Source organism: Hirundo rustica, unplaced genomic scaffold (assembly GCF_015227805.2).
Source record: "Hirundo rustica isolate bHirRus1 unplaced genomic scaffold, bHirRus1.pri.v3 scaffold_110_arrow_ctg1, whole genome shotgun sequence".
NCBI lineage: Eukaryota > Metazoa > Chordata > Aves > Passeriformes > Hirundinidae > Hirundo > Hirundo rustica.
The window spans coordinates 1-54647 of record NW_026690211.1 but is presented as its reverse complement, the minus strand read 5'-3'; the positions used below and the strand labels follow the sequence as shown (position 1 = coordinate 54647).

The 54647-nt window shown below is 49.9% G+C and overlaps 1 protein-coding gene across 1 annotated transcript; it reads right to left on the bottom strand.

The window, feature by feature from the left end:
- Window positions 1–24951: 24951 nt before the first annotated feature.
- On the bottom strand, window positions 24952–25846 carry LOC120747616 (olfactory receptor 14L1-like). The gene is made up of 2 exons (XM_040053634.2): window positions 25591–25846; window positions 24952–25230 (listed from the first exon to the last, which is right to left on the bottom strand). Exons 1-2 carry the CDS (start codon window positions 25720–25722, stop codon window positions 24952–24954), a joined length of 411 nt encoding a protein of 136 aa, XP_039909568.2. The 5' UTR covers window positions 25723–25846.
- Window positions 25847–54647: the final 28801 nt, after the last annotated feature.

Sequence of the window (54647 nt, the reverse complement as noted above, 5' to 3'; positions counted from 1 at the left end):
CTCCAATCTGCCCTCAAACCCTGGGGTTCTGTGGCTTTCTTCCTATAGAAAAGAACCATCCTTCTTGTCCAGATGTTTGTGGCCTAAAGCTCTTTGCTCAGTGGAGGGAGACTGAGGACAGCAGGGGAGAACCCTGGGTGGGATTCAAGGGTGGTTTCAAAGATAGTGGATCCTTTTGAAATAGTTGAGAAAAACAAGAAAAGAAAAAATTAATGCAAAGGGCAACTGGGGATGCCCAGGCTGGGAACAGCAGAAAGGAATTTTTGTACCAGGGCTGGGCTGTGGTGCAACACATCCCCAAGAAGGAGCCTGGAGCAGCCCAAGGCTTTGTGTGTCCAGGCAGAGGCAGGCAGGACGCAGAGCTGTCAGCAAAGGAAGGGGCCAGTGAGGTGGGGCAGCCGGGGGATGATGACAGCCTGCAGGGACAGAGGCACAGGGCATGGACACCGTAGGACAGCCTGGGCTGGAGAGGGCACAGGGATGGGCAGCAGCTGAAAGGCCCTGACACAGCCAACTCCTGCAGCACTTGGGCCATGGCTGCTGGCCCTGGGCCTGAGCCATGAGCAGGAGACAAGTGACCCTGGCAGGCCTGGGGCCTCATTGCCTCCTTGTCCCTGCTCAGCAGCCTGGCAGGGGCCGCCCCATGGTGCTGCCCTTGGCATTGCACATCCCCACATCCCAGTGTCCCGGGAAGAGCCCTGAGCACTGAGGGAGGGACAGGATCTGCCTTGGCAGGGGCTGGGGCTCAGGCCTTGGCCCTTTGCATTCCTGAAACACATCCAGGTTTGCTCAGCATCAGAGACACCTTTGCCTTGTTTGTCCCCACCTGTCATCACTGCCTGCAGTGTTCTGCTCTAACTGGAACCTGGGGACACTTTCTCAGTCATGTCCCTCAGTGTGACTCATTAAAACTTCAAGAAACTTTGGAGTTTCAAACTCTGAGTTCTTGAAAAGTTTTTTGAACACTCTCAAGGACTGACACAACTGTAAACAACACCAAAGCCCTGAGAGGATCATTAAAATCCTTGTGCTGTGTCTGTGCTGCTGAGCTGGGCCGGGCTCCTGGCACAGAGGCAGTTCCTTACAATGATGAAGAGCTTCAAAAAGACATTTTTTCTGAGGAGCAGCTTCTCTTCCAGCCCAGCAGGGCTGAGGGCACTGCCTGCAGGTACCTGATGGGAGATACCAGACATAGGCTTAAATCAACTGGAAGGACAATTCTGAGATTATTCAGAGAAATCTTCACAACTTTTGAAAAGACTGCGCTACTTCATGGAGAAATCATCACCACTCCTGACACAGTAAGTCTCTGGCTGCAAGGATCTCCTCAAGCTGACCCAGGACAGGACTGACATGACTGTAAGGATGGCTCTGCTGCCCTTTCTGCTTTGGGGGAGGATGTGCTCCAGAGCGGGGCTGCCCTGGGCACCGTCAGAGGGACAGGGCAGGACAGCTCCTGCTGCCAGGGACGGCTGCAAGGGCTGAAGCTGGGGCTGCAGCCAGGGGTGCCCAGGGCTGTCCTGCAGAGCAGCTGCTGCAGCTCTGAGGGCTCTTGGCCAGGCCAGGGGATCTGCCACCTGCCAGGGGCAGCTCTCAGCCTGCCTGGGAGCTCCCCATGGATGGTGGGGAGAAGTTGGAGGTGGAAGGAGCAACCCCCACCAGGGCAGATTCCTCCTCCTGTGGAGATGGTGCTGCATGGCCAGGACTGCTCTCAGCTTTCTCCTAAAGGAAAGGGAAAGGGGCTGTCAGGTTTGTCTGTGTCACTGAGACTCCTGCACTGTCACCCTGGGGATCAGCAGATCTGCCTCAGAGCTCCCTCAGAAAGTGCCTCCTCACCCTCCTCTACCTACAGACAGCAGCAGCAGCACCTTGGCTTGCAGCATCTCTGTTTGCCTGAGCTGTCCTTAAGGCCTTGCTGCCAGGGAGCTGCCCCTGGGCAGTGTCCTGTGCTGGGAGGGGTGTGCAGGGCAGAGCTGAGCCCCCAGGGGCTGGGCTGGGCTCTGGGAGCACTGGGAAGGACAGAGGATATATATATTCTCTGTATCCAGAGAATCAGGATATCCTGATTCTCTGGATACAGAGAAACAGCTCCCAGGGGGCACAACTCCAGACAGCAGAGAGCCAGACCAGACCTTGCAATCTGTCCCTATCCAGCTGAACAGAAAAAGTGAGAAGAGTTCAGAGAAATTAAGTTTGAAATTGTAGCCTTCAAAAACATCCACTTTATTTTCCAAGCATTTTTTATTTCTGTCCATTGTGAACTAGAAGGCAGTGTAATAAGCAAAAGGAGATTGTGTGGGGACCAGCAGGTCTGACTGCACGGGGGGACAGGGAACTCTGTTTTCCCTCTGGGCTCCCCAGAGTTAAGGCTGAGAGAAATGCTGAAGATGAGGCAGTAACTCAGTAGCACAAACTCAAACTCAAACTCAAACTCAAACTCAAAAAAAAAAAAAAAATTAAGCACATTTTCCCCCACAAAAAGGTTATTTTAAGGGGATTCCTAATGAAAGGGCATAGGATTGACTTAAAGAAATCTGTCCCAGATTGTCAATAACTTTTTTCAACAGTCCATGATGCCCAGAGTGAAGAAATGTCCAACAGCAGCTCCATCAGCCACTTCCTCCTGCTGCCATTGGCAGACACACGGCAGCTGCAGCTCCTGCACTTCTGCCTCTTCCTGGGCATCTCCCTGGCTGCCCTCCTGGCCAACGGCCTCATCATCAGCGCCGTAGCCTGCGGCCACCTCCTGCACACGCCCATGTTCTTCTTCCTGCTCAACCTGGCCCTCACCGACCTGGGCTCCATCTGCACCACTGTCCCCAAAGCCATGCACAATTCCCTCTGGGACACCAGGAACATCTCCTACTCAGGTTGTGCTGCACAGCTATTTATGCTTGTCTTCTTCCTTGCGTCAGAACTTGCCCTGCTCACCATCATGTGCTACGACCGCTACGTGTCCATCTGCAAACCCCTGCACTATGGGACCCTCCTGGGCAGCAGAGCTTGTGCCCACATGGCAGCAGCTGCCTGGGCCGGTGGTTTTCTCTGCGCTCTGCTGCACACAGCCAATACATTTTCCCTGCCCCTGTGCCAGGGCAATGCCCTGGACCAGTTCTTCTGTGATGTTCCCCAGATCCTCAAGCTCTCCTGCTCACACTCCAAACTCAGGGAACTTGGGATTACTGTGGTTGCTGCTTGTTTAGGTTGTGGTTGTTTTGTGTTCATTGTTTTCTCGTATGTGCAGATCTTCAGGGCTGTGCTGAGGATCCCCTCTGAGCAGGGACGGCACAAAGCCTTTTCCACCTGCCTCCCTCACCTGGCTGTGGTCTCCCTGTTCCTCAGCACTGCCATTTTTGCCTACCTGAAGCCCCCCTCTATCTCCTCCCCATCCCTGGATCTGGCACTGTCAGTTCTGTACTCGGTGGTGCCTCCAGCCGTGAACCCCCTCATCTATAGCCTGAGGAACCAGGAGCTCAAGGCTGCAGTGTGGACACTGATCACTAGGTAATTTCAGAAACATTAAATTGGTTGTCAATTTCAGGAAATATCTTGTAATAAACATCACCTTTATGGCATTTGTTGGTTTGGTTGTTGGGTTTTTTTCTTAGTTTTCATTTTCAATTATTTTCACAATGCAAGGTCATTGTTCGTGTCCTTTCTTGTTTTGTTTCTCTCCAACTTTGCTGTGGCCCCTAAGTGTGTCAATGAGAAGCTGTGCTCTTGGTGGCTTTTAAACAAACAAAACGATCTCCTAACAAAGTTTATACTGGAGACCCCATTTTATTCTCTTCTCTGGAGCTGCAGCAGCAATGTCTGTGTGCAGAGCTGGGGCAGATCAGTGCTGGCACAGCAGCTGTGCCCAGGAGCAGCAGCACTTGGTGTTGCCAGTGCTGCTCCTGTGGCCCTGCCCCGCTGCCCTCCTGGCCCTGGTGTTGCTGTAGGGCCTGAGTGCTCTCAGGGCCGGGCACAGTGCTGGGGGTGGCAGTGCCGGGGCTGCAGCAGGGACAGGCCATGGGCACTGCTGGGGCAGCGCTGACGCCTCAGGCCAGGGCCTGGGGGCTCCAGGCTCCTTGCCCAGGCTCTCTCCAGAACATGCCCAGGCCAATGCTCAGCAGAGAAAAGCCCCGTGAGCAGCCCCAGGGTGGCCGTGGGCAGGGTGGGGGCAAACAGCATCACACCATGGGAACGTCCCCTGGGAAGCAGGATCATCCTCCAAGTGCTGCAGGAATTGTCTGCAGGCTCCTGCAGTGCCTCGGGCTGTTCCCTTGCCAGAGGCACCACAGGCCAGGGGGGCACATCTGGGCTGCTGTGTCTGGCTGTGGGGCTCCCTGTTCTGGGCAATGAGGAGGGGCTGCAGAGGCTCTGCAGGACTGACAGGATGGGATTTGGGGCTGTGAGGAGAAGCTGACGGACCTGGGCTGCTGGACACTCTGAAGAGGAGGCCCAGAGGTCATCCTGCAACTGCTCCAAGGGTGGTTTCAGAGAATCAGAGAAACAGTAAGTTTGGAAAAGGCCTTGGAGATCATCAAGTCCAACCTGTGCTCTGACACCACTTTGTCTCCCCGGTGCCTCCTCTTCTCCAGGAGAAACAACCCCAGCTCCCTCAGCCTCTCCTCACAGGACTTGTGTTCCAGGCCCCTCACCAGCCTTGTTGCCCTTCTCTGGACACGCTCCAGCCCCTCCATGTCCTTCCTAGACTGAGGGGCCCAGAACTGGACACAGCACTCCAGGTGCTGCCCAACCAGTGCTGAGCACAGGGGAAGAATCACTGCCCTGCTCCTGCTGGCCACACCATTCCTGTTCCAGGCCAGGTGCCATTGGCCTTCTTGGCCACCTGGGCACACTGCTGGCTCATGTCCAGTCTGCTGTCCATCAGTGCCCCAGGTCCCTTTCTCCATAGGCACTGTCTAGTCACTTTGACCCAAGCCTGTAGCATCCACCATCTCCCTCATCCCCCTAGGATGGATCCCATCTGGTCCCAGAGACACCAGTGAGCATCTGAGTGGCTCAGCAGGTCACCAGCTGCTTCCTCCTGGATGACAGGGGGCTGTTCTGCTTCCTCTGCCCATCTATCAACTCAGGAGAACACTTGTCCTGAGGACAACTTGTCTGATTGTTGAAAAATGGGGCAAAGAAAGCATTAAGTACCTCAGCCTTTTCCTCATCTTTGGTAACCAAATCCCCCCCAATAAGGAATGGAGGTTTTCCTTACCCCTCTTTTTGCAATTATAATATTAATTTAAAAAAATTTGTTATCCTTCATAGAAATGACCAGGTTTAGCTCTATTTGAACTTCCTCCTCTCTAATTTTCTTTCTGCATGACCTAACAACATCCTTAAACTTTTCCCGAGTTGCATTTCCCTTTTACCAAAGATGATGCACCCTCTTTTTTTCCCCTAAGTTTCTGCAAAAGCTCCATGCCCAGCCAGGCCAGTCGTTTTCCTCTCTGGATCATCATTCAGCATGCAGGTACTGCCTGCTCTTCTTCCTAAAGATTTCTTTCTTGAAGTGTGTCCATTCTGCCTGGACACCCTTGTTTTTTAGGGCTGATTCTCTTAAAAAAATCAGTACATGTTTCAGTACTCCCCAAATCTGTATTCTGAATATGCCAAAGTCTGTTCTCTCTAAGTCCAGTGTGGAAGTTTTGTTGTTGCCCCTCCTTCTTTCACAGAATATATGAAAACTCAGTAATTTCATGGTCACTGTACCCCAAACAGCCTCTGACCACCACTGATCTCCCACCAGCCCTTCTCTGTTTGTGAACAGCAGGAGACAGAGTTTCCTTGGCAGTGGCAAGAGAAGGAAACCTCCCCAAAGTGCAGCTTGGAAGGTTCAGCCTGGAGGTGAGGAAAAAGAAAAGTCCCTGCCAGGGTAGAATTTTGGTGCTCGAGGTGTCCCAGCGGGAGCCTGGGCCATGCCCTGGCTCTGTGTGCCAGGAGCCGGCAGCGCTGGGTGCAGGGAGCCCAGGGAGGGCACAGAAATGCTGGGCTGAGAAATGCTGGGGGGGACAGCGAGATGGGCGTGTGCAGCCTGTTATAAATGAACAGGGCAGGAGATCGTTTTTACTCCTTTTAATGCCTTTATTACTCAGCTCTTTTGAATGGGATGGCTCAGGGGAACGCCTACGCGCTGCTCCCAATGGACACCGCTGAGGCGGAGGTCTTCAATGAATCTGCTGCTCACGCTGCAGAGTCGGGAGCCTTGCCTCGCAGGAGTCCCCTAAGTCTTGCTTTTAGTTTGTTTTGGCCTGGTGGTGTCTCCCAGTAGGTGCTTCTTAGGTCAGGGCAAGAACTTAGAGATTCGTCAGAAGGGGTTTATAAATGTTTGAAGGTCTTCCTCACCCACTAATGCCTCTCATTTTGTTGGCATTTGTGTCAGCTCGTTGTTATTAGGGGTTGTTGGTATTTACCACACTTCCAGTTGAGAGGTGCACCTTGGGAGTCCCCCTTATTTCCATACTGGGTGGTGCTACATGGAGAGTAGTCGGGATCTGGGTGGTGCCTTCCAGGTTGATGAGCAGATGATGAGGAGCTGATGGGAGGCAGGCGGTGTCAGTGCTTTACTGGACGTAGTGACACGTGAGACACATGTGGCGTTAATAGCTCGGCGGGCCAACCGGGGAGCAGCGGATGCTTCACTTGGAACAAGGTAAGGAGGAACTGGGAAAGAACTATGGAGTTTTGGAGCCTAACTTGGAATAAGGTAAGGGGAATGCACAACACTAGGTACAGAACTGGAGTCTGGGGTACAAGGAACAGATAACAAAGAGAGATAACATTGGTACACAGAAGTGGTAACAAAGAACATTAATACACACAACTGTTTAACTCATTATAAACTCCTATTACTCTGCACCCTTTTGATTTTATTCCTCACAATCCGCCCTCTTTTTCTTTGATCGGGTCTTTAACCCGCATCAATCTCTTTTTCTTATTGACAGGACATTTCTTCTAATTCTTGATATTGATGATACAATCTTTCTGCTGAACCCAATTCTTTTTTGTCAATTGTTAATTTGAATATACTTGTGGGTTTCCCATGGTTATTTTCTGACATTTGGATGCTGGCTTGTACAGTGGAGGTAACAATCCTAATCAGGCAAGGGAGAATGCAAGGAAGGAGGAGGAGGCTGGCTATTGCACTTAAGGCTATAAAGGCAATTTTCTTCCACCAGACTCCTTTTAGGGACCAGAAATTGTCTCACCTATCTGTGTTTATGAGGGGAGTCCATTCTTGAGTGCCCACATATGCTATTTTTCTTATCTCTTTTGAGATATTTCGGATTACTTCACTTCTATCGTCAATCTCTAAGCAGCACTCAGATGAGTTAAACTTGCCACATATACTGCCTTCATTAGCTAGTAGATAATCTACTGCTAACCTGATTTGGTATACTACAGCTCTAGTCTGGGCTAATTGATGACTTATATGATCTAGAGCCAGGGCTGTTCTATTTGAGATGACTTCCAGGACTGCTGGTAATCTGATAATTCGATTCAACATGTAAATAGGAGTTCTATACCCCCATGATCCATCTTGAGCCCAGGTGGCCGGCCCATAGGTTTTGATTATTTCCTCCGGAGTCCAAACTGTTCCCTTCCATGTTTGAGTGCTATCTATGTTTATGGTGGTTCTCTTTTGTCTGTTTTTCTTATTTAAGTGGTCATACAAAGGCACTCCTAATTCATTTCCTGACTCTTTGGGTAATAAAAAGAAGGCTGGTTTAATAATGCCTATTGTGCAACTGCCTGCCCAGTCCCCGGGAAGATGCATATAGGCTCTATCCCCACATATCCAAAATAGGTGTTCTGGGGCCCTCCAAGAGGTGTTCCGGGGGTCAAAGGGATGTTTCCAATATTTGGATATTTCCCTAAGTCCTGAAAATGGATTAATTCCCTCTCCAGTACACTGGTGTAATTGGTACCCTTCGTTGTAAATGCATCCAGTCTCTTTCTTCCCAATCGCCCAATATGTCTCAGGCCCTCTGGGGATCCACTTTTGAGTGCGCTCTTGTATGGTTAGGGACCTTTTACAAGCCATCTTACCTACGAAGGTTTTATACCGTTTCCCTACACGTCGTATGCATTCCTCCCCAATAACTTTAGATTTTAAGTCCCATTGTTCTCTTTCTCTTTTCCCAATATGAGGGGGTTTTTCTTTTATTTTCTTCCACCTCAGGATATCCAAGGGGGCTAGACTGATTCCCTCCCAAGGCCATACATCCGACATTTGAGTACTACCGCAGATCCAACAATTAGTTATGTTAAGCTCATGGCTTATTCTTTTGACTAAATCAAAGAATAAATTTTTATTGAGGGGTTCTTCTATTTCCATCTTCTTGATAGTCAGCAGTTTCTCTTTTATAAGATCTTTTACTCCTTTACACCATTTACCTTTTCCATACAAAACCACTCTCTGATAGGGCATTCCCCAGTCAGGTGCTGCTTGAAAGTAGCAGCATTCTTTGCTACCCAATACTGTTTGCCCTCTTCTTCACAGGTAGAGAGCCGAGCAATATCAAAACAGGTGGGGTTCACGTTAGTATGAACTCTGATTAAGGATTCCAGGTTTTCTCCATCGTAGATTGGGGAATAACACTTTGAGCAAACTCCGTTGGTATACCCACTCACTATCAGGACTAACACTAGTCCTCCCAGGAGTCCAGTGTGAACTGTTTCCACCTTGTTCCAGTCTCACCTGGTCTTGCCTCCTGGGTCCTAGAGCTCCTCAGGGCTAATCCTCAGATACCCCTTATGTAACTCCCCCCCATTTTTAGTTGTTAATTTAGTTCCCCTAGAGAGTGCCCTATGAGGGAGCTTTAAGGTGCAGAGTAGAGATTATACAACAATGTTAATTACAATGACTTATAATATTAAGGTAATTCTGTAACACTTTTACAACCTCGTTATCAACTATTCTCTGGTGTTCAAGGTGAGTAACTGCTGTGTAGTCCTTTATTTAGTCTGTGTCTTCTTAAGGGTGAGCCTCAATGTAGCGGGTTGTTGGGTTACAGTCCACTCCGTGTGGCTGGGTGACGTGGTTGGTTTCGATGGTTCAGTGGGGGGTGGCACGGGTCCCTTTACCCTTGTGATATGTGTCCAACCCTTCTCTTGAGTCCTGACCGCTCTATGGGTAGTGAGGAGTACCTGAAATGGACCTTCAAATTTAGGCATTAATGAGGCACTGGTCCAGGATTTTATTAATACCCAATCCCCAGGGTCAATTTGATGAACTTTTGAGTCGAGAGGTGAGGTTTGGGGGACATATCCTTTTTTCCGGAGATTTTCTAGGGTCTTTCCAATGGTTTGCAGATATTGTTGTACTATGGTTTCTCCGTCTTGATAACTCCCCGTACTGTAAGGTGTTAATAAGAAGGGAAGTCCAAACATCATCTCATAGGGGGAGACTCCTATATCTGACCTGGGTGGTGCCCTAATCCTTAGAAGAGCGAGAGGCAGGCACTTGAGCCAATTCATTTGGGTTTCTTCTATTAACTTGGTTAGTATGTTTTTAAGGGTTTTGTTCATTCGCTCTACTCTCCCTGAGCTTTGAGGGTGCCATGGTCCATGGAGTCTCCATTTCACTCCTAGTGCCTCAACAGTATTTTGTAATACCCAAGCAGTGAAGTGGGGTCCTCTGTCTGAATCAATGTTGTTTATAAGGCCATATCAGGGGATTATGTGTTCGAGTAAGGTTCCTACTACAACTTCTGCTGTCTCTTTTTTGGTTAGAAAGGCTTCTACCCAGTGGGTCAGGTGGTCTACTATTACGAGGAGACGTTTATAACCTTGAACTGGGGGCATTTCAGTAAAGTCTATTTGTATATTCTGAAAAGGCCTCAAAGCTATTTCTCTTCCCCCTAGTGGGATCTTTCTCAGGGCTCGTTGGTTAACTTTTTGGCAGATGATACACCCCTGGGTTACGGCTTTTGCTAACTCATGCACCCCTATACATAGATGCTCCCTTAGGAAGTAGCCACATAGTCCTTGAGTACCCCAATGGGTTAACTCATGGATTTCGCTTAGCATCTTTCTTGCTAGGGGTTTATTTAAAAACTTTCTCCCATCAGGAGTTACCCATTCTCCATATCTGCCTGGTTGCACTTCTAATTCTTCGATCATTTTTAATTCTTTCTTACTGTATATTGGCTCTTTTCTCTCTTCTCCTTCCCTTGAGACCTTGTTTAGGGCTAAGACCTTGATAGGTTCTCCCGGCCCCTGAGCCGCCTTTTTCGCTTCTTGGTCTGCTATACGATTTCCCTCCCCTTCTATGGTACCTCCTTTTTGATGACCTCTTATATGTACTATGGCGAGTTCCAGGGGCTTTAGTAAAGATGTTGGTATGGCTTTTATTAGTTCTTTGTGTGCCAAGTCTTTTCCTTTTGAATTTAAATAGCCACACTCCTCCCAGATTTTCCCTAAGGTGTGGGCTACTCCATAGGCATACTTTGAATCAGTATATATGGTTCCTCAGTCCCCTTCTAATAAGTCCAGTCCTCTCTTTAACGCATAGATTTCACAAAGTTGAGCTGACCAACTGCCGGGTAATTTTCCTGTCTCTAAGGTTTTCATATCATCTCTGGTTGACCCCTCGATTACTGCATATCCTGATGCTCTCTTCCCCTCTATTACTCTTGAAGATCCGTCTATGAATAACTTTCTTCCGTGGGGTAAAGGTATGGTTTCTAAATCTTCCCTTACTCTGGTTTGGAAGTTCAGGAGCTCTAGACAATCATGCTCTAGGTCTTGAGGAGGTTCTCCAGAAAGGAATTGCGCTGGGTTTAGAGTTTTTGAAGTGGTTAAAATTAGGTTTTCTGAATTTATCAAAGTAATTTCATATTTAAGTATTCGGGAGTCTGTTATCCATTCTGGGGCTTTTTGGCTTAAAATTGTTTTTAGGTCGTATGGTGTGTGGACTCGTATCTTCCCCTGTAGGGTCAATTTCTGAGTTTCCTCCACCAGTACCACAGTTGCAGCAACAGCTTGTAAGCAAGTTGGCCATCCTCGGGCAACCGAGTCTAGCAGCTTCGATAGAAAGGCTATAGGCTTTTTACATCCGCCCCATTCTTGAGTTATAACTCCATAAGCCACTCCCTCTTCCGTATTTACATATAAATAAAATTCTTGTTTCAGGTTAGGTAGACTTAAGACAGGTGCTGTAGATAACTTGTGTTTTAAATCTCTTAATCGATTATCATCATCTTCTGTCCATTCTACTGGCGGGATTAATTAGTTTGTTGTAAAGAAACTTTACACTTTGAGTGTATCTGTCTAGCCACAGTCTACAATACCCAAAGAGGCCCAGGAGTTTCCGTATATCCCTTTTTGTTTTGGGCGCAGGTATGGCTTGAATTCCCGCAATCCTTTCAGGACTCAATTTCTTATATCCCTTCCCAATCAGATGTCCCAGGTATGTCACCTCCTGCTCAGCAAACTGGAGTTTCCTTTTTGATACTCTTAGTCCTTTTTCTTCCAGGAAGTTTAAGACTTGTATACTCGCTGTCTTCACCTCATCCTGATCTTCTCCAGATACTAACAAGTCATCTACATATTGTAAGATCCACACTGGTCCCTTAGGGTTAAATTGTTCCAGTAACCTTTCCAGGGCTTGCCCAAACAAATTTGGAGACTCGGTGAACCCTTGTGGTAGACGAGTCCACCTCAGCTGCTGCTTTCTATTTTTCCCTGGATATTCCCACTCGAATGCAAACCAATCTCTGCATTCTTCAGCTGAGGGGCAGGCCCAAAAAGCGTCCTTCAAGTCAACGATGGTAAACCATGCGTGTTCCTGAGGAATTTGGCTGAGTAAGGTGTAAGGATTTTGGACTACAGGATATTTGGTGATGGTCTTTTTGTTGACTTCTCTTAGATCTTGTACTAACCTATACTTCCCTTCGGCCTTTTTTACCGCCAGTATGGGGGTATTATGAGGGGACATACACGGTTCTAGGATGCCCTCTTCTAGCAGTTGCTCTATGACTGGAGCGAGTCCTTTTCTCCCCTCTGGGGATATAGGGTATTGCTTTATTCGGACTGGGGAAGTCCCTGTTTGCATTTCGATTTTAATAGGTGGAATATCTAAGAAACCACTCTTCCCTTTTTCATACTTTCGGGTCGATTTCCTCTAAGTCTTTTGCTGTTAATTTCATGATTTTTACTCACATTTTTCCTTTTTGTGGAATAACTCCTACCCCCAACTGGACTTGTAAATCTCTCCCCAGCAGGTTAGTCTCTAAATCAGGTAGGTAAATAAAATCTGCAGTCACTTGCCAAGAATTCCCTTTTACTTTAACATTACTTATAATGGGGGCTTTGAACAGTTTTCCCTCTGCTCCCATCACCTCACAGGTTCTTGTGCTAACAGTCATTCCTGTGGGGAGCTTTTTAAGACTGGAGCGATCTGCTCCGGTGTCTACTAGAAATTCAGTCTTCTTGGTGGGGGCCCACTTCGAAGTTTACCATGGGCTCTTCCTGGTGGTACACGGGGTCCCCTAATGTATAGAGCCCATGACACCCCTGTTCTTCATCCTCTTCTCCCTTTAGCAGCCTCTCCACTTTGTCCTGCTCCATTGTAATTGCTTCATCAAAGGTCACTTTCCGGCAATCTCTCCGCAAGTGTCCCTTTTCTCCGCAATAAAACCATTTCCTCTCTTCCCCTGTTCTTTTTAGGGTTCTCCAGGGTGGGGTTGTTTCTCACCTTTCTCCCCTTAACTTTGTGCCCTTTCTATCTGGTGGATCCTGATTTTTAATTGCCCCTATACTCTCTCGCAACAGCCTCCATTATTTTTGCTTTGGCCCTAGTCTTTTCCTCCTCTCTCCTCAAGTAGACTCTCAAGGCTTCTCGTAACAACTCATTTATTCCTTTCTCCTGCCAATCTTCTATTTTTTCCAGCTTTCTCCTAATATCAGGCCATGATTTGGTGACAAATTGGGTTTTTAGTAATATCTGGCCCTCGGGACTGTCAGGGTCTATGTTAGAGTATAATTGAAAATTCCTTTTTAATCTATTTAACCAGGTGGCTGGGGTCTCTTCCTTTCCCTGCATGCTATTGAATGCCAATTTGGTATTATTACTTCGGGGCACTGACTCTTTAATTCCTCTCACTATCAAGTTTCGATAATCTTCCATGTTCCTCCTCTCTTCTTCTCTGTTAGGATTCTACCTAGGGTCTACTACTGGCAGCTTGAAGTCTCCTGGAGGGCCAATCCTGTTCTCCCTTTCCCATATCCGCATCCCTGTGGTACGGATCATCCTCCCTTCCTCCGGGCTAAACAATATCTTTAAGATGGAATTTAGCTCTTCCCACTTGTATATATTAGGGCCCAGAAATTGATCTACCTGATTCGAAACTCCAATTGGATCTTCTACGAGATTCCCTAATTCTTTTTTAAAGTTTCAAACTTCAGATGCTGTAAGGAGGGCATTAACAAATCCTACCCCTCCAGCAACCCCTCCCATTGGGACTTCTCTCAAAGGGAAGAGTTTCACTTTGGATCTCGTGTTACAATAGGGCCCTTCTAGGTTCTCAGTTCCCTGAGTTGGAGTACCTCCACTATGATTATTACTGGGGGAGGTTTCCGGGTTTGACGTGGGAAGACTTAGTCCCCAGTCTGGAGGTGGAGCTGGGAGTGTGGATGGCGAGGATATGGGATTTGGAGGAACCGGGGAGATTGGAGAAGGGTTGGCTGGTGAGTGCTGAGGGCTTGAATGGACATCGGGGTAGATAGGTGGGGGAGGTAGGTGATTGAGAGGGTCCCAAGTAGGGTGCTCCTCTTCCTTCTTTTTGTCACTTTTCCTTCCTTGTTCCTGGACTTTACATATTTTTACTCTTTTGTCTTCAAGATTAGGTTCCAGCCAGCAGGCTGCGTATTTTATTTGCTCCGTTTCGATATTCCCTTGGGCTCTGAGATGTTGGTTTAATAATGAGCACATCCAGGGGTCAGTGGTCCCTTGCCAAGGCCACTTTCTGGGCAGATTTAGGGTGGGCCAAACCTCCACACAGTAGTGAATCATCTTGATCTGATCTAAGGGCTTGGTCCTCTCATTTTTGTCCCATTGTTCTAGCATGTCTCCTAATGGACAGCCTGGGGGGATGTTAGTTATTCTTTCTTTCTCCTTCTCTTCCTCATGCTCCTGAGCTTGTCGTGGTCTGTTCATGCACGCACCCATTCTCCCTAGGTCAACCAAAAGATTCCAATGGTGGCTTTACCTGAACGGAAAAGATAATACAAGGCAACACAAACCAGAAACTCTCTGACCTTTCTTTAAATTAAAACTTCTTTAAGGTGCCCCTACACAAATGGAAAAATACAGACGGGCAACTCAAACTCTAAAATTTCACTCGCTCTGTAGACACCTAGCCACCTCAGGGCCATGGCCAGTACCTTCCCTCTCACTCTAAGGGACTCGTAAGTAGCTCTCTTCTACTCCTGCCAGTCCCTCGGGATAGCCTGTGGGCCCGCCCCTAGGGCCGCAGCCACTATCCCCTCTTCCTCTCCTGCAAATCACTCAGACCCCCGTAGACGGCCGGTCAACCAGGGCCCAGGGTACCGCCTACCGCCAGGGCCTGGATCTGTAGTGCGCGATCCACTCACTCACCCTTCTTTTGACTCCCTCACACTCTGGGACTCCCCTAACACTCTCACCTCTGCACCCGGACAGCGTCCTGTCCCCCGCCAGTGCAGACCTCTTGCACCCAGACAGCGTGCCTCCTTGCACCCCCGACCAGTGCAGGTTCCCCACACTCACTCTGGCCTCCACTATCCTGCACCCGGACAGCGTACCCTTATACTGGGCACCCCCGACCAGTGCTGATCCCAGGCCTATTGCACCCGGACAGCGTACCCCTATACTGGGCACCCCCGACCAATGCAAAAGCTCCCCAACTAGATAGCCTGTGGGGCCACCCTCAGGACCTCAGCCACTATCCTAGCCAGTGGACCCTCTTAACCCTACACCCGGATGGGGTATCTAGACCCCCCGCCCAATGCAGGTCCCACACCCGGATAATATGCTCTCCTGGGGCCACCCTGACCAATGTGGAAATCAAGGGCCACACCCACTACTCCTCTCTCGCGGGGGGATCCTAGTGGGGCCTTCTACCAACCGCCCTGTGACGGGCCACTCACACCCTGTATTGCCTCCGCACGTCTGGAGGGGGGCCCATGATCCCCCTGGAGATGCCTCTCTCTCCCAGTCTCCTTTCGCTTCCCCCTGTTCCTGGCCAGCTCCCTCGTGGAGGTCCGGAACCGCAGTACTGAGGGGTCCTCACTTGCTTCGGGGGTCCGAGCTGCCGGCCCCCGTCTCAGTCACACCTCACTCGCACGCCTCCACTCCCGCCACCGGTTTTCTTACCAGCGCTCCTCAGCAATGTCCTCAGTGGTGGCGTCCTCACTGTCCCTTCTACGTTCTCTGCTGGTGTCCCTCGGTGTTCCCAGGTCCGGAGCAGCCAGCTGTCCCGAAGGTCCAAGGCTGGGAGGCGGCTTCCCGTCCTGGATCCTCTTCTGGGCGTGGCTTCTCCCGGACGTTCCCCCAAAATGGTTATAAAGGAACAGGGCAGGAGATTGTTTTTACTCCTTTTAATGCCTTTATTGTTCAGCTCTTTTGAAAGGGATGGCTCGGGGGAACGCCACTGCTGCTCCCAATGGGCACCGCTGAGAAGGAGGTCTTCGACGAATCTGCTGCACAGCCGCAGAGTCGGGAGCCTTGCCTCGCGGGAGTCCCCTAGGTCTCGTTCCAGGCTGCTCAGGTCTGGGGGGGTGTCTCTCAGCGAGGACCTCTTAAATAACTGCGAGAATCTGGAAAACAGCTGAAAGTTGTTGGTAGATGCCTGGGCTCCCTCCGCACCTGGCACTGCCTCTCATTTTGTTGGAGTTTGTGTCGGCTCGTTGTTATTAGGGGTTGTTGGTATTTACCACACTCCGGTTGAGAGGTGCACCTTGGGAGTCCCCCTTATTTCCACACTGGGTGGTGCTACATGGAGAGTAGTCGGGATCTGGGCGGTGCCTTGAAGTTGATGAGCAGATGAGGAGGAGCTGATGGGAGGCAGGCGGTGTCAGTGTTTTGATGGACGTGAGGCGCATGTGGCGTTGATAGCTCGGCGGGCCAACCGGGGAGCAGCGGATGCTTCACTTGGAACATAGTAAGGAGAAACTGGGAAAGAACTAGGGAGTTTTGGAGCCTAACTTGGAATACTGTAAGGGGAATGCACAACACTAGGTACAGAACTAGAATCTGGGGTACAAGGAACAGATAACAAAGAGAGATAACATTGGTACACAGAACTGGTAACAAAGAACATTAATACAGAGAACTGTTTAACTCATTATAAACTCCTATACAACTGTTTAACTTATTAAAAACTCCTATACAACTGTTTAACTTATTATAAACTCCTATTACTCTGCACCCTTTTGATTTTATTCCTCACAAGACCCACAGTGGATTTGGGGCTGAGTCCAGGACCCTCAGGCACTGAGAGAAGGTTGAAGAAGCTGCTCAAGGAGGCAGAAGCAAAACTCCAAGTCCCTTGGAGCATCACCGGGCCCCAGTGAGGGCAGGGAGTGCCAAAGGCTCCCCAGGCACTGGTGAGAGCAGATCCTTGAGGCCAGGATTGCAGGGAGCCAAAGGCTGTGAGCAGGGAACTGCAATGCTGAGCAAGGCCTGGGCTGGCTGGAGGAAGCAGAAAGGCCAAGCCCTGAGGCCAGGCCTGGCACAGCAGGGCCTGTCCCTCACGGGTGGCTCGGGGCTGTTTGTGGGGCAGGGGGATGGCAGGGGCAGCAAGGACAAATGTCAGAAAGCTGCGAGCCCTGCCAGGCTCCTCAGGGAGGGGCGAGGCAGAAGCAAAGTGCAGCCCCTGAAAGGAAAGTTCCTTCTGTGGGGCCTCCAGAGGTGCTGCCAGAGCCCAGGGGACAAAGGCCTGGGTGCCTGTGGCCCTGCCAGCCCTGCCCAGCCCTTGGCCATCTCTCCTGCAGGCTGTGCCCCCTGTGCGTGCTGCTCCTGTGCCCTGGCCGGCTGCACACGCCCATCTCGCTGTCCCCCCCCAGCATTTCTCAGCCCAGCATTTCTGTGCCCTCCCTGGGCTCCCTGCACCCAGCGCTGCCGGCTCCTGGCACACAGAGCCAGGGCATGGCCCAGTCTCACGCGGGGACACCTCGAGCACCAAAATTCTACCCTGGCAGGGACTTTTCTTTTTCCTCACCTGCAGGCTGAACCTTCCAAGCTGCACTTTAGGGATGTTTAGCAGTCTTCCCACTGCTAGGAAAACTCCGTCTCTTGCTGTTCACAGAGTAGGGCTGGTGAGAGATGTGGTTAGTGGCTGTTTGGGGCACAGTGACCATGAAATTATTGAATTTTTAAATATTCTGTGAAAGAAGGAGAGCATCCACAATATTCTATGCTGGATTTAAGGATAGCAGACTTTGGCCTGTTCAGGATGCAGTTTTGGGGTGTACTGAAACAGATACAGAATTTTAAGCGAAACAGTCCTTAAACCATGGAGTCCAGGAAAGATGGACACACTTCAAAAAAGAAATTTTGAAGGCATGGGAGCAGCCTGTGACTGTATGCCCAAAGATAAGCCAGTAAGGGAATTGACTGGCCTGGCTGGGCACGGAGCTTTTGCAGGAACTCTGTGGAAAAGAGTGTGAATAAAGGTTAGACAGAGGGGCAGGCAACTCGGGAAATGTTTAAGGATGTCACTAGGTCATGCAGAAAGAAAATTATAGAAGTGAAAGCTCAATTAGAGAATAACCCGGCCAATTCTATGAAGGATAACAGAGAGGTTTTTAAAAATACATTAAAGGAAAGCTGTTGGGAAGGAAGAAGCCAAAAAACCCTATAAATATGATTGCCTCTATTCTGAGAATGTGAAACCTGTAACTGAGATAGAATTGAAAGTAAGTTTTGATGTTTGAGATGTATTAGATACTGGATCTCTGGGAAAACAGTTATGTGACCATCTGAAAGTTACCTGCAGCCAGACCCAGAGGTCAAATGGAATGTTCTATCTCACCCCTCAATGTATGGTTCATCCCACACCTGTACCCCTCCCCTGAAGTATCAGGTATCTGTAACCCCATTGGCCCAAGGCTTGTTCCAGCCCACCTTGAAGACCCCTGATAAGGGGTCCCGGGGGGCTGGACGCTCTCTTTGCTCTTTGCTCTTTGCTCTCTTTCTGCTTGCACCCTTCCCCGAGGACTTTCCTCTCTTGGAATTTCCTCTCCCTACTTCTCCCTTCCCCCACCTTCCTAGGCCTTGCCACGAGCTGCAGCCTGGCAGCTCCGAGCAAGGCCTCACATCCCTTACAATAAACCTCATCTTCTAAAACCTAACTTCAGAGATCTCTCGTCTACATTCATCTACACCGTCCTGGAGTCCTCAGCAGCAAGAAGAAGCTATTTCTACAATTGGCGCACAACGTGGAAAGCGCCGGACCCAGCCTTTCAAGCTGTGAGAGACTTCCCCATGGACGGTAAATTACCAGTTGTATGCTAATCGGTGTCGTGAGCACAGTATATCGCTGCATGGCAGCGTGAGGCTGGAGCTCTTTAAAGTTGCCGAAGACAAAACCTTGAGCACGACGATCGTTACTAAGTAGCGAACACTCGGAGCTCTGACGAGGTTTTGCCTGGCGTCCCTCGAGCACAGACGGCTGCTGCTGAGCGGCGGCCACTGGGGCTCACGGAGGGAGTTTTGCCGTGGTACGTTGCCACGTGCGTTGAGCGCGTGTGGGCACTGCTTTGCACTGCCCGCACTGAAGCGCCGAGGGGAGGTTGGGGTCCCGAGCACGGAAGAGCTGTTCCGGAGCAGCGCCTGGAGCCGTGACTTTGAAGGGGACCCCGCGCAGTGTCCTGAGAGCCGACTGGAGTGTCTGGCCAACCCCTACGTCGGATCTCGAGTGAGGACCTGCTTCTGCGACATCGAGGTGAGCTACACTGGTGTAAAAATGGGGCACTGCCATTCTACCCTTGATAGAGATCTCTATAAGAAACTTAAGTATCTTTTACGCTGCAATCACAGTACTTTACATAAGCAAGAGCTGAAAGACCTTTTAGAATGGACTCTAGTTAACTTTCCCAATGCTGACTGTTCAGCCGTCTTTACCAGAGACTTTTGGGACTCAGTTGGAAATAGACTCTTTAATGATATTTCACTGAAGAATTTTGCTGCTGCTGAGCTCGTTCCAGCTTGTAGGGCCCTCGTTGAGATCTTTGCTACAAAAAATGCCTCTGCAGCCACGACATCTAGTCACGCGGCTCCCGGAGATCCCCTCCGCGTGGCCGCCGGTCTGCAGCGGAGCCCGCCCCCCTCCCCCCCCCTCGCCGCGCCACGTGGTTTCGGTTTCCGCGGCCCCGCCGAGCGCCGCGGACCCATCCCCCACCCTCGTGGCCGCGGCACCCGTTCCCTCGGCCCCTACGCCCCCACCGGACCCTGCGGCCCCTCCCACCGCGCCCTCGGTCCCGTTCACGGCTGGAATTCCTGTTACCGGGGCTCCCTCCCCCCGCTCCGTTGTGCCGGGCCCCGTCCCCGTCTCTGCCCCTTCGAGCCCGCCCACTGACAGCGTCCCTGCGGTGCTTCTCGCTGCCGGCACGGCGGCAGCCCCGCCCCCTCCATACCACGCGGCCCCAGCTCTACCCCCCCTCCCTGCCGCGAGTCCCGCCGCTCCGCCTGCCATGGCTTTTGCGGCTGTGGTTGCCGCCGTTGCCGGACTCCTCCACAACCAAGCGGCCACAGTCTTGCAAGCAGCACAGAGTCCCCTCGCAGCGGCCGACGCGGCGCTGGCGGCGCAGCCGCTCTCGCCTGTGCCCGCCGCTGCCTCGCCGCCGCCGCCTTTCTACGACCCGGTGGTGCCGGCTGCAGCGGTGCCGGCGCCCGCGGTGCCGGCGGCGCCGGTACCGGCTATCCCTGCAGTTCCCCTTGCGCCCGTCACTCCCCCGCGTGTTCGGGCGCCTGCAGACTGCCCCAGCCCCACGCCGCGGCGGATGCTACAGCCCGTTCCAGTCCCGGCTCCGCGGCGTGCCCTGGCCCTGCCCGCAGGCTACGAGCAGCTCACTCCCGCGGCACAGACGGCGGCTGACCATGCATGCCCTGTCCCCGCTCCGCGGCGAGCCCTGGCCCAGCCTGCGAGTTACCAGCGGCTGAGTGCCGCGGCACGGACGGCGGATGGCCATGCGAGCCCAGTCCCTGCTCCGCGGTGTGTTCTACCCCGCCCCCCCGTCCCTGCCGGAGCAGCAGCTGCACCAGACGCCGCGGCCGCCACCGGGTTCGCTGCGCTGCCCCCTGCCGCAGCCCCTGCGTGTCCTGTGCCCGCAGACTCCTTCGCGTTCCCTCCCGCGGCCCCTGAAACTACCGCTGCTGCGGCTCCCGCGCCCCCGCCGCCTCCCGCGGGCCCCATGCGAGCCGCCGCCATAACGTCCCCCTACACCGAGACTGCGCAGCCCGCGCATGCGCAGTACGCGCCAACCCGCCAAGCCGTATCACCGCCTGTAATACAGCCTGCCAGCTCCCGCAGCCATGCTGAAACCTACGCTCAGCCGGAACTTGTTACAGTGCCATCACAAATAGTCCACACTGCCGCGCGTGCTGCACAGCCCCCGACGCCACAGACTTCAGCAGTTTCTGCACAACCACAGCCTTCAGCAGCCCTTCCCCCGTCCACGACCCTGCACACAGCACAACAGCAACACGATTCTACAGCGACTTATATGTATCCTTCCGCGCCTCTTCCACCGCCAGACCTACGTGCTACTGTAACAGCTTCATGCCTGACGACTCCTCCCGCGGCTTCAAGTTCCTCTCAGATGTCTTCACTGACAAGCTCTCTGCCTCCTGCATTCCTGCCTGTGCCTCCTGCATCCCTGCCTCTGCCGCCGCATCTTGCATCGTGCCCAAGCATGACAGAACCACAGCTTGGCACACAAGCCATGCAACGAGAAGGGGGAGGATGGAATGTGGCAGCCACTTTAACAAATACAGGACAGACAGAGAACTGTTTTGCCCTTGCAGATGCTAGCCCTCTCAAATCTGAGGATCCACCACCACCAATCCCGATTTTGGAAGGTCCCCAGAAATGTTCTGATGACCTTCAACTGACAGACTGGCATGAAGTCACACGAGAAATTTGCAAAGAGGAAAATCTAAATCCTCTAGCTATGCCTGTGATATTCAGCCAGCAAGCTGGAGGTCCCAGAACAGGGACACCTATCCCATCTCAGGACATGGAAGAATTGCAAAAAGTGATAAAGGACAGTGGCATCTGCTCTTCATATTATAAAGAACTGCTGAAAAATACCCTAGAAAGAACACACCAAACCATAAAATGCATTTTAAGTCAAGTGAAAAGGGGGAAAGCCCAAGCTACACCTCAAAAGAGATTGAAGAAAGCTCAGTATGTTTATAATTTTCTGAACAGCTCTGCAAAAGAGCCTCACCCTCACATTTACAGACATTTCTTGAACACTAAAAAGGTAAAACTGAAAGAACACCCCCCAGTTTCAATTAAAAATTTAGAATCAAGACAGTTAGAAAAACCACATATTCCTGTAACATGGGGGAAGAGGTTTGCATTTGCCTCCACAGAAAGAGGACTCAAGTGGGTTCCAGTGAAGAATGTGAAGCAGTACCACGCATCGAAGCCTGCTGACACACCCACATCAGCCAGTACTGCTGCAAACCAAGAAGCAAGCACCCAGACCTGAGCTGCGCAGAATCACCAGAAGATGATCTGCCAAGAACAGCCCAAGAAAAGACTGGAGTTTTATTGTTTGCATGTTACTTTTGTTCTTTTGTTTTAGTTTTTGTAGTGAAGCTTTACCTAAGTTAACCAAAGATGAATGTCTGAGTTGTTTTAGCCAAGTCTGTAGGCTCTGATACCATCTGTCTATCTGACAGAAGCCCTGAAAAACCTGTTTAGTTTGAGTACCTTTTCCAAAAGATTTTGAAGGTTTGTGCTGCATGAATTTATCCGATCACTCTTGTTTCCATTCATAAACAATTGCAAGAATTGAGAGATTTAGCTAGCCAAATTACAATAGATAACCCATCCTGGTTAGACAATTTGTTTGATAGTTTGAGCTTTGCACCTTGGCTAAAGGAACTTTGTAAGATAGGTTTGATCATTCTAATAGTAGTAGTTGTAGTTTTAGTAGCAGTTCCCTGCATACTTCAGTGTGTGAAAAAAGTAATGAGTAAGACAGTGTCTAGTGTTTTAGTTGTTAATAAGAACGGGGGAGATGTTGGGAAGGAAGAAGCCAAAAAACCCTATAAATATGATTGCCTCTATTCTGAGAATGTGAAACCTGTAACTGAGATAGAATTGAAAGTAAGTTTTGATGTTTGAGATGTATTAGATACTGGATCTCTGGGAAAACAGTTATGTGACCATCTGAAAGTTACCTGCAGCCAGACCCAGAGGTCAAATGGAATGTTCTATCTCACCCCTCAATGTATGGTTCATCCCACACCTGTACCCCTCCCCTGAAGTATCAGGTATCTGTAACCCCATTGGCCCAAGGCTTGTTCCAGCCCACCTTGAAGACCCCTGATAAGGGGTCCCGGGGGGCTGGACGCTCTCTTTGCTCTTTGCTCTTTGCTCTCTTTCTGCTTGCACCCTTCCCCGAGGACTTTCCTCTCTTGGAATTTCCTCTCCCTACTTCTCCCTTCCCCCACCTTCCTAGGCCTTGCCACGAGCTGCAGCCTGGCAGCTCCGAGCAAGGCCTCACATCCCTTACAATAAACCTCATCTTCTAAAACCTAACTTCAGAGATCTCTCGTCTACATTCATCTACACCGTCCTGGAGTCCTCAGCAGCAAGAAGAAGCTATTTCTACAGAAAGCCACCATTCTTTATTGGGGGAGGATAAGGTTAGCAAAGATGAGAAAAAGGCTGAGGTACTTAACCTCTTCTTTGCCTCTGTTTAGAACAGGAATACAGGTTGTCCTCAGGACAAGTGTTCTCCTGAGCTGGTAGATGGGCACAGGGAGCAGAACAGCCCCCCTGTCATCCAGGAGGAAGCAGCTGGTGACCTGCTGAGCCACTGAAATGCTCACAGGTGTCTCTGGGACCAGATGGGATCCATCCTAGGGGGATGAGGCAGCTGGTGGATGAGCTCACCAAGCTGCTCTCCATCATTTCTCATCAGTCCTGGCTCACCAGGGAGGTCCCAGAGGACTGGAGGTGCCAGTGTGAGCCCATCCCCAAGAAGGGCTGGAAGGAGGATCTGGGGAACTCCAGGCCTGTCAGCCTGACCTCGGTGCCCAGCAAGGTTCTGGAACAGATCACCTTGAGAGCCATCACACAGCACCCACAGGATGGCTGAGGGATCAGACCCAGCCAGCGTGGATTTCAGTATCTGCATTGATGATCTGGATGAGGGGATTGAGTCCACCATCAGCAAATTTGTAGATGACACCAAGCTGGGTGAGAGTGTGGATCTGCTGGAGGGTGGGAGGGCTCTGCACAGGGACCTGGACAGGCTGGATCCAGGGCCCAAATCCAACAGTGGGAGGTTTAAAAAGACCAAGGGCCAGGTCCTGCACTTTGGCCACAACAACCCCTGCAGTGCTACAGGCTGGGGACAGAGTGGCTGGAGAGCACCCAGGCAGAAAAGGACCTGTTCCACTGATGGACAGCAGGCTGGACATGAGCCAGCAGTGTGCCCAGGTGGCCAAGAAGGCCAATGGCACCTGGCCTGGATCAGGAATGGTGTGGCCAGCAGGAGCAGGGCAGTGATTCTTCCCCTGTGCTCAGCACTGGTTGGACAGCACCTTGAGTTCTGTGTCCAGTTCTTGGTCCCCCAGTCTAGGACGGACATGGAGGGGCTGGAGCATGTCCAGAGAAAGGCAACAAGGCTGGTGAGGGGTCTGGAATACAAGTCCTGTGAGGAGTGCCTGAGTGAGCTGGGGTTGTTTCTCCTGGAGAAGAGGATGCTCAGGGGACACAAGGTGGTGTCAGGGCACAGGCTGGACTTGATGATCTCCAAGGTCTTTTCCAACCTTGCTGATTCTGTGATTCTCTGAAACCACCCTTGGAGCAGGATGAGCCCTGGGTCTCCTCTTCAGAAGGTCCAGCAGCCCAGGTCCCTCAGCTTCTCCACACAGCCCCAAAGCCCATCCTGTCAGTCCTGCAGAGCCTCCGCAGCCCCTCCTCATTGCCAGAACAGGGAGCCCCACAGCCAGACACAGCAGCCCAGATGTGCCCCCCTGGCCTGTGGTGCCTCTGGCTAGGGAACAGCACCAGGCACTGCAGGAGCCTGCAGACAATTCCTGCAGCACTTGTAGGATGATCCTGCTCCCCAAGGGACGTTCCCATGGTTTGGTGCTCTTTGCCCCCACCCTGCCCACGGCCACCCTGGGGCTGCTCACGGGGCTTTTCCCTGCTGAGCATTGGCCTGGCCGTGTTCTGGAGAGAGCCTGGGCAAGGAGCCTGGAGCCCCCAGGCCCTGGCCTGAGGCGTCAGCGCTGCCCCAGCAGTGCCCATGGCCTGTCCCTGCTGCAGCCCCGGCACTGCCACCCCCAGCACTGTGCCCGGCCCCGAGAGCACTCAGGCCCTACAGCAACACCAGGGCCAGGAGGGCAGCGGGGCAGGGCCATGGGAGCAGCACTGGCAACACCAAGTGCTGCTGCTGCTGGGCACAGCTGCTGTGCCAGCACTGATCTGCCCCAGCTCTGCACACAGACATTGCTGCTGCAGCTCCAGAGAAGGGAACAAAAGGGGGATCTATTGAGAAATCTCTGCTGGGAGATCCTTTAGTTCATTTAAGGCAACCAAGAGCGCACTGTCTGTGGCCATAGTGAAGATGCAGGGAAATAAAATTGCACAAACCATCATCCTTTTTTTGTAGATAATATTAAAAAAGTAAAATAAAGAAAAAGAACCTCCAAAATGAAAAGAACAAGTAATATCAAAGATGGATTTTATTACAGGTGATATGCAGAAATTAACCACCAATCTAATGTTTCTGAAATTGTCCAGTGATCAGTGTCCACACTGCAGCCTTGAGCTCCTGGTTCCTCAGGCTATAGATGAGGGGGTTCACGGCTGGAGGCACCACCGAGTACAGAACTGACAGTGCCAGATCCAGGGATGGGGAGGAGATGGAGGGGGGCTTCAGGTAGGCAAAAATGGCAGTGCTGAGAAACAGGGAGACCACAGCCAGGTGACGGAGGCAGGTGGAAAAGGCTTTGTGCCGTCCCTGCAGAGAGGGGATCCTTAGAACCACCCTGAAGATCTGCACATAGGAGAAAACTATGAACAGAAAACAGCAAAAAAATAAACAGATGGAAAACAAAAGAAGCCCAAGTTCCCAGAGGTAGGATTTGGAGCAAGCGAGCTTGAGGATGTGTGGGATTTCACAGAAGAACTGGCCCAGGGCATTGCCCTTTCACAGGGGCAGGGAAAATGTGTTGGCCGTGTGCATGAGAGCATTGAGAAAGGCACTGGCCCAGGCAGCTGCTGCCATGTGGGCACAAGTTCTGCTGCCCAGGAGGGTCCCATAGTGCAGGGGTTTGCAGTAGGACACGTAGCAGTCATAGCACATGATGGTCAGGAGGGAAAACTCTGATGTGAGGAAGAAAAAAACAAGAAATACCTGTGCAGCACATCCTTCATAGGAGATGTGTCTGGTGTCCCAGAGGGAATTGTGCATGGCTTTGGGGACAGTGGTGCAGATGGAGCCCAGGTCGGTGAGGGCCAGGTTGAGCAGGAAGAAGAACATGGGCATGTGCAGGAGGTGGCTGCAGGCTACGGCGCTGATGATGAGGCCGTTGGCCAGGAGGGCAGCCAGGGAGATGCCCAGGAAGAGGCAGAAGTGCAGGAGCTGCAGCTGCCGCGTGTCTGCCAATGGCAGCAGGAGGAAGTGGCTGATGGAGCTGCTGTTGGACATTTGCTTTCTCCAGACATTGGAACCTTTTGCAGGAGAAAAGACAATGACAGCTGAGGAGAGATTTCTCATAGAAGAGTCAAAGCCCTCTCTCACAGACCATTCCCTGCCACTAAGCACTGCCCCCCTTGTCTCGATCTAGGAGAACCTCCTTCATCTTGGTTGCTGTAGCCCTGATTGCTGCTGGCCAATGTTCAGTGAGGAGCCAGACCTGGTCCTGCAGGACACCTGGGAGTCAGCCCTGACCCCCAGTCAGTGCAGGGGAACAGTGAGGGCAGGGGCCAGTCCTGGTGTTTGAACTTGGACAAAGAATCTCCTCCTAAGGCACAGGAGCTGCCAGGGTGAAGGGATGGGGATTGCAGGAGGCAGAACAAGAGATTCTGCTGCACCTGGGGAGAACAGGGGGTACAGTGAGGCAGGAGGATTGTAGGAGGATTAGTCCAGACTGAGGGGAGCTGCTCTGTCCCTCTCTCCCATTCCCAGCTGCCCTGGACTTGCACCTTTCTGAGCTCCACTCCTTTGTTATCCTGGAAAGCCAGGAGACACTGCTGAGAGCAGAGGGATCCCTGGCACACAAAGTGGCTCCTGCCTTTCCCAAAGTCACGGAGAGTCAGCTCATTCCCAGCCTGCCCTGCCCAGAGCTCCCCAGGGCAGAGGGAGCTGGGACACCCCATTGCTGTGCTCAGCCTGCACAGGAGGAGAACAAGGGCTGGGCCTGAGCCTGCAGCTGGAACTGCCATTCCCAGAGAGCCCATCAGCAATGCCAGGAGCACCTGGGCAAGTCAAGGAGAGAGAGAGCCAGGCGCTGAGGAAAAGCCTTTCCCTGCCCAGCCCTGCCCAGCCCCTGCCAGGCAGCAGCAGTGCAGGACAGTGGCCCTCAGGCCCTGGTCAGCAGGGAATGGGCACATGGCAGGAGAGATGCCCTTCATCTCTGGGGCTGCTCTGCCGGCCCAGGAGGCACTGAGGGCCCCGAGCCCCCGGGCTGAGGGCTGTGCTGGCTGCGAGGGGACACAAGAGCTGTGCTGCTCAGGGCAGTGTGTGCCCTGCAGGGCAGGGCCGGCAGGTGCCACATCTCCCCTGCAGCAGGGCTTCCCTCAGCACTGCCTCCCTCCTTCCCTGCCCACGCCTCTGCTGCTGGAGCTGTCCCAGCCCGAGCTGTTCCTGTGGCCCCGGGCTCCTTCCCTGCCAGTGCTGCCAGAGCCCAGCCCAGCCCCTGGGCCAGCTCTGCCCTGCAGCTGCTTGGGGCTGCAGGGATTAAAGAACAGCTCCCCCAGGCCTGGGCACCATGGAAAGGGGATGCTGGATGGATCTGGATGCTGGGGAGCTGGAGGCACTTGCTGAGGGTCCCAGGAAAATTGTGTCATGTTTTAAGAGCCTCAGTCCCTGTTCTGCCCTGCACAGCTGAGTTTCCATTGCCACCAAGCTGAGCCAGGGGAAAGTGGGACCACAGATTCAGGAATGCAGAGACTCAAGCGAGAAACTCATGCCCTGAATGAGCTCATGAAAAATCCCCTCAGAAATGACTTGGGCATGAGCTGGAGCTCTGAGCAGCCCTGGCCCACTCAGCACCCTCTCCACAGCAGCAGCTCATGCCCTGGCAGGAGTCATTCCTGGCACCCACAGCTCCCCTCCAGCATCCATGGGGAGCTCCCAGGCAGGCTGAGAGCTGCCCCTGGCAGGTGGCAGATCCCCTGGCCTGGCCAGGAGCCCTCAGGGCTGCAGGAGCTGCTCTGCACGACAGCCCTGGGCACCCCTGGCTGCAGCCCCAGCTTCAGCCCCTGCAGCCGTCCCTGGCAGCAGGAGCCGTCCTGCCCTGTCCCTCTGACAGTGCCCAGGGCAGCCCCGCTCTGGAGCACATCCTCCCCCAAAGCAGAAAGGGCAGCAGAGCCATCCTTACAGTCATGTCAGTCCTGTCCTGGGTCAGCTTGAGGAGATCCCTGCAGCCAGAGATTTACTGTGTTAGAAGAGGTGATGATTTCTCCTGAAGAAGCTCAGAATTGTGAAAAGTTGTGAAGATTTCTCTTGAATAATCTGGGAATTGTCTTTCCAGCTCCTTTAAGCTTCTGTCTGCTTCACTGCTCTCATGTATCTGCAGGCGGTGCCCTCAGCCCTTCTGGGCTGGGAGAGGAGCTGCTCCTCAGAAAAAATGTCTTTTTGAAGCTCTTCTTGCTTGCCAGGAGCTGCCTCTGTGCCAGGAGCCCAGCCCAGCTCAGCAGCACAGACACAGCACCAGGACTTTAATGACCCTCTCAGGGCTTTTGTGTTGTTTACATCCGACTCAGTCCCTGAGAGTGTCTTCATAAAATGTTCCAAGCACCCAAAATGAGTTTGAAACTCCAAAGTTTCTTGAAGTTTTAATGGGTCCCACTGAGGGACAATACTGAGAAAGTGTCCCCAGGTTCCAGTTAGAGCAGAACACTGCAGGCAGTGATGACAGGTGGGGACAAACAAGCCTGACCTGTCTGTCATGGCTACTTTTGTCTGGGAGCAATCCTTGGATATATGGAATTTGGGAGGAAAAATTCCAATTTTGGCCACAGCCGCTGGACAAGAAGGCCTGTCTTTTTTCAGGGGAAAGAAGGCACAGAGCTCTGCTGTTTCAGGGGCAAATGAGATGTGACCACCAGAGGCAAGGGCCATCAAGGGCTGGCAGGTTTTTTTCTGAGAATACCCTTGCATGTAGGAAACTCTTTTGGGGAAATACCAGTGTTGGCCATGGGCATTTAAAAGGAGGGGAAATTCTTTTCCATAGAAATGAAAGCACTGAGCCCCAGTGTTTCATGGGCAGATGAGAAGCAGCCCTTGACATTCCAAGATCAGCTGGACTTGTCAGGTGGGCCCTGGGAGGCCAAAGCAGCCAAACCTGTTCCATGTTCCCTTAGTTCTATGGGGCCCCACAGTGTCCCAATGGCTCCTTGCTTCCATGAGGCTCTGAGGTGTCACATTGTTCCCTTGGTTACATGTGGCTGTGAAGGGTCTTAATGGTCTCCATGGTTCCACCAGGCCCCAAAGTGTCGCCATGGCCCCTTGGTTCCATGAGGTCCCCCCAGTTTCACACAGGTCTCCATAGGAAGGAAACAACTGAGCCCACGTGTCACAGGGGCAGAGGAGGGGCAGTGACCAGGGGCCACAGGCAGCCAGAGTAGACGGTGCTGGCAGGTTTTGTCTCTGAGGAAATATATCCCCAAATATCGAATATATATTCCGAATGTCCCAGGATATTTGGAATTTTAGAGGTGGAAGACCAATTTTGGACATTAACGCCTGGAGGAGAAGGACGGTTCCTTTCCATAGGAAGGAAAGCATGGAACATCGATGTTTCAGGGGCAGGTGAAGGCAGCCATCAGAGGCCAAAGCCAGCCAGACCTCTCTGTCCTGGTAGCTTTTGTGTGAAAGCAACCCTTGGATAGAGGGAATTTTGCAGGTAGAATCTCCATTTCAACCATGAGTGCTTTGACAAGGAAGACGTTCCTTTTCCACCTAAAGGAAAGCACAGAGCCCCAGTGTTTCAAAAGCAGGTGAGAGGCAGCCCCCAAGAAGCCAAGGGCAGCCAGACCTGTCTGTCCTGGCAGCTTGGCAGCAATCCTTGGATGTGCAGAGTTGTGGAGCTGGAATCCCAATTTTGGCCATGGGCAGCTGGTTGAGATGGATGGTTTTATCTGTAGCTAGGAAAAGTGCAAAGTCCAAGGGTTTTGGAGGAAGATAAGAGGTAGCGACCCATGGACCAAAGCAGCCGGACCTGTCTCTCCTGGCACCTTTAATCTAGGGGAAATCCTTGGATACAGGGAATTTTGGAGGTGGAATCTCAGTTTTGGCCATGACCACCTGGCCAGGAAGGAGAGTTCTTTTCATTAGGAAGGAAAGCACTGAGCCCAAGTGTTTCAAAGGCATGTGAGAAGCAGCTCTTCAGAAGTCACAGCCAGCCAGACTTGTCTTTCCCAGCAGCTTTTGGCTGGGAGCTATCCTTGGATATAAGGAATTCTGGAGATGGATTCCCAACTTTGGTCATGCACACGGGGACATGAAAGGTGCTTTTATTCCCATAGGAAATGAATGCACATGGTCACAGTGTCTCAAAGGCAGATGAGAGGTGGACCCTGGGTGGCCAAGCCAGCCAGATCTGTCTCTCCTGGCAGATTTCATCTGGGAACAACAATCTTTGCATAAAAGGAAATTTGGAGGAGAAACCCAGTTTGGTCATGGGCCCCTGGAGGAGAAGAACAGGTCTTTCCTACAGGAAGAAGAGTACAGGACCCCAGGGCTTCAGGGCCAGATGAGCAACAGCCCTCAACATGCCATGATCAGCCAGACCTGTCCAACAGACCCCAGCAGGCCCAGCCAGCCATGCCTCTTCCATGTTCCCTTGATTCCATGTGGCCCCTGAGTTTCACAATGGTTTCCTTGATTCCATGAGGCACCACAGTGTCACCATGAACCCTTAGTTCCATGAGGTTCTGCACTGTCAGCAATGGTCTCCTTGGATCCAAAGTGTCACAAAGGCTGCACGAAGGCCCAAGGGTATAAATGATGGAACACGAGCTCAGCCCGTGGTCTGGACCCTCCTTCTCCTGGGGTTCGTGTCTCACCCACACGGGAACCTGAGCAGTTTGTAGTAATATGAATATCATTCTATACCTCTTCTGTCTTTCTGTCTCTCTTTTTCTTCTCCTTCTAAGCCTCTTTACCTGAAGCATTATGGGGTAGCTTAACATCTTTATGGCCTAATAGTTTCCAGGTTATAAGGGCTAAGTTAGTGAAGTTACTGCTGTAAGTGTTCCATGATGAATTGAATGCTGTATTAAATCCTTTGCCAAAGTTCCTTGGTTTTCTGTATTTTGCAAGTAAAATTTTGTGTCATTTTGACCTCATGAGACTGTCTGGTTGCTGATTCTCCTGTGCACCAAACTGGAGTAAAAGAGCCTTTTGTTACCCCCATCATTAAGGTGTTTGGGGTGTTACAGCCCAGCAAGCTCACAATGGCCTCTTGTTTCCAATGGCCCTGGTGTGTCACACTAGCCCTTGGTTCCATGAGGATTTCAAGTGTTACACAGCTTGATGACATCTGTCCTTGCTGCCCCTGCCATCCCCCTGCCCCACAAACAGCCCCGAGCCACCCGTGAGGGACAGGCCCTGCTGTGCCAGGCCTGGCCTCAGGGCTTGGCCTTTCTGCTTCCTCCAGCCAGCCCAGGCCTTGCTCAGCATTGCAGTTCCCTGCTCACAGCCTTTAGCTCCCTGCAATCCTGGCCTCAAGGATCTGCTCTCACCAGTGCCTGGGGAGCCTTTGGCACTCCCTGCCCTCACTGGGGCCCAGTGATGCTCCAAGGGACTTGGAGTTTTGCTTCTGCCTCCCTGAGCAGCTTCTTCAACCTTCTCTCAGTGCCTGAGGCTCCTGGACTCAGCCCCAAATCCACCGTGGGGCTCATGAAAATACAGAAAGCCCACAGTAGCTCTTTGTCTTCCTTCAATTGTCTTCAAGTCTCCAGGGCTTGTGCAGCTGATTGGAGTCAGTTTGGAGTTCTGTTAAGGAGGGAGATTTCAAAGTGCATCTCATGATTTTTGATTTTTATAATCGTGTGAGGTTTTTTTTAAAATTTTCAGTTCTGAGAAGAGGTGACAAAAGCATTCTCCAAGTGATCTTGATGCTGAATGTCTCTTTAGGAGGTCTGGGCCTGGAGAAGAATGAGCCCCTTGCAAGCTGACCCTCTTTGGACAACCTGCTCCTTACTCCCAACTTCACCATGTCTGACATCACCCACCAGGGACTAAATTCCCAAAACATAACAAAAAACCAAACCAAACCAAACCAAACCAAACAAGCAAGCAAACAAACAAACAAACAAACACAAAAAAAGAGGCATTTTTCTTTATAGTTAAAATCTAATTAAATAATAAAATATAATTGCACCTTTCTTACTTATAATAATATAATTCTATGTTTCTACATAGCTAATTTTTATATTTATATTAAAAATCTATACATTTTAAGCAACCAAAATGTTTTCAGTCATTTCTTCTTGGTAACACAATTCCCTTCATTAATTAATTGACCACTATTTTCTATTGATTTCTCCCTATTTATGCTAACGAGTCCTAATTTTAGTCCTTTTCTCATATTTTTTAGCATTTTGTCAGACAGGGTAAAAGAGGCCACTTGGGGGTCCATGGAGACATTTCTGGGGCACATTTGGGGCAGTTTTGCTTCTGGGGAGGGAATTTGGAGAGAACTTGAGGGTCTGAAGGACTCTTGGGGGAGCCGGGCAGGCACTTGGAGGGGCACTCAGGGATTCAGTCGGACAATTCGGGGTCTGGGGGAGCACTTGGGGGTCCAGGGGGGCACTTGGAGGTCAGGGAGGGGAATCTGGGGCCCTTCGGGCTCCGGGCGGGCACTTGGGGGGCTCTGACGGCGCTCTCTGCGGCGCGGGGGATGATGGGAGTTGTAGGCGCGGGCGTAACACGGTTCAATCGGGCCGCGGAGCATCACGGGGGTTTTAGGTGCAGCTCCATAGGCTCTCAGTGCGGCGCAGGGCATGACGGGAGATGAAGTCACGAATAGAATAGCGGTCTACGGGCTTCACGGAGCATGCTGGGAGCTGTAGTCCCGGAAGTGGCTCTAACGGAGATTTTTGGGGTCCGGGAAGGCACTTGGGGGTCACTTTTGTGTCCCAGCCGCGACTTGTGGTCCTCGGAGGGAACGTATGTGGTGCGGGAGCTCTTGGGGGGAGCTTCGGAGCCTCTCTAACCAGGCTCTTTAGGGCTCGGAGCACGGCAACAGTTTTAGGAGCGGAACTGTTTTATGAGGGGCTCAGAAGCCGCGGGGGATGTTATGAGATGAATTCACAGGAGCGGCTGTAACGGCATCAATTCAGAGGATGCGAAGTCGCTTCTGGGGAATCCCGAATGGGCGCTGAGGGGACACTGAGGCATGCTGGAGGGTCTGGGGGACACTTATGGGACACGGGGGGGGTGGATACCCGCAGTCTGTGGAGCGCGGGGCATGACGGGCGATGTAGTCCCGGCTGCAATGGGGCTCTATCGGGCTTCGGGGCATGACGGGAGTTAGAGGCAAAAAGAAAAGATGGCGCCGACACCCGGCACCGCCCCTGAAGCCCCGATCTCCAGCGGTGATTGGCTGCGAGCGGTGATGGGCAGGAACCTCCGCAAATAGGAGGCAGTGAAGGCGGGAACAGCCCATTCCACCCCTCCAGTCCCTTCCAGTACAGCCGAGTTCATTCCCAGTACAGCGCAGTACAACCCCAGTGCCCCCCCTGTCGCGCCCACTAAAGCCCAGTTCATCTCCAGTACAGCCCAGTATACCCACAGTGCCCTTCTGGGCCCTCCCAGTACACCTAAGTTCATTCCCATTTCCTTCCAGTTCCACTTGGTGATATCCACAGTATGTCCAAGTGTCCCCCAGTCTTCCCCACAGTGTTCCCAGCTTCCCTAGTTTGTCCCAGTATGCCCCAGTATCACTCACAGTATCTCCAGTTTGCCCCACTATCCCCCAGTATCAGTCCCAGTATGTCCCAGTATGTCTCAGTGTACCCCCACAGTCCATCCCAGTCTGACCAGATTCCCCCTCAGCATTCCCCATGTTCCCAGGTTGTCCCAGTCCTCCCCAGTATCACTCCCAGTATGTCCCAGTGTCTCCCACAGCGTTCCCAGTGTCCCCCAGTATGTCCCAGTCCTCCCCAGTGTTTCCAAGGAAACTTGAACTGCTCACAGTTGCCGTGGCACCCAAACCCAGCAGTGGGGTCAGTGCAGTGTCCATGGCCACAGCCCCTTGCAGACCTCCTGAGGAGAGACCCTGGATCAGTATCAATCACAGAATGCTGCAATCACCTCTGCTCCAAAGAGAAAAGTAATAAAACACACCCTTTATAACAGGAATGTGTGTTTCTTAGAAGCTCTTTGAAATCTTTCTCCATAACTGTTGTAGAAAACATTCATAATGAACTGTACCAGACCAGAGGGAAATCAAGGCAGAGCCATGGTTTGTCAGGACTTGCTTGATCCCAGTGAGCCCCGTGGTGCATTTGGTGCTGAGCCCTCAGGGCCTGAGAGGAGATTGCACAAACCTTTCCAGCAGTCCAAGTCACAGGAAAAACCCAAAGTGTCTCACAGCATTCATGGGTCCAGCTGAGGTCCATCCCCAACACAGGCTCCTCATGGACTCCTTGGAGGAGAGAACTGGAGGCCATGATTGCCCCAAAACCTCTCAGAGACTCAGTGTGGCAAGGACAACCTAAAGTACCTTAAAAAACTTGAATATCTCAAAGCATCAATGAGCTCCACTGAGTGTCAATACAAAGCCTCTCTAGGGACTCATTAAATATTTGATAATTGGAGACCATGAGTGCACAAACCTCTCAGGGATTCAGTGCCAAAAAGTAGCACTTTAATGACTCTTGAGTACTTTGAGGCATTAATGAGCCCCACTGAGTGTTGTTACTGACAAAACATCTCCAGGGGCTAATTACAGCAGATTAATTGGAGGTCATGATTGCACAAACCCCTCAGAGATTCCCAGGCCAAAGCAAAACCCAAAGTCCTTTGGAAAACCGGCAGTCCCTGGGAGCATTAAGGAGCCCCCCAGGGCCATTCCTGCCCAAGGCTCCCCAGGGACTGGTCCCAGCAGATCCCTGAGGCCACTGGGATGTGGGGGGATGCTGAGGGCAGGACAAGGGGCTGACAGTGCCCAGCCTTGCTGGGGCTGTGCCAGGAGGCCCCAGGGCCTCAGGACAAGGTGTCTCCTCACAGCCCTTGGTGGCACAGACCCTGCAGTGCCCCAGGGCACCAAGACTTGGCTTCTTCTGGGCACTGCCAGCCCTGCCAGGGCCCTTGGCCATGTCCAGCACAGCTTGTCCTGCGCTGTCCCACAGCTGCTGCTGTGTCCCTGCAGGCTGCACACTCCCATCTCGCTGCCCCCTGGCTCTGCCCTGCATTTCCCTTTCTCTTCTCCCTCATATCCTGGGATGGAACGTGGGAGAATGGGTCAAAGCTGTACCAGGGAAGGTTTAGACTGCACAGGAGAAAGTGTTTCTTTACTGAGAGGGTGCTCAAACACTGCACAGGCTCCCTGGAGAGGTGGTTGATGCCCCAAGGCTGTCAGTGTTTAAGAGACATTTGGACAGTGCCCTTAATGACTGCTTTCACTTTTGGTCAGCCCTGGAGGGGTCGGGCACTTGGACCAGACCATCATTCTGCTGTGAACTGCAGATCATTCCCTACGGGACTATCCTGGTCCAGTCTATCCCATTCCATAGTCATACCTGTACATGGATCCCTGCAGCAGCTGTGCTCAGACACTCTGCCAACAACATTCTCCTTGGTTCTGCAGTGTCACAAGGATCCATGATCCATGAGGTTCTGTAGTGTCACCGTGGTCTCTTTGGTTCCACAAGGCCTTGCTGTGACACAATGGCCCCTTGGTTCCGTGAGGTTCTGTGCTGTCAACAGGAATCTCCTTGGTTCCGCAGTGTCATAATGGACCCTTGGTTCCATGAAGTGCCTGGCCTCCCATAGCCTCCCAGAGACACTTTTCCCCCTCACAATCCCTCACAGCCCCTTATGAGCCCTCACAGCCCTGTAATAGACTATGAACACAAAGAAAAGTTCCAATAGGAATTTATTACATTACAGCAGGCAAAGCAAAGGCAAATACAGCGCTGGACAGCAGGGGAGTCTCGCTCCACCAACTGCCGTGAATTGGCAGATTTTTCAGTCTTGCTTTTATCTTGCTTCTTTCCTCCGATGATGTATGTGTGACGTGTTGCTAGGAGGGTCTCTTTCTGTCCCTCGGTGGTCGCAGAGATGAAGGCTGTAGTTGTAAGCTGGAATTCCTGAAACTTAAAGCTGATTAAGCAAGTAGAGAAGGAATGGGCAAGGGTCTGTTTGCCTATAAGCTTGGATAGTGACATAGTAACTTTCTGTTATCTTGAGTTATTTGATCTCCAGTGAACACAAAATAGTTAATGTTTATCACAATTCCCCCATTTCTCTTGTTTTTACTTATTTTTGTTCACTGTATCTTTGCAGTTCTTGTCTAGCTAACTCTAAAGTTTCTAAATTTTCTTCTTCAGGTATCTGATCATACTTAGTCCTAAGAAGCATAAGATGTGCCGCTTCTAGCCGGATTTTCACTATAGTAATCAGTTTATTAAATATACATGGTCCAAAGGTAAGCCCGAGTGCCACTAGAATTACTGGCCCCGCAATAGTAGAAAGCAGTGTGGTTAACCAAGGGGAGTGGTTGAACCAATTTTCATACTAATTTTGATGGGCTTCATTTTCTCTTTTCCGCTGTTCTATCTGCTTCTTTAGTTCATTCATAGTATTGATTACTACTCTTGTGTGATCTGCATACGAACAGCATTCCTCTTTTAGCGCTACACAAAGGCCCCCTTGTTGTAAAAACAGCAGATCTAAACCCCTTTGATTTTGTAATACTACTTCTGACAGTGATCTTACTGATTTTACTAACCCATCAATTGCTTTTTCTATTTTACTTAAATCTTCATCTACAGAGATTCTTAGTGCTCTAAATTCTTTCTGTTGGTTGACTAATGAGGTTATCCCTGTTCCAGCTCCTACTCCTCCTACAGTTAGAAGAGTTGCTATAGTCAGGGCGGTGAAAGGTTCTCTTCTCATGAGGTGGTGTTCTGGGGTTGTGTGCTGTTCAAGGACATAATCTTTTGGATGATAAGTAATTTTCGGTATAATAGTTACTTGAATACAATAGTCATGGGTGTGATTGAAAATTTTTAAAGATAAACAAGGAGTAATTCCTATACTCTGGCAAACCCATCGAGTATTGGGAGCTGGGAGCAACCAATCTGCTTTTTGTTTTTGCTTGGGGTTTTTCAGTGATGTTACACAAATGTTCTCTATTAGGGGGAACAGTACCCACACACCGTCCCTGTCTGGTTACCTGAGAGAGTGTTACTCCTTGAGTACTTTCTTTAGTCTTTTTCCAAAGGCATTCTTTTGGATTAGTCCCATTTATTCTTCTTGCTTTAGCTGTTACCCCAATGGCTTCATAAAAAGGAGGTCGGATGTTATAGCAAAGCCAGCATTCTCTTGTTAAATCAGGGTTTGTTCTATTTAGAATGCCATAACTAGCTTGCATTATTTTCCACAGAGTACCATGTTTAGAGGCTTCTTCAGGGGCATCAGCCTGAGGCACTGTTAATTCTCCCGATCCCCTGCTATTTGTAGTGTTTGTCCTGCTCTGCCTTACTACTAGTACTGGGTTTGGTCCTACACCCACCCCCCCCCCATCTCTGGCGAATGGGGAGCGGGTTCCTTCTTTATTTGGATGATATTCCCCCTATCTCTCCCGGGTTCCCAATGTCTAACTCCCCAATTTTTACCTAATAGCCATTCTTGTTTCTCTGGTTGGGTGACATTGAGATAAACAAACGAGCAGTCCCCTATATAGGTCATTTCTCCTGAAGGACCCCTCCATGGCTTTGTGCATCCTGCTGGTCCAAAGTCTGCTTGCAAATATTTATCATGCCCTCCCCTGGGTGTCCAGTCAGAGGCGATTGTTTCACAGCCCCAATATCCACAAAAATATTCCCCAGGATAATTACAATATCCTTTACCGTGATTTGAGCTTGGGCACATGTAAAATCCCGTTAGGTTCAGTACTTTTCCACAATGATCTATGTTGGTCAGATCACACAATCCTACTCTGAAACTGGGTGCTCTTACAGTAGTTACAGTTTGCAAAATCTCATTGTCATCCCATCGCCCTAGTGACTATTTAAAGGGTTGGTGTGGTAGATTGTCTAAGGCATTAATCCCTCTCAAGTATAACATCAGCAAAAGAAAAGTAATCGGCTGGGTCACGTGGTGAGCATCATTGGGGGCATAGGAATGGGAGTATATCTGAGGATTGTTCCATTTCATAGACTGCAACCTGTCTCTCTGCCCAGGGTCCTTGCTCTTATTCCCATTCCTGAGGCAATTCCTCAAATATTGTTTTGTTGTCCCACTCTGGGGTTTCTTTCCTCCACAGCTTTTTACCCCTCTGCCTTTCCCGTCGACTCGGTTGCCTCGAGCCACGGGGGGTACCATCTTCTCGGCAGCAGGGATATTCTTCAGGAGGTCCCCGGGGGCGACTCTGTTGCCTCTTGACATAGGAATCCCAGTTCCGATACTTAACCGGGGGTGTATCACACCGGATTCCCTTTAGGCGTGTGCGGCAGGTGCAGTCAACAATTTCAACTATGAACGGGATGGGTTCATTAGGGTGATAACAATAATATTTTGGTTCAATCCCTAATGCAAAAATCCTCCACTACTCTTTTGATTCTTCTACTAATCCCTCATATTTAACTTTATATTCTAGAATCCAATCAGTTATGTTCCGCTGCAATACCCAACAAGGGCTGCAAATTCCTCTAGGAGGGGTTCCTCGCCTACAATGACTCCACCACCTGTCCCTGCAGATTTTACAAATATAACAAACAAAAGGATAACAATTGCACTCTGGGTCTCTACACCTTATCAGAGTTACAAATTAATCTTTCTTCCGTGTAGTGTGGTTCTGGTGCATATTCTACACGGTGTCCATTCATTGACGATCTCTCCTCTGGATCCATAACTTCAGGTCTCCAGGATTGCTTGTCACCTGCTACTCAGGAGTCGGTTTGCTCACTGGCCCTTTAATTCTGCTAGCATGGGTCCATCCCTTCTCTGCTGTTCTGACTGCAGTATCTGTAGTAAGCAATACAAGATAAGGGCCCTCCCATTGTGGGGCCAAGGTTGCTTCTTTCCAGGACTTTATCATTACCCAATCTCCTGGTTGCACCTGGTGCAGTTTCAAATCTAGTGGGGGTCTCTGAGCTAACCTTCCCTTTTTCCATAGATTTTCCCTATATTTCATTAGGCTGGTAATGTATACATTCATATTTTGATCCCTCAACTTTGGATGATCTTGCGGTTCCTCTATATTGTAGGGCATTCCATACAACATTTCAAATGGAGATATTCCCATATCCGATCTAGGTTGTGTCCGGATATTAGCAATGCTAATGGTAGGCATTTTACCCATGACAGTTTGGTCTCAATCACGAGTTTGGTCAATTGTTTTTTAATTTCCCCATTCATTCTTTCTACTCTTCCCGAACTTTGGGGGTGCCAGGGGGTGTGATAATCCCATTGTATTCCCATTATTGCCATGGTTTCCTTAATTATTTTGGATGTAAAGTGAGGGCCTCTGTCCGAGTCAATGGTTTCCGTGACCCCATATCTGGGAATAATCTGCTCTAATAGGGTCTTGATCACTGTTTGTGCCGTTGCCTTTGCCGTAGGGAATGCCTCTACATAATGGGTTAGGTGATCCACTATTACCAATAGATATTTATACCTCCCAGTCTTTGGTAACTCAGTAAAGTCTAGTTGGATGTTAGCAAATGGCCGGTATGCTGTAGGTCGTCCCCCCATTAAGGTTTTTCTTAAATTGGCCCTATTTACCTTTAGGCAGGTGTCCTAGGTTACAATGTAAAATGTGCCCAAAGTATGTATTCTATCACCATCTACATGAAATGTTGTTGTGCACCACTGTTTCCCGTGCCCCCTCCCTCCAGACTATCTTCTGTTAATGGCCCATCAATACCGTCCTGCATGACTCATAGATAACTCTCCCCAGGAGCTATCTCTGTTTAATAGGCAATCAAGGACCCATTACAAAACTGATAAAATGATATCAGTCCATTGTGAGATGCTCCGCCCAGGGGGAGGAGCCAAGCATTCCCACCTGGATATAATCGGGGCCTTGGGACAGCACAGGCAGCCTTACCCACTGGATTCCCAGAGGACAAGAGCTACCAGACCTTTCTGCAAGAACACTGCTTCAACAAGACCACTTCATCTGGACTGCCACCACCACGGTTTCAGGTTGTATTCTGACTCTGTCAGTGATCTTTTGTACCATTGCATGTGTTTTATTTTATTTTACTTTTTTTTTCCTCTCCTATTAAATTGTTTTTTCTGACTTGGAGTCTCTCGCTGGTTTTGCCTTCAAGCCAGCACAGCAGGTAACGCACCCCCTCACTACTTACTTTGCCAAGTCATCTGCCCCAATACACATATGTTTGGTGGCAAATTGATCTACCAATGCTTGTGCCCCCCAATGTGTTTTGCTATGTATTCTCCTCATAATATCCATAGCTATGGATTTAGGCAGTACAGTTCTATTATCCTCTGGAAGTCGCCATTCCCCCTCTGGGTCTTCTCTCAACCCCATTCTTTTCATTTTCTCTTTTTCTTGCATAGTAAAACTATCTATCTTTTGCAAATTCCCTCTGCTAGTCTCACGCTCTTTTCTTTCAGCCTTCGGATCTTCCTGGGGGGTAGATTGTGACGTCTGCAAAGCAGCCCTTCTTGCTTCCTGATCTGCTGCATTATTTCCTCTGTTTTTAAAATCTAATCCCTTTTGATGCCCTTTCAGGTGAACAACAGCAATTTTCCTAGGTCCCCTCAAGGCCTTCAGCAGTTTCCTGATTAGATCCTGGTGAACCAGGTTTTTTCCCTGGGAGTTTATCAACCCCTGTTCTTCCCATATTTTCCCAAAAATGTGTATAATCCCATAGGCATATTTTGAGTCAGTATAGATGGTACCTGATTTATCTTTTAACAACTGCAATGCCCGCAGTACAGCATAAAGTTCACAGGCCTGCGCCGACCAAGATCCACTTAGAGGGCCTGATTCGATAACTGCAAGTCCTTCTCCCCCAACTATTGCATAGCCAGAGACCCTTTTTCCATTAATTACTCGCGATGAGCCATCTACAAACAACCTATCCCCCTCTTCTAATTCTTCTTCATCCAAGTCTGGTCTTATTTTGGTTTGTTCTTCTATGGTAGATAAGCACTCATGGGCTAATCCATCCTCACTTGGCCTTCCATATAAGAATTGGGCCGGATTTTGTAAGGCTGTAACCTCCAGGGTTAATTTTGGGGAGTCTAATAGGATTCCCTCATACTTCAAGAGTCGGGCATCCGTTATCCATTTTTCTGCCTTTTGTTGCAAAATTCCCCGGATATTATGAGGGGATAATACTCTCAGTTCCCCGTTGAAAGTGATTTTATTAGCCTCTTCCACAAGCAGGGCGCAGGCTACTAGAGCTTGCAAACATGTAGGCTAACCCCTGCTTACAGGGTCTAACAGCTTAGATAAGTACCCAACAGGTTTCTTTTTCCCAGCCCATTCCTGGGTCAGTACTCCATAAGCTGTCCCACTATCTGTGTTTACAAATAGATAAAAGGGTCTCTTCAGATCGGGTAGGCTCAACACAGGGGCATTGACTAAATCATGCTGCAGAGCTTTCAGATGCTTGTAATCTTTCTCATCTCATTTCACTAGCCCTCCTTGGCTCAATTTCTCATATAAAAACTTAACCTTGGTGCTATAGTTCTCAATCCACTGTCGGCAATACCCCATGAGACCTAACAACTGCCTAATTTGCTTCTTGCTCTTTGGAGGCGGTATGGATAGTATCCCCTTTACTCTTTCAGGGTCTATTTTCTTCTCCCCCTTCCTTAGGTAATGCCTAAGATACTTTACTTCTTCTTCCACGAATTGTAGTTTTGCCTTAGATACTTTGAGCCCCTTAGCACTCAGGAAGTTGAGTAATCTAATGCTTTCTGCCCGTACTTTGTCCTCTGTTTCCCCAGCAATCAGGAGGTCATCTACATATTGGATAAGGGTCACTCCTTCCCCAGTCTGATATTCTTGCAAAATCTGTTCTAAAGCTTGTCCAAACAAATTAGGAGATTCCGTAAACCCCTGGGGGAGCACGGTCCACCTTAGCTGCTGTCTCCTATGAGTGACTGGGTCTTCCCATTCAAATGCAAAGTAATCCCTACTCTTCTCGTCTAGAGGACATGCCCAGAATGCATCTTTAAGGTCAATTACACTATAATATTGTTTTTCGGGACCAAGTCTGCTTAGCAGGGTGTAAGGGTTGGCTACCACCGGAAAACGAGCTACTGTCCTTTTGTTTATTTCTCTTAGGTCATGCACTAACCGGTATGATCCATCTGCCTTTTTTATTGGCAGAATGGGGGTATTAAAAGGAGACATGCAAGATTCTAAAAGTCCTTTGCTTAGCAGCCTCTCAATCTCGGGCTTCAACCCATTCTTTCCCTCTGGGGAGATGGGGTACTGTTTAACCCTTATCAGTGTCTCTGGATCTTTAATGATTACCGAGAAGGGGGGTATATTCAACCTTCCTACACTATCAGGAGTGTACCATACTTCTGAGTTAATTTTTTCCTCATCCTCTACCCTCAAGGGACAGAGTTTTATTTTGATTTCTTCATTTACTACTTCTATATTGTCCTGGTTTGGGACAAATTTGGGAGAAAACCCCTGTATAGGATCCCTCTAAGGAAGCAAACCCACATGGCCCCTCCCTCCAACCGGTCCGGAAAAAAAAAACCAAAACCCTCTTTGAAGAAAAGTGGAAAAAACTATTTTACTAAACAAATGAAGTGCATACAAGTATAAAGAATGAATAGTATGAAACAATAAAACCTCTCCTTCTGAAGTGAGATGGCAAATTGAGAAAGTCCTTGCCGTGGGTGTAGCTCGGCTCTCTCTCTCAGTGTCTCCTCAGTCCCAGTCTCTCCGGCGCTGCTGGAAAATGCCGAGGTCCAGGCCCCGGTGGGCCACAGGTGAAGCCCCCAGTGCTCCCCTGGGTTTTCAGTCCAGAGCAGGTTTAAACAGTTCCAAGAAAAAGGAAAAAAACCAGTCCAGGGAAATTCTCTGCCCTAGCTAGCTGAAACGAACTAAAAGCAAAGAAAAAAATCTCTGTCCTGCAGTCTCTCCAAGCCTCCGCCGAACACCCCGTCCGCAGAAGAATGTGGAGGAGTCGGGCAGTTTTCTCAAAACAAACTCCGCGCTTCTCCTTGCTCTTAGAACCAGTCTTAAAGGCACAGGACTCAATATACAGCACAAACAGAACAGACGATTGGGGATACAAGCATCATAAAGTTACCCTAGGACATTCCACCCCTCATCCCCATATCATCAATTTACTAAAACTAATATATATTCCAGCTCTACACACACATACATCTATATAAAAACAATATGCAATATACAGCTACATACAGTGGCAGTACCATTCAGCACACAGTGATAATTACACACGGTTCTCACCCAACAATCAAATCTCCCTGGGGTACACATCGTGTGGTTCCATCTTTCTGCATTACCCACCATGTGCAGCCTGGTCCCTGAGCAAAGACAATCCCACGGATGGGATCCTCTGTACTTGAAGCAGAATTGATCCAAACTGTCTTCCCTAACAAACCTCTTACATGTACTACTGGGACTTTCTCTCCATCTACTGTATGTAGGGACTCAGATTGGGCAGGGTCTGCTCTGTTGGTGGAACCTCGGGTATTAACTAACCAGGTGGCCTTTGCTAGATGCTGCTCTCAGTTTTTGAATGATCCCCCACCCAGTGCTTTCAGGGTGGTTTTTAGCAGTCCATTGTATCTTTCTATTTTCCCTGAAGCTGGTGCATGATAGGGGATATGGTACACCCACTCAATGCCATGTTCCCTAGCCCAGTTGTTGATGAGGCTGTTCTTGAAATGAGTTCTATTGTCTGACTCAATCCTCTCAGGGGTACCATGCCTCCAAAGAACTTGCTTTTCAAGGCCTAGAATGGTGTTACGGGCCGTAGCGTGAGGCACAGGGTAGTTCTCCAGCCACCCCGTGGTGGCTTCCACCATTGTGAGCACGTAGCGCTTGCCTTGGCGGGTTTGGGGAAGGGTGATGTAGTCAACCTGCCAGGCTTCCCCGTACTTATACTTGGACCATCGCCCGCCATACCATAGGGGCTTCACCCGCTTGGCCTGCTTGATGGCAGCACATGTCTCACAGTCATGGATAACCTGAGAAATACTGTCCATGGTTAGATCCACCCCTCGGTCTCGGGCCCACTTATAGGTGGCATCTCTGCCCTGATGGCCTGAGGCATCATGGGCCCATCGAGTTAGAAACAACTCTCCCTTGTGTTGCCAATCTAAGTCTATTTTTGACACCTCTATCTTTGCAGCCTGATCTACCTGCTCGTTGTTTTGGTGCTCCTCATTAGCCCGACTCTTGGGGACATGGGCATCTACATGACGGACTTTGACAGGTAGCTTCTCTACCCGAGTGGCAATGTCGTTCCACTCATCTGCAGCCCAGATTGGCTTTCCCCTACGCTGCCAGTTGGCCGTTTTCCACTTCTCCAGCCATCCCCACAGAGCATTGGCCACCATCCACGAATCAGTGTAGAGGTAGAGCTTTGGCCATTTCTCTCTTTCAGCAATGTCCAGGGCCAGTTGAAAAGCTTTGAGCTCAGCAAGTTGGCTTGACCCACCTTCTCCTTCAGTGGCTTGTGCAACCTGTCTTGTGGGACTCCATACAGCTGCTTTCCACTTCCGGTTCATCCCTACGACACGGCAGGAACCGTCAGTGAAAAGAGCATAGCGTGTTTCTTCTGCTGGCAGTTGGTTGTATGGTGGAGCTTCTTCAGCACGTGTCACTTGTTCCTGCTCCTCTTCATCCATGAGACCAAAGTTTTCACCTTCCGGACAGTTTCTAATTATCTCCAAAATCCCAGGGCGATTTGGGTTTCCAATGCGGGCGCGCTGAGTGATGAGGGCAATCCATTTGCTCCATGTGGCATTGGTGGCATGGTGGGTAGAGAGAACTTCTGCTTTGAACATCCATCCCAGCACTGGTAGTCGAGGTGCCAGCAGGAGTTGTGTTTCAGTCCCTACTACTTCTGAGGCAGCTTGAACTCCTTCATAGGCGGCTAAGATTTCCTTCTCTGTTGGAGTGTAGTTGGTTTCAGACCCTCGGTAGCTTCGACTCCAGAATCCCAGTGGTCGGCCCCGAGTCTCCCCAGGCACCTTCTGCCAAAGGCTCCAGGACAGGCCATTGTTCCCGGCTGCTGAGTAGAGCACGTTCTTCACATCTGGTCCCGTCCTGACTGGGCCAAGGGCCACTGCATGAGCGAACTCCTGCTTGATCTGGGCAAAGGCTTGTTGCTGTTCTGGGCCCCAGTAGAAATCATTCTTCTTGCAGGTGACCAGGTAGAGAGGGCTCACAATCTGGCTGTACTCAGGAATGTGCATCCTCCAGAAACCTATGGCGCCTAGGAAAGCTTGTGTTTCCTTTTTGTTAGTTGGTGGGCACATTGCTGTGATCTTGTTGATGACTTCAGTGGGAATCTGACGCCTTCCATCTTGCCACTTTACTCCAAGAAACTGGATCTCTCAAGCAGGTCCCTTAACTTTGCTCTTCTTGATAGCAAAGCCAGGCTTCAGGAGAATCTGGATGATCTTCTCTCCTTTCTCAAACACTTCCATTGCCGTGTTCCCCACACAATGATGTCATCGATGTACTGTAGATGTTCCGGAGCCTCACCCTTTTCCAGTGCAGCCTGGATCAGTCCATGGCAGATGGTGCGGCTGTGTTTCCACCTCTGGGGCAATCGGTTCCAGGTGTACTGCACGCCCCTCCAGGTGAAAGCAAACTGAGGCCTGCATTCTGCAGCCAGAGGAATGGAGAAAAATGCATTAGCAATGTCAATTGTGGCGTACCACTTTGCTGCCTTGGACTCCAGCTCGTACTGGAGTTCCAGCATGTCCGGCACAGCAGCACTCAATGGTGGAGTCACTTCGTTCAAGGCACGGTAGTCCACAGTCAATCTCCATTCTCCGTCAGACTTGCGCACAGGCCAGATGGGGCTGTTGAAGGGTGAGTGGGTTTTGCTGACCACCCCTTGGCTCTCCAGCTCACGGATCATCTTGTGGATGGGGATCACAGCATCTCGAGTTGTTCTGTACTGTCGGCGGTGCACTATTGAAGTGGCAATTGGCACTTGTTGCTCTTCCACCCTCAGAAGACCTACAGCAGATGGGTTCTCTGATAGTCCAGGCAAGGTATTCAACTGCTTAACACCCTCTGTCTCTACAGCTGCTATCCCGAATGCCCACCTAAATCCCTTTGGGTCTTTGAAATACCCATTTCGGAGGAAGTCTATGCCCAAAATGCATGGAGCTTCTGGGCCAGTCACAATAGGGTGTCTCTTCCACTCATTTCCAGTCAGGCTCACATCAGCCTCCACCAAAGTAAAATCTTGTGAACCCCCTGTCACCCCAGCAATGGAAACAGATTCTTCCCCCACATGTCTTGATGGAAGTAATGTGCACCGTGCACCAGTGTCAACTAAGGCCTCGTATTTTTGTGGTTCTGATGTGCCAAGCCAACGAATCCACACAGTCCAAAAAACACGGTTTTCCCTAGCCTCTACCTGGCTAGAGGCAGGGCCCCTCTAAGCCTGATTATCTTTATTTCCCTGGGTAACCGGAGCTGCTTCCTTCTTGCTGGAACTTCCTCTCATAGTCTTGCCATCCAACAATTCATGCAGCCATTGTGTCATAGCATCAGTAGATTCTCCATCCCATCTTTTCATGTTTTCTCCACATTCACGCAGGAGGACCCACAGCTTAGCCTGTGGGATGCCTTTTCCCTCTCTATCTAGGGAACGTTTGCGTGTGGTGCCAGAGCTCCTAACTTGTACTGCAGAGATCTGGAGAATGTCCTGCTTGAGTTCTTTGTGATTCTCCTCTATCTTGTTTGCTAATCCCCGCACCTGTGTTTCTAGATCTGCAATTCTTGCATGTGTTGGACCATGCACAGCATCTGCATATGTTCGGAGCTTCTTCGCCATATCAAGCACAGTCTCCTCTGTCTCATCCTGCTTCATTATTGCTAAAGCAGAGGAGTATTCTTGTGGCCCAAATCGTACAAGTTTTCGCCACATCACAGGTGTACATGGTACCAAGTCGGGGTTCCTAGTGTTTATGTCATCTGAGAAGACAATCTCCGCCACTGCCATTTCCCTCAAGCGCTGGATCCCTTGTTCAATGGTTTTCCACTGGGTTTGCTGCATATAGAGATCGTCGGCACACAGATATCTTTGTGCCACACTTCCCAGGACCCGTTCCCAGAGACTGCAAGGACTAGCCTCCCTCATCATTTCTTGGTCAATAACTGGATCATTGTCCTAGGGTAACTTTATGATGCCTGTATCCCCAATCGTCTGTTCTGTTTGTGCTGTATATTGAGTCCTGTGCCTTTAAGACTAGTTCTAAGAGCAAAGAGAAGCGCGGAGTTTGTTTTGAGAAAACTGCCCGACTCCTCCACATTCTTCTGCGGACAGCGTGTTCGGCGGAGGCTTGGAGAGACTGCAGGACAGATTTTTTTTTCTTTGCTTTTAGTTCGTTTCAGCTAGCTAGGGCAGAGAATTTCCCTGGACTGTTTTTTTTTCCTTTTTCTTGGAACTGTTTAAACCTGCTCTGGACTGAAAACCCAGGGGAGCACTGGGGGCTGCACCTGCGGCCCACCGGGGCCTGGACCTCGGCATTTTCCAGCAGCGCCGGAGGGACTGGGACTGAGGAGAGGCACTGAGAAAGAGCCGAGCTACACCCACGGCAAGGACTTTCTCAATTTGCCATCTCACTTCAGAAGGAGAGGTTTTATTGTTTCATACTATTCATTCTTTATACTTGTATACACTTCATTTATTTAGTAAAATAGTTTTTTCCACTTTTCTCCAAAGAGGGTTTTGGGTTTTTTTTCCAGGACCGGTTGGAGGGAAGGGCCACGTGGGTTTGCTTCCTTAGAGGGATCCTATACAAGGGTTTTCTCCCACATTTGTCCCAAACCAGGACATATTTCTAACTGGCGCCCACTGCGGGGCACGAGAGAGTGGAAAAAACTTGTATTGATTATTATTAACTGCATTTTTTGGTTGTCCTTTGGGTGGGGATTAAACAATCAGTGGCCATGTTGCTTCTTGAATTCCTAATGTCTCTTAGAATGGAGTCTTTTCTGCATTTCTGTTCCCTAGGCTTTTTTGAGGTTTTAATACCTTTCTGGTCCCTAGGTTTGTTTTCTTACCCAGAAATAGCTCCAATATTGTCCCTAACATACAGCTTTTACACTAGGGATGCACAAATTAGAATAGTTATTTTGCTGGGTTCGGTGATTATGGTTTACAAGAAGCTTATAAAGATACTGGAGTTTGTTCTGGGCATGTTCAGTTTATGGTTTTTTCGTCCTACCCTGCGTCCTAGTTCCAGCAGCATGTTTTGGGGATTTATCAACAATTGCACCCAGTTTGTTAGAGGAGGAGTAGGGGATGAGGCTCTTCAGCCTCTTCTTTCCTTCTTCTCTTTTGAGTCAGTTACATCACTTTTGGAGAAGTGGAAAAAGGCCAACTGGCAGCGTAGGGGAAAGCCAATCTGGGCTGCAGATGAGTGGAAGGACATTGCCACTCGGGTAGAGAAGCTACCTGTCAAAGTCCGTCATGTAGATGCCCATGTCCCCAAGAGTCGGGCTAATAAGGAGCACCGAAACAACGAGCAGATAGATCAGGCTGCCAAGATAGAGGTGTCAAAGATAGACTTAGATTGGCAACACAAGGGAGAGTTGTTTCTAGCTCGATAGGCCCATGATGCCTCAGGCCATCAGGGCAGAGATGCCACCTATAAGTGGGCCCGAGACCGAGGGGTGAATCTAACCATAGACAGTATTTCTCAGGTTATCCATGACTGTGAGACGTGTGCTGCCATCAAGCAGGCCAAGCGGGTGAAGCCCCTATGGTATGGCGGGCGATAGTCCAAGTATAAGTATGGGGAGGCCTGGCAGATTGACTACATCACCCTTCCCCAAACCCGCCAAGGCAAGCGCTATTTGCTCACAATAGTAGAGGCCACCACAGGATGGCTGGAGACCTACCCTGTGCCTCACGCTACGGCCCGTAACACCATTCTAGGCCTTGAAAAACAAGTTCTTTAGAGGCATGGTACCCCCGAGAGAATTGAGTCAGACAATGGAACTCATTTCAAGAACAGCCTCATCAACAACTGGGCTAGGGAACATTGAGTGTGTGTACCATATCCCCTATCATGCACCAGGTTCAGGGAAAATAGAAAGATACAATAGACTGCTAAAAACCACCCTGAAAGCACTGGGTGGGGGATCATTCAAAAACTGGGAGCAGCATCTAGCAAAGGCCACCTGGTTAGTTAACACCCGAGGTTCCACCAACAGAGCAGGCCCTGCCCAATCTGAGTCCTTACATACAGTAGATGGAGAGAAAGTCCCAGTAGTACATGTAAGAAGTTTGTTAGGGAAGACAGTTTGGATCAATTCTGCTTCAAGTACAGAGGATCCCATCCGTGGGATTGTCTTTGCTCAGGGACCAGGCTGCACATGGTGGGTAATGCAGAAAGATGGAACCACACGATGTGTACCCCAGGGAGATTTGATTGTTGGGTGAGAACCGTGTGTAATTATCACTGTGTGCTGAATGGTACTGCCACTGTATGTAGCTGTATATTGCATATTGTTTTTATATAGATGTATGTGTGTGTAGAGCTGAAATATATATTAGTTTTAGTAAATTGACAATATGGGGATACAAGGGGTGGAATGTCCTAGGGTAACTTTATGATGCCTGTATCCCCAATCGTCTGTTCTGTTTGTGCTGTATATTGAGTCCTGTGCCTTTAAGACTAGTTCTAAGAGCAAAGAGAAGCGCGGAGTTTGTTTTGAGAAAACTGCCCGACTCCTCCACATTCTTCTGCGGACAGCGTGTTCGGCGGAGGCTTGGAGAGACTGCAGGACAGATTTTTTTTTCTTTGCTTTTAGTTCGTTTCAGCTAGCTAGGGCAGAGAATTTCCCTGGACTGTTTTTTTTCCTTTTTCTTGGAACTGTTTAAACCTGCTCTGGACTGAAAACCCAGGGGAGCACTGGGGGCTGCACCTGCGGCCCACCGGGGCCTGGACCTCGGCATTTTCCAGCAGCGCCGGAGGGACTGGGACTGAGGAGAGGCACTGAGAAAGAGCCGAGCTACACCCACGGCAAGGACTTTCTCAATTTGCCATCTCACTTCAGAAGGAGAGGTTTTATTGTTTCATACTATTCATTCTTTATACTTGTATACACTTCATTTGTTTAGTAAAATAGTTTTTTCCACTTTTCTCCAAAGAGGGTTTTGGGTTTTTTTTCCCGGACCGGTTGGAGGGAAGGGCCACGTGGGTTTGCTTCCTTAGAGGGATCCTATACAAGGGTTTTCTCCCAAATTTGTCCCAAACCAGGACAATCATGTGACAGGGATCCCAGATGTCTCGCTTCAGTGCCATCCAGCATTGTAGCCTCGCCTGCAGCATCCCAAAGGCGGACTAACCAAATAATTATAGATTCATCAGGTCGTCGAGTATAATCCTTTCTTAGACCACGAAGGTCCTTCAGGGAAAAGGACTCAATAGTATCTCCTGCTCTTGCAGCAGTTGGTCGGGCTCCTGCTCTTGCAGCAGTTGGTCGGGCTCCTGCTCTTGCAGCAGTTGGTCGGGCTCCTGCTCTTGCAGCAGTTGGTTGGGCTCCTGATCTTGTAGCAGCTGGTTGGGCTTCTGATCGTGTGCTAGTTGGTTGGACTCCCGATCTTGTGCCAGTTGATTTGGCTTCCGATTTGTATCAGTTGGTTCGGCTTCTGACTGTGTATCATCAGTTGCTTCAGCTTCTGATTGTGTGTCAGGTGGTTTGACTCCTGACTGGGTGTTAGGAGGCATTGAGGATCCTTCACCTGAATCATCGTCTACTGGTCGATCGGTTTTGTCCGTGTGCTTCTTTCCCTTCTTTACTGCAGCAACTGCTGGTGTCTTAGCCTCACTGTCTGGTTTAGCTGCAGCCTGAGTGACTGATTTATCTCCCTGCTCCCTTGCCTCTATCTGCTGCCCTACAGTGTTTAGCAGTGTGTGACTCATTCTAGAAAAGCTATAAACTATATAGAGGAAAGTCACCAGGTGAAATACCAGGGAGGTGGGGTCTTTAACATTCAGGAGACGCTGAACCTTCTCCAAAAGTGATGTAACTGACTCAAAAGAGAAGAAGGAAAGAAGAGGCTGAAGAGCCTCATCCCCTACTCCTCCTCTAACAAACTGGGTGCAATTGTTGATAAATCCCCAAAACATGCTGCTGGAACTAGGACGCAGGGTAGGACGAAAAAACCATAAACTGAACATACCCAGAACAAACTCCAGTATCTTTATAAGCTTCTTGTAAACCATAATCACCGAACCCAGCAAAATAACTATTCTAATTTGTGCATCCCTAGTGTAAAAGCTGTGTGTTAGGGACAATATTGGAGCTATTTCTGGGTAAGAAAACAAACCTAGGGACCAGAAAGGTATTAAAACCTCAAAAAAGCCTAGGGAACAGAAATGCAGAAAGACTCCATTCTAAGAGACATTAGGAATTCAAGAAGCAACATGGCCACTGACTGTTTAATCCCCACCCAAAGGACAACCAAAAAATGCAGTTAATAATAATCAATACAAGTTTTTTCCACTCTCTCATGCCCCGCAGTGGGCGCCAGTTAGAAATATGTCCTGGTTTGGGACAAATGTGGGAGAAAACTCCTGTATAGGATCCCTCTAAGGAAGCAAACCCACGTGGCCCCTCCCTCCAACTGGTCCGGAAAAAAAACCCAAAACCCTCTTTGGAGAAAAGTGGAAACAAACTATTTTACTAAACAAATGAAGTGCATACAAGTATAAAGAATGAATAGTATGAAACAATAAAACCTCTCCTTCTGAAGTGAGATGGCAAATTGAGAAAGTCCTTGCCGTGGTTGTAGCTCGGCTCTCTCTCAGTGTCTCCTCAGTCCCAGTCTCTCCGGCGCTGCTGGAAAATGCCGAGGTCCAGGCCCCGGTGGGCCGCAGGTGCAGCCCCCAGTGCTCCCCTGGGTTTTCAGTCCAGAACAGGTTTTAAACAGTTCCAAGAAAGGAAAAAAAACAGTCCAGGGAAATTCTCTGCCCTAGCTAGCTGAAGCTAACTAAAAGCAAAGAAAAAAATCTCTGTCCTGCAGTCTCTCCAAGCCTCCGCCGAACACCCCGTCCGCAGAAGAATGTGGAGGAGTCGGGCAGTTTTCTCAAAACAAACTCCGCGCTTCTCCTTGCTCTTAGAACCAGTCTTAAAGGCACAGGACTCAATATACAGCACAAACAGAACAGACGATTGGGGATACAAGCATCATAAAGTTACCCTAGGACATATATTAATACCCCATTTCTATAATTAAGTCTCTCCCTAACAAATTATAATCTGCTTCTGGTACTAGCAGAAGGTTCCCTATTCCCATTTTGGACCTCGATTCCACAGTACATTCTTAATAACAGGGACTTCAAAGGGCTCCGCCTTCGCCCCTACCACTTGAGCAGTTTCCTCCTTTGATATCTTACATCCCTCCGGTAGTACCTGGACTGTTGATCGCTCAGCTCCAGTATCTACTAAAAACTCAAATTCCTGCTGCTGAGGACCTATTTTTAATTTTATCAAGGGCTCCTGATGTTTCCGTGTCCCAGCAAATGAAGCCCCTGACTCCGTCAGTCCTCTTTGAAGACTCTCTTATCCCTCAGCCGCTTCCTGCAGTTTCTCTGAAGTGTCCTTTATTTCCACAGTAGAAACATCCTTTTTTCTCTACCCGGGGAACCCCTTCCCCCATTTCTCTGGGCCACTTGACTTGTTTTGGAGGGGCATCAATTCTCCTAGTTTCTCTCACTGCTGCCACCATCATTCTTACTTGTCTCTTGTGACTCTCTTCATCTCTCCTCACATATACCTTCCGTGCTTCCCTCAATAGCTCATCCAGGTCTCTATCTTGCCAATTATATAATTTTTCTAATTTCTTTCTGATATCTTCCCACGATTTAGCCACAAATTGTGTTTTTAGTAGTGCTTGCCCTAACGGTGTCTCAGGATCTAAGCCCGAGTACATCTGCAGGTTTTTTCTCAAGCGTTCTAGCCAATCCGTAGGGTGTCTCCTCCTTTTTCTGTCTCTCATTAAATGCTTTGTTGATGTTCTGCCCCCTAGGCACCGCTTCCCGGATCCCCTGTACTATTATCCCCCTCAGATCCTGCATATTGATTCTGTGATCCTGCTGCTGATGATTCCAATTGGGATCCTGCAAAGGCCACTTGGTGTCTGCTAAAGGTCCTTGTGCATGTTGTGAATCTCATATCTGCATCCCCGCTCGTCTAATCATATTTCTTTCCTCGGCCGTGAAGAGAATATTTAATATGGCTTGCAACTCGCCCCAAGTATAAATACTGGGTCCCAAAAATTGGTCCGTCTCTCGGCCACCCCCAAAGGATCTTCCAGGAGGCTCCCCATCTCCCTCTTAAATTCCCGAACATCCCCAGAACTCAAGGTACTGAAACAAACCCTATCGCTGGGTGAGGTCCCTGCCCCCCCCCCACAGGCATTTCTCTTAGGGGATATAGGTTATGCTGTCTAGCCCGACCTCGGGTTATGGGTCCCTGCACTTCCTCGGGGGGCTCGGGATTACTCCCTGCTTCATGAGGCTCTATTGGAGGTGCATCCGGAATCTGGGGGTTCTGAGGGGGTATGTAAGAGGGTGGGATCAGTAAGGCTTCTTCCTCTTTACTCCTGTCTTTCTTTTGTCCTCCCTCTTTGAGGGAAAACAGGAGCACTTCACCCCCAGGTCTTGTAACTCATACATTAGCATATTCACTTTCTTCCTGACTAACAGGAATTTTAGTTGTTTACCCACAAGTTGAGTTTTTGCCTCACCCAATCTTCTGATGATCCAAAATAGGCCAAAAAATATTCCGGAAATCTCCTTTCCACCCCATACTACTACACAATAATGGATCATTTTAGCTTTATCTTTACCCCCCTGTGTTAGGGTAATGTTTCCAATTGTCTAATATGAACCCCAGTGGGCTATCTCTAGGCACCGGGGGGAGTTTTATGGGAGTAGAGGGCCTGCTCTTCCCCTTGTCCCATCTTCTGGAGTGCCCTCACACAAGTGTGGTGCAGAAATCACTCGCTTCCCTTGTTCGTGGCTCACGCCCTCTCGGACAATGAGGAGCCACACTACTGAGGGTCCACAATCGCTTGGAAAATCCGAGCTGCCCGGTTTTCCTCTCACTCACACAACACTCGCAGCACTCCAGGATACCCGACCCAGACCGAACGGAATCTTCCACACAGCTACTCACGCGTCTTGCGTCTTCGTCCGGACCTTGTGCACAAAGTTTATAGGGTCTGCCGGCTTCCTTTGCCTAATGCTTTGAATTTAGGTTCGTCGGTCCAACCGAGACAGGAATCGGGTCTACCAGGGCCGCTGACTGATCGGCGGGGCGCCCCCCAGGCAGAACCAAAAGTCCTATCTTGCAGATGGATCCGAGTCACGGCACCCAAATTGTAATAGACTATGAACAGGAAGAAAAGTTCCAATAGAATTTATTACATTACAGCAGGCAAAGCAAAGGCAAATACAGCGCTGGACGGCAGGGGAGTCTCGCTCCACCAACTGCCGTGCCTTGGGCAGGTTTTTCAGTCTTGCTTTTATCTTGCTTCTTTCCTCTGATGATGTATGTGTGACGTGTTGCTAGGAGGGTCTCTTTCTGTCCCTCGGTGGTCGCAGAGATGAAGGCTGTAGTTGTAAGCTGGAATTCCTGAACTTAAAGCTGATTAAGCAAGTAGAGAGAGAAAGAAGGAATGGGCAAGGGTCTGTTTGCCTATAAGCTTAGATAGTGACATAGTAACTTCCTGTTATCTTGAGTTATTTGATCTCCAGTGAACAAAAAATAGTTAATGTTTATCACACGGGGGTCCGCCGAAGCAGTTTTATTTAGTCGCCGTGACCTGAGAAGG

Excerpts from the sequence above, each read along its gene's own strand:
- LOC120747616 (XM_040053634.2), bottom strand. The coding sequence starts at position 25,722 with ATGCCCATGTTCTTCTTCCTGCTCAACCTGGCCCTCACCGACCTGGGC. Across the intron at positions 25,231-25,590 it reads ATGAAGGATGTGCTGCACAG|ATCTTCAGGGTGGTTCTAAG; the intron begins GTATTTCTTGTT and ends TCCTATGTGCAG.